Below are 72089 nucleotides of genomic sequence, written 5' to 3' on the forward strand. Positions count from 1 at the left end.
GATCCATCATTATTCCACACTCGCTATTTATATTATTTAGTAATATATTCTAACTTTATGATAACAGCACCTACTTTTATATTTTAGCTCTCCGATATCATACCAAGTTATCCTCTTCATACCCACAACGTAGTTTTATTTCTCGTTTCTAGTTGGAAGCAAACGTTCGGTGTACGTAGAGTCGTATCAGTGGCAGATAGGGCTTGAGAGAATATTGATCTTACCTTTAGGTCCTTGTGGGTTCGACACTCCATACTTATCACTTCCACCTTTGGAAATTGCTACGATGATTCCCTGCACTTGGGGATTATCAAGCTCTTTTCTGGCGCCGTTGCCGGGGAGCAATAGCGTGGGGTTGATATTCTCGTGTGTGCTTGTTTGCTTTCTTCACTAAGTAGATTTTGTTTTTTTCCTTTTTGTTTCTGTTAAGTTGTGGGTGAAACATACAAAAAAATTTAAAAGAATGAAAATACAAAAAATTATTACTTGCCTCTCATGCCTAAAAAGTTTTTCAAAAAGAGAAGTGATTGGAAAGTTATGCATTGAAGAAGTGAGGGTCGACCTTGAGCACTTGTGTTCATGCTCACGGAAACAATGTAAAAAAATTCATGGAAGTTTCTCTGTAAATAATTATCCCCTTGTATATATCCATTGTATTACAAAAATAATGTGCCAAGCTTTGGTTTTAGGATGATTAGATTGCTTGTTTACTATGTGCAGAACAAAAACAGAAACTTTGGCTGTAGTGCATGAATTTACATTATTTTACTGGAAAGTCAAATGGGTCTGAAACTTTTTGCACATTACTTCTGTACAAATTGTTCAAATTTTCAAATTTAGTTCATAATTTTAGGAGTTACAGAAGTTTGCTAAACTTCCAGATTACTACAGACTGTCATGTTTAAGACAGATTCTGTTTTTGATGCATTGCTTGCTTGTTTTGATGAAACTATCGGTCTCTATCAGTGGATTAAGCCATGGAAAAGTTATATTACAGTAGCTATAATGCAAAAACAAAATATGAATTGGTTTGCAACAGTACTTATAGTAGTGATTTGCTTTATTACACTAACGGATCTCACAAGTTTTTGTTAAAGTTTTGTGTGGATGAAGTGTCCGAAGGTCGAGGAGCTATCAATATGAGAAGAATAAAGAGAGGCAAGAGTTCAAGCTTGGGGATGCCCAAGGCACCCCAAGTAAATATTTCAAATGATACTCAAGCATCTAAGCTTGGGGATGCCCCGGTTGGCATCCCATCTTTCTTCTTCAACAAATATCGGTAGACCTCGGTTTTTGCTTTGTTCACATGATTTGTGTCCTTTGTGTTTTTGTTTTTTTTCTTTTAAGAACCATGCTAGCATGAGATAGCCCTTCATTGATTTATAGAATACTTCATGTGCTTCACTTATATCTTTTAAGTACGATCTTATAGAATTATTCTTTGTGCTTCACTTAAATCTTTTGAGTATGGTTTTATAGAATGCTTCGTGTGCTTCACTTATACATTTTGAGCTTGGTTAGTCTATATTAAGTGTAGAATGCTCCATGAACTTCACTTATATCCTTTGGAGTATGAGTAATACTATCATTTAAAGTGGGTTTGGAAGAGTGTCAACTTTAGGAATTAGTGATCCCACTATTTTGGAGGGTGTTGAATCTTAGTATGATATTTATGAAAGTGGATTTGGAAGAGTGCCAACTTTAGCTAGTAATGATTCCACTATTTCGGAAGAGGTTCCAATTGAGTATGAGAACAAAGTTGCTATCCATGACGCTACTGAAAATTATTATGAGGGGGGAATACATGCTTGTAGGAGTTGCAATAATATCAAGTTTCCTCCCTATGTGCTTAAAGTTTTGAATTTATACTTGTTTGGCCTTCCTATGCTAGTTGATTCTTGTTCCCGTAAGTTGTGTGCTCACAAAATCCCTAGGCATGGGAAGTTGGTTATAATCAATTGTGCTAGTCATATTCTTCATGATGCTCTCTTTATGTTTCAATTCTTATCTTTTATGTGAGCATCATTGAAATCATCATGCCTAGCTAAAAGGCATTAAAGAAAAGCGCTTGTTGGGAGACAACCCAATATTTACCCTTACTGTTTTTGTGCGTCTACATGATTAATCTACTGTAGTAATCATGTTTTATAGCTTTTGTTTGAATAAAGTGCCAAGTAAGACCTTTGGGAAGACTTGGGTGAACGTTAATGTGATCTTGCTGTAAAAAACAGAAACTTTGCGCTCACGAGTTCCATCTGTTGCTCGCTCAACATTCATCAGACCACATACATCTGTATGTATGATTTCCAACAAATTTGTTGCTCGCTCCATAGTTCCGGAGAATGGCGTTTTAGTCATCTTGCCCATGAGGCACGGTTCGCAAGTACCAAGTGATTCATAATCAAGTGGTTCCAAAAGTCCATCAGTATGGAGTTTCTTCATGCGCTTTACACCGATATGACCTAAACGGCAGTGCCACAAATAAGTTGCACTATTATTATCAACTCTGCATCTTTTGGCTTCAACATTATGAATATGTGTATCACTACTATCGAGATTCATCAAAAATAGACCACTCTTCAAGGGTGCATGACCATAAAAGATATTACTCATATAAATAGAACAACCATTATTCTTTGATTTAAATGAATAACCGTCTCGCATCAAACAACATCCGGATATAATGTTCATGCTCAACGCTGGCACCAAATAACAATTATTTAGGTCTAATACTAATCCCGAAGGTAGATGTAGAGGTAGCGTGCCGACGGCGATCACATCGACTTTGGAACCGTTTCCCACGCGCATCGTTACCTCATCCTTGGCCAGTGTTCGCTTAATCCGTAGTCCCTGTTTTGAGTTGCAAATATTAGCAACAGAACCAGTATCAAATACCAAGGTGCTACTGCGAGCTCTGGTAAGGTACACATCAATAACATGTATATCACATATACCTTTGTTCACCTTGCCATCCTTCTTATCCGCCAAATACTTGGGGTAGTTCCGCTTCCAGTGACCAGTCCGCTTGCAGTAGAAGCACTCAGTCTCAGGCTTAGGTCCAGACTTGGGTTTCTTCTCTTGAGCAGCAACTTGCTTGCTGTTCTTCTTGAAGTTCCCCTTCTTCTTCCCTTTGCCCTTTTTCTTGAAACTGGTGGTCTTATTGACCATCAACACTTGATGCTCCTTCTTGATTTCTACCTCCGCAGCCTTTAGCATTGAGAAGAGCTCGGGAATCGTCTTATCCATCCCTTGCATGTTATAGTTCATCACGAAGCTCTTGTAGCTTGGTGGCAGTGATTGAAGAATTCTGTCAATGACGCTATCATCCAGAAGATTAACTCCCAGTTGAATCAAGTGATTATTATACCCAGACATTTTGAGTATATGCTCACTGACAGAACTATTCTCCTCCATCTTGCAGCTGTAGAACTTATTGGAGACTTCATATCTCTCAATCCGGGCATTCGCTTGAAATATTAACTTCAAATCCTGGAACATCTCATATGCTCCATGACGTTCAACGTCGTTGAAGTCCTGGTTCTAAGCCGTAAAGCATGGCACACTGAACTATCGAGTAGTCATCAGCTTTGCTCTGCCAGACGTTCATAACATCTGGTGTTGCTCCTGCGGCAGGTTTGGCACCTAGCGGTGCTTCCAGGACGTAATTCTTCTGTGCAGCAATGAGGATAATCCTCAAGTTACGGACCCAGTCCGTGTAATTCCTACCATCATCTTTCAACTTTGCTTTCTCAAGGAACGCATTAAATTTCAACGGAACAATAGCACGGGCCATCTATCTACAATCAACATAGACAAGCAAGATACTATCAGGTACTAAGTTCATGATAAATTTAAGTTTAATTAATCATATTACTTAAGAACTCCCACTTAGATAGACATCCCTCTAATCCTCTAAGTGATCACGTGATCCAAATCAACTAAACCATAACCGATCATCGCGTGAAATGCAGTAGCTTTCAATGGTGAACATCATTATGTTGATCATATCTACTATATGATTCACGCTCGACCTTTCGGTCTCAGTGTTCCGAGGCCATATCTGCATATGCTAGGCTCGTCAAGTTTAACCTGAGTATTCTGCGTGTGCAAAACTGGCTTGCATCCGTTGTAGATGGACGTAGAGCTTATCACACCCGATCATCACATGGTGTCTGGGCACGACGAACTTTGGCAATGGTGCATACTCAGGGAGAACACTTTTATCTTGAAATTTAGTGAGAGATCATATTATAATGCTACCGTCAATCAAAGCAAGATAAGATGCATAAAAGATAAACATCACATGCAATCAATATAAGTGATATGATATGCCCATCATCATCTTGTGCTTGTGATCTCCATCTCCGAAGCACCGTCATGATCACCATCGTCACCGGCGCGACACCTTGATCTCCATCGTAGCATCGTTGTCGTCTCGCCAATCTTATGCTTCTACGACTATCGCTACCGCTTAGTGATAAAGTAAAGCATTACAGGGCGCTTGCATTGCATACAATAAAGCGACAACCATATGGCTCCTGCCAGTTGCCGATAACTCAGTTACAAAACATGATCATCTCATACAATAAAATTTAGCATCATGTCTTCACCATATCACATCACAACATGCCCTGCAAAAACAAGCTATACGTCCTCTACTTTGTTGTTTCAAAATTTACGTGACTGCTGCGGGCTTAGCAAGAACCGTTCTTACCTACGCATCAAAACCACAACGATAGTTTGTCAAGTTGGTGTTGTTTTAACCTTCGCAAGGACCGGGCGTAGCCACACTCGGTTCAACTAAAGTTGGAGAAACTGACACCCGCCAGCCACCTGTGTGCAAAGCACGTCGGTAGAACCAGTCTCGCGTAAGCGTACGCGTAATGTCGGTCCGGGCCGCTTCATCCAACAATACTGCCGAACCAAAGTATGACATGCTGGTAAGCAGTATGACTTATATCGCCCACAACTCACTTGTGTTCTACTCGTGCATATGACATCTACGCATAAAACCTGGCTCGGATGCCACTGTTGGGGAACGTAGTAATTTCAAAATTTTCCTACGCACACGCAAGATCATGGTGATTCATAGCAACGAAAGGGGAGAGTGTTGTCCATGTACCCTCGTAGACCGAAAGCGGAAGCGTTAGCACAACGCGGTTGATGTAGTCGTACGTCTTCACGATCCGACCGATCCAAGTACCGAACGCACGGCACCTCCGAGTTCAGCACACGTTCAGCCCGATAACGTCCCTCGAACTCCGATCCAGCCGAGTGTTGAGGGAGAGTTTCGTCAGCACGACGGCGTGGTGACGATGATGATGTTCTACTGACGCAGGGCTTCGCCTAAGCACCGCTACAGTATTATCGAGGTGGACTATGGTGGAGGGGGGCACCGCACACGGCTAAAATATCAAATCAATTGTTGTGTCTCTAGGGTGCCCCCCTACCCCCGTATATAAAGGAGCAAGGGGGAGGTGCGGCCGGCCAGGAGGAGGCGTGCCAGGAGGAGTCCTACTCCCACTGGGAGTAGGACTTCCTCCCTTTTCCTTGTTGGACTAGGAGAGAAGAGGGAAGGAGAGAGGGGGAAAGGAAAGGGGGGCGCCGCCCCCCTCCTTATCCAATTCGGACTTGGGGGGGAGGGGCGCGCGGCTGCCCCTTGGCCGCCTCTCCTCTTCCACCAATTGGGCCCATGAGGCCCAATAGCCTCCGGGGGGTTCCGGTAACCCCCCGGTACTCCGGTATATATCCGATAACCCCCGGAACCATTCCGGTGTCTGAATATAGTCATCCAATATATCAATCTTCATGTCTCGGCCATTTCGAGACTCCTCGTTATGTCCGTGATCACATCCGGGACTCCGAACAACCTTGGATACATCAAAACTCATAAACTCATAATATAACCGTCATCGAAACTTTAAGTGTGCGGACCCTACGGGTTCGAGAACTATGCAGACATGACCGAGACACGTCTCCGGTCAATAACCAATGGCGGAACCTGGATGCTCATATTGGCTCCCACATACTCTACGAAGATCTTTATCGGTCAGACCGCATAACAACATACGTTGTTCCCTTTGTCATCGGTATGTTACTTGCCCGAGATTCGATCGTCGGTATCTCAATACCTAGTTCAATCTCATTACCGGCAAGTCTCTTTACTCGTTCCGTCATACATCATCCCGCAACTAACTCATTAGTAGCAATGCTTGCAAGGCTTAAGTGATGTGCATTACCGAGTGGGCCTAGAGATACCTCTCTGACAATCAGAGTGACAAATCCTAATCTCGAAATACGCCAACCCAACAAGTACCTTCGGAGACACCTGTACAGCACCTTTATAATCACCCAGTTACGTTGTGACGTTTGGTAGCACACAAAGTGTTCCTCTGGTAAACGGGAGTTGCATAATCTCATAGTCATAGGAACATGTATAAGTCATGAAGAAAGCAATGGCAACATACTAAACGATCGAGTGCTAAGCTAACGGAATGGGTCAAGTCAATCACATCATTCTCCTAATGATGTGATCTCGTTAATCAAATGACAACTCATGTCAAGGCTAGGAAACATAACCATATTTGATCAACGAGCTAGTCAAGTAGAGGCATACTAGTGACACTCTGTTTGTCTATGTATTCACACAAGTATTATGTTTCCGGTTAATACAATTCTAGCATGAATAATAAACATTTATCATGATATAAGGAAATAAATAATAACTTTATTATTGCCTCTGGGGCATATTTCCTTCAGTCTCCCACTTGCACTAGAGTCAATAATCTAGATTACACAGTAATGATTCTAACACCCATGGAGCCTCTGTGTTGATCATGTTTTGCTCGTGGAAGAGGCTTAGTCAACGGGTCTGCAACATTCAGATCCGTATGTATCTTGCAAATTTCTATATTTCCTTCATATGCACCGTTGCGAAAGTTCTTGTGCTGAGACACCACGTGATGATCGGGTGTGATAGGCTCTACGTTCAAATACAACGGGTGCAAAACAGTTGCACGCGGAATACTCAGGTTAAACTTGACGAGCCTAGCATATAACAGATATGGCCTCGGAACACTGAGACCGAAAGGTCGAGCGTGAATCATATAGTAGATATGATCAACATAGCGATGTTCACCATTGAAACTACTCCATCTCACGTGATGATCGAACATGGTTTAGTTTATTTGGATCACGTGATCACTTAGATGATTAGAGGGATGTCTATCTAAGTGGGAGTTCTTAAGTAATATGATTAATTGAACTTTAATTTATCATGAACTTACTCCTGGTAGTATTAGCATATCTATGTTGTAGATCAATAGCTTGTGTTTAGCTTCCATGTTTTATTATTTTGATATGTTCCTAGAGAAAAACTATGTTGAAAGATGTTAGTAGCAATGATGCGGATTTGGTCTGTGATCTGAGGATTATCCTCATTGCTGCACAGAAGAATTATGTCCTTGATGCACCGCTAGGTGACAGACCGATTGCAGGAGCAGATACAGACGTTATGAACGTTTGACAAGCTTGATATGATGACTACTTGATAGTTTAGTGCACCATGCTTAACGGCTTATAATCGGGACTTCAATGAATTTTTGAACGTCATGGACCATATGAGATGTTCTAGGAGTTGAAGTTAATATTTCAAGCAAATACCCGAGTTGAGAGATATGAAGTCTCCAACAAGTTCTATAGCTAAAAGATGGAGGAGAATAGCTCAAGCAGTGAGCATGTGCTCAGATTGTCTGGGTACTACAATCACTTGAATCAAGTGGGAGTTAATCTTCCAGATAAAATAGTGATTGATAGAATTCTCTAGTCACCATCACCAAGTTATCAGAACTTTGTGATGAACTATAGTATGCAAGGGATGACGAAAATGATTCCTAAGCTTTTCATGATGATGAAATCGATGAAGGTAGAAATCAAGAAATAGCATCAAATGTTGATGGTTGACAAGACCACTAGTTTCAAGGAAAAGGGCAAAGGGAAGAAGGGGAACTTCAAGAAGAACGGCAAGCAAGTTGCTGCTCAAGTGAAGAAGCCCAAGTCTGGACCTAAGCCTGAGACTAAGTGCTTCTACTGCAAAGGAACTGGTCACTGGAAGCGGAACTGCCCCAAGTATTTGGCGGATAAGAAGGATGGCAAAGTGAACATTGGTATATTTGATATACATGTTATTGATGTGTACCTTACTGGTGTTTATAGCAACCCCTCAGTATTTGATACTAGTTCAGTTGCTAAGATTAGTAACTCGAAACGGGAGTTGCAGAATGAACAGAAACTAGTTAAGGGCAAGGTTACGATGTGTGTTGGAAGTAGTTCCAAGATTGATATGATCATCATCGCACACTCCCTATACTTTCGGGATTAGTGTTGAACCTAAATAAATGTTATTTGGTGTTTGCGTTGAGCATGAATATGATTTGATCATGTTTATTGCAATACGGTTATTCATTTAAATTAGAGAATAATTGTTGTTCTGTTTACATGAATAAAACCTTCTATGGTCATACACCCAATGAAAATGGTTTGTTGAATATCGATTGTAGTGATACACATATTCATAATATTGAAGCCAAAAGATGCAAAGTTAATAATGATAGTGCAACTTATTTGTGGCACTGCCGTTTAGGTTATATTGGTGTAAAGCGCATGAAGAAACTCCATGCTGATGGGCTTTTGGAATCACTTGATTATGAATCACTTGATGCTTGCGAACCTTGCCTCATGGGCAAGATGACTAAGACTCCGTTCTCCGGAACAATGGAGCGAGCCACTGACTTGTTGGAAATAATACATACGGATGTATGCGGTCCAATGAGTGTTGAGGCTCACGGCAGGTATCATTGTTTTCTGACCTACAAATGATTTGAGCAGATATGGGTATATCTACTTGATGAAACATAAGTCTGAAACATTTGAAAAGTTCAAAGAATTTCAGAGTGAAGTGGAAAATCATCGTGACAAGAAAATAAAGTTTCTACGATCTGATCACGGAGACAAATATTTGAGTTACAAGTTTGGTCTTCAATTAAAACAATGTGGAATAGTTTCACAAATTCGTGCCACCTGGAACACGACAGCATAATGGTGTGTCCGAACGTCATAACCGTACTTTATTGGATATAGTGCAATATATGATGTTTCTTATCGATTTACCACTATAGTTTTGGGGTTATGCATTAGAGACAGCTGCATTCACGTTAAAAAGGGGCACCATCTAAATCCGTTGAGACGACACCGTATGAACTGTGGTTTGGCAAGAAACCAAAGTTGTCGTTTCTTAAAGTTTGGGGCTGCGATGCTTATGTGAAAAAGCTTCAACCTGATAAGCTTGAATCCAAATCGGAGAAATGTGTCTTCACAGGATACCCAAAAGAGACAGTTGGGTACACCTTCTATCACAGATCCGAAGGCAAGATATTCGTTGCTAAGAATGGATCCTTTCTAGAGAAGGAGTTTCTCTCGAAAGAAGTGAGTGGGAGGAAAGTAGAACTTGATGAGGTAACTGTACCTGCTCCCTTATTGGAAAGTAGTTCATCACAGAAATCTGTTCCTGTGACTACTACACCAACTAGTGAGGAAGCTAATGATGATGATCATGTAACTTCAGATCAAGTTACTACCGAACCTCGTAGGTAAACCAGAGTGAGATCCGCACCAGAGTGGTACGGTAATCCTGTTCTGGAGGTCATGTTACTTGACCATGACGAACCTACGAACTATGAGGAAGCGATGATGAGCCCAGATTCCGCAAAAATGGCTTGAGGCCATGAAATTTAAGAATAAATGGATCTTCAAGAGGAAGACGGATGCTGATAGTAGTGTTAATATCTACAAAGCCAGAATTGTCGCAAAAAGGTTTTCGACAAGTTCAAGGTGTTGACTACGATGAGATTTTCTCACTCGTAGAGATGCTTAAGTCTGTCCGAATCATGTTAGCAATTGCCGCATTTTATGAAATCTGGCAAACGGATAAACAAAACTGCATTCCTTAATGGATTTATTAAAGAAGAGTTGTATATGATGCAACCAGAAGGTTTTGTCAATCCTAAAAGTGCTAACAAAATATGCAAGCTCCAGCGATCCATCTATGGACTGGTGCAAGCATCTCGGAGTTGGAATATACGCTTTGATAAATTGATCAAAGCATATAGTTTTATACAGACTTGCGGTGAAGCCTGTATTTACAAGAAAGTGAGTGGGAGCACTATAGCATTTGTGAATGACATATTATTGATCGGAAAGAATGTAGAATTTTCTGGAAAGCGTAAAGGAGTTTTTGAAAGGAGTTTTTCAAAGAAAGACCTCGGTGAAGCTGCTTACATATTGAGCATCAAGATCTATAGAGATAGATCAAGACGCTTGATAAGTTTTTTTCAATGAGTACATACCTTGACAAGATTTTGAAGTAGTTCAAAATGGAACAATCAAAGAAAGAGTTCTTGCCTGTGTTACAAGGTGTGAAATTGAGTAAGACTCAAAGCCCGGCCACGGCAGAAGATAGAAAGAGAATGAAAGTCATTCCCTATGCCTCAGCCATAGCTTCTATAAAGTATGCCATGCTGTGTACCAGATCTATTGTATACCCTACACTGAGTTTGGCAAGGGAGTACAATAGTGATCTAGGAGTAGATCGCTGAACAATGGTCAAAATTATCCTTAGTGGAATAAGGATATGTTTCTCGATTATGGAGGTGACAAAAGGTTCGTCGTAAACGGTTACGTCGATGCAAGCTTTGACACCGATCTGGATGACTCTAAGTCTCGATCTAGATACATATTGAAAGTGGGAGCTATTAGCTAGAGTAGCTCCGTGCAGAGCATTGTAAACATAGAAATTTGCAAAATACTTACGGATCTGAATGTGACAGACCCGTTGACTAAAATTATCTCACAAGCAAAACATGATCACACCTTAGTACTCTTTGGGTGTTAATCGATGTGGACTAGATTCCTGACTCTAGTAAACCCTTTGGGTGTTGGTCACATGTCGATGTGAACTATGGGTGTTAACCACATAAAGATGTGAACCATTGATGTTAAATCACATGGCGATGTGAACTAGATTATTGACTCTAGTGCAAGTGGGAGACTGAAGGAAATATGCCCTAGAGGCAATAATAAAGTTATTATTTATTTCCTTGTAACATGATAAATGTTTATTATTCATGCTAGAATTGTATTAACCGGAAACATGATACATGTGTGAATACATAGACAAACAGAGTGTCACTAGTATGCCTCTACTTGACTAGCTCGTTGATCAAAGATGGTTATGTTTCCTAGCCATTGACATGAGTTGTCATTTGATTAACGGGATCACATCATTAGGAGAATGATGTGATTGACTTGACCCATTCCGTTAGCTTAGCACTTGATTGTTTAGTATGTTGATATTGCTTTCTTCATGACTTATACATGTTCCTATGACTATGAGATTATGCAACTCCCGTTTACCGGAGGAACACTTTGTGTGCTACCAAACGTCACAACGTAACTGGGTGATTATAAAGGTGCTCTACAGGTGTCTCCGAAGGTACTTGTTGGGTTGGCGTATTTCGAGATTAGGATTTGTCACTCCGATTGTCGGAGAGGTATCTCTGGGCCCACTCGGTAATGCACATCACTATAAGCCTTGCAAGCATTGCAACTAATGAGTTAGTTGCGGGATGATGTATTACGGAACGAGTAAAGAGACTTGTCGGTAACGAGATTGAACTAGGTATTGAGATACCGACGATCGAATCCCGGGCAAGTAACATACCGATGACAAAGGGAACAACGTATGTTGTTATGCGGTTTGACCGATAAAGATCTTCGTAGAATATGTAGGAGCCAATATGAGCATCTAGGTTCCGCTATTGGTTATTGACCGGAGATGTGTCTCGGTCATGTCTACATAGTTCTCGAACCCGTAGGGTTCGCACGCTTAAACGTTCGTTGACGATATAGTACTATGAGTTATGTATGTTGGTGACCGAATGTTGTTCGGAGTCCCGGATGAGATCACGGACAAGACGAGGAGCTCCAGAATGGTCCGGAGGTAAAGATTCATATATTGGATGATATGGTTAGGCCAAGGGGTCAGGCCCATGGGGTTATAAGTCGGTGCAAAGGGAGTTCTGCGGAGGCCAGGGGGCCAAACAGACCCTGGCGTCTGGCCCTGGGCCAAACGCCGAGGCCCATGGCGTCTGGGCCAGACGCCAAGGATTGTGGCGTTTGGTCCTGCAGTCCGAGTGGGACTCTTGCCTTTCGGGCAAAACCGACTTTGAGGAGGCTTTTGCTCCAAGTTTTGACCCCAGGGCTCAACATATAAATAGAGGGGCAAGGCTAGCACCAAAGACAACAAGAAACACCAAGCCGTGTGCCGGCAACCCCGTCCCCTCTAGTTTATCCTCCATCATAGTTTTCGTAGTGCTTAGGCAAAGCCCTGCGAAGATTGTTCTTCACCAACACCGTCACCACGCCGTCGTGCTGCCAGAACTCATCTACTACTTCGCCCATCTTGCTGGATCAAGAAGGCGAGGACGTCACCGAGCCGAACGTGTGCAGAACTCGGAGGTGTCGTGCTTTCGATACTTGGATCGGTCGGATCATGAAGACGTGCGACTACATCAACTGCGTTGATAAACGCTTCCTCTTACGGTCTACGAGGGTACATAGACAACACTCTCCCCTCTCGTTGCTATGCATCACCATGATCCTGTGTGTGCGTAGGAAAATTTTGAAATTACTACGTTCCCCAACACATTAATCACTGAGGGAGTCCTGGATTAGGGGGTCCTCGGGTGTCCGGTCTATTTGATATGGGCCGGACTGATGGGCCGTGAAGACAAAACAGAAGATTATCCCCCGTGTCCGGGTAGGACTCCTATGTGCGTGGACGGCAAGTTTGGTGTCCGGGTGTACTATTTCCTTCCTCTGCAAACCGACTATGTACAACCCTAGGCCCCTCCTGTGTGTATATAAACCGGAGGGTTAGGTCCGTAGAAAGGGAGAAGAACCATAGGCTAGACAGATAGGGTTTAGCCATTACGGTCTTGAGGTAGATCAACTCTTGTAACCCTTATACACACTGAATATAATCAAGCAGGACGTAGGGTTTTACCTCCTTCAAGAGGGCCCGAACCTGGGTAAACATCGTGTCCCTATTGTCCCTTGTTACCATCGATCCTCAGACGCACAGCTTGGGACCCCCTACCCGAGATCTGCCGGTTTTGACACCGACATTGGTGCTTTCATTGAGAGTTACGTTGTGTTGTCGACAGAAGAATCGATGGATCGCCTCGTAATCGACGACGACGCTGTTTCCGGGGAGACCTTTCTCCCTGGTCAACTCTTTGTGTTTGGCGGCTTTGTGCTACGTGCCAACTCGTCCGGTCACCTTGAGCAGGTCGACAGCTACGCCCCTGGTCACCAGATCAGGTTTGGAAGTTTGAACTACATCGTCGATATCCGAGGAGACCTGATCTTCGAGGGGTTCACGGCCTCGGCCGCCGCCCCCCACCCACACGAAGGAGGCCCTTCAGATCTACTATCATATCCCATCCAGGGGTCGACGCTCGCGTCCGCCTCGGCCTTAGATCCAGGGCAGACCACTTCGTCCGAAGATGGGAGGGTGAACCCCGCCGGACTCTCTCCCATCACGGAGCTTCTAGCCGGAGACCCAGATGCAACCACGCCGTCGGCGGACCCGGTGTCAAACGGGACTCTCCCCATCATCGGGAAGTCGGACTCGCCTGTGGACACCACCTCCGAACTCTCTAGGTCTGCATCCATCGTTCTCGGTAAAGTGGTTATCACCGAGCCTAGCTCTGCAGATCCTCAGATGCCTGTCCAGCTCTCGTTCTTAAACGAAACACTGGACTTATACAATCTCTTGCCATCACTGAAGTATCACCTCCGAACTACGCCCAGGTTGAACTGGGGGCTCAGAGTAGGGAATTTTACTCTGAGGCTCACACATGAAAATTGAACGTACCACAGAGCATTCCATAGAAAAACCACTCCTAAAAAACGTCAGTTCAACGACATTAAGTTTAAAATTGGTTCCGGTTAGATAGAACATGGTGCACTTTCGTTCACAACATCACCTTATTATTCTCGTACTATATACATCATCCTTATTAGATATGAGGTGATTTTTTGGGGGGAAAATACCAAAGGTTGTATATTAAGTACCGCCAACCCTTATAAAAACACTATATAAAATGCAAATTACATGTAAATTATTGGGAGTGTTGAAGTCCTCTTCCTCCTTCCACCGGTGGCGCCCTGAGCAAAGCTCGTTCCCACTTCTAGACTTCCTTCCTAGTGGAGCAAAGTTGTTAAAACCTAACAGCTGGTATAGAACATCGGTCAAGAAGTCGTCGGTGTAGACTAGAAAACGCCAGACAAATTGGTTGCGCATGCACCAGACGAGATTATAACTTTATGTAATCTGGATTGTAAACCTCTGGTTAATTAAAAGTCCAATTCAGAGAAGAAAAAAGGTAGAAAACATGGGCGGCCGTGATGTTTGTAGCAAATCACCGCCCCGGAGTAGAAACGTCGGCACAGAGTCACAGAACACAAATCTCATACGCTCCTGACTAGGCCGAGGTTGGCCAACGTTCGATGGTCAGAACTGGAGCCGAAGAACCAAGACGTCCACCCACATTGTATGTTCTGCATGACAACGCCATCAAGACAAACCTGAAGAAGAAAAAGATAGATCAGTCTCCTCTACATGCTTCCTGACGATGCGTAGAAGCATCACTTGAACAAAGACGAGGCGCGGATACCTTATTCCATGTCGAAAAACGCCTGTCGTTTCGCCACCGTAGATCGAAGACAAAGCTAAATTTATCCCTTACCCTGCCATAACTCAAAATGTGTCTCGGCCCCTCCCGTCACTAGAGTGATAGACAGAGGGACAGGGCCTCGTTCCTCGCCGGGAAGCCGGGGAAGATCGACCGGCGGCGGCTAGGTCACAGCAGACAGGAGGGGGAGGAGCAAAGAACGATTATGCTTCCTTTAATTGAGCATTGACTCCATAGGAAAGTGATGACGCATATGCTTAGGTTACCATCTCCGTTCCCTCCATCGATCGTGCCTTACACTCACAACAATACTTAAACTGAATGCACTACACCAAACAATATTACTACTTTCCGTACCATTATTGACATCATGACATTACAAGGGTTCAAGTACTTTCGATGTAGGCTGATGGTTATGAAATCGTTGAGAACGTGCAATCGCAGGTCAACTACTCCAAGATGTACATTGCACCCCCCACCATGGCCACCACCCCGGCCGGCTCGTTCTCGGGCTCCCTACCTATATAAACCACGAGTGTGTGCGCTTCTCTCCCAAGATCAACACCAAACCTCTAGATATAGCTGGTATCTTTACCTCGCGCCGCCCGAAGACATGGTATCCGCGACGACGATGCACCACCGGCGCCGCTCCATTCTCCAGCTGGCCCTCCTACTACTGGCGGCGTCACCGGCGGCAATGCTGGCGGCCGGCGGAGCCTGCGAGAGAGAGGAGTTCCCGGCCGGCAGGAGCTACGCGACGTGCGCGGATCTCCCTGCCCTCGGCGCCTCGCTGCACTGGACGTACGACGCGGCGGCCTCGTCGTTGTCCCTGGCATTCGCGGCCAAGCCGCCCGGCGCGAGCGGCGCCGGCTGGGTGGCTTGGGGGGTCAACCCCACCGGCGATGGCATGAAGGGCGCGCAGACGCTCCTCGCCTTCAAGAGCAAAGGCGCATACGTCGTCAACACGTACAACCTCACCGGGTACCGCCCGCTCAGCGCGGCGTCCACGCCGATCGCGTTCGAGGCCACCGAGCTCGCCGCCGACGAGGGCGCCGACGGGAAGGTGCGGCTCTACGGCACGCTGCAGCTGCCCAAGGGCATGGAGGCCGTGAACCACATCTGGCAGGTAGGGTCGACGGTGGCCAATGGGGTGCCGGCCAAGCACGCGTTCGCGCAGGAGAACCTCGAGGCGAAGGGCAGTCTTGTGCTCACCGGTGCCGGAGCGACGGAGGCCGCGCCAGCTCCGGTGTTTATCTCTCACGACTATCTCGATTAACCAGTAGCAGTAGTGTTTGGGATACAAAATTCAAGAGAGAAAGAGAGAGTGGGGAAGGAGAAGGAAGTAGGTAAGGAAGAACAGAGCTGGCAACAATCTGCAAAAAAAAACACACACACACACACACACACCAATCTTGGGGATGATCCGTCGGGAAAGAAAATTAAGAGTATTAAGAAAACTAAGAATACTATGAGCACTTCTAATTCAGATGATTTCACAATAGTTCCCCCACAAAAAACATCAACATGAGTGACAACAATGTGAGTGATCATGAGCATAATTTTAATTTGTCTACTATAAAGTATGCAAATTCGGTGAGAACCAATTTTTGATAATATGTGTTCTGGGCGTCAATCTCCGTTCAATTGCAATCAACCGCCCATATTATGCTTCAAGGGTTGGATGTACAACAGTAGTGTTTTTTCTAGAGAAAATTTGGAGCGTTCTCCTTGTTTGGGTGATGTACCATGTAAAAAATTACTTTCACTGATATATCTGCGTACAATAAAAATCTTTATAGAGGAAAAAACATAACAAATGTATTTTTTATGATCAAATAATATGTTGATACAACATGTACATGTGATTATGTGATACAATGTGAACAAACAGGATACCACACTTGCTACCTGGGCTCCTCCACCCCCGGGCTGTGTTAAGCTTAACGTCGACGACTCTTTTGTTGAGGCCGACGGTAATGGTGGCGTCGGGATGATCCTCCGTGTCCACAGCGGCGGCATCATCTTCTCCTCTTGCAGATTCATGTTCACATGCTCAAGTGCACTTGAAGCTGAAGCTGCTGCCTGCTGCGAAGGCATTGCCCTCGCACTAGAGTGGAGTCAGGCCCCTGTCATCATCGAGACGGACTGCTCCATGCTTGCGAGCATGCTAAAGGAAGATGTTATCAACCGATAGGTGATAGCAGCACATATAAATGAAATCAAGCGTCTGCTGAGCTCTGGCCGTGAGCACAAAATAGAGGTTATCAAATGTGAGGTGAACTTTGTTAGTCACTCTCTTGCTATATATGGGTGTTGCACGTCCCGTACGGCGGTCTGGTTGTGGTCAAGACCAGATGATATTGCCAAACTCTGTTTGGGTGTTAACCCTCAAATAAATTGGTTTTCCATTCGCCAAAAAAAGATTATTTGATACAAACATTGGTTATAGCATACACATACTTCAACGTAAACAATTATTAAAAAATATAGCCGTGACGTGAGAGGGAGGGGGCCAAAGCCCCGTGCCATAGCATAAGGTGGGGGAAGGGTGTGGAATCCTCCCTAACTCTAACTTAACTAGTACTCCTTTCGTCCCATAATATAAGAGTATTATATTATGGCACGAGGGGGGGAGTAGTTATTTGATATGATTTGAATACACTATAAGTGTTTGTAGGTAACGTATATTGATTATCATTTTGATGTTTATATAAAAGGTGTCTCGGATTTATTTCCGCCTTGGGCCATCAAAATCTCAAGACTAGCCTTGCTCTTGCTTCCTCCCACTAGCGATGGGTTCACTATCGATCGGTGAGGTGATATTGATCGTCTTAGGGTCGCTGGTCATTGTGGCAGTAGTGGCCGAGCTAGCACACTACATCTACAAGCGCCGCTAACGTACGTCATCGCCAACGCCACCACCACCTCCCCACTTGTCGTCGGCGCCACCACCAACTGCCCACTCATTGCCTTGGGTCGACTATCCATGCCCTTCCATCGCCGAGAACCTCTGCATTGTGCCTTGGAGCCCAGTGCACGAGCTCATTGACGTCCTCATGTTGTTGCTCCGATGGAGAGCCACGCGAGCTCCTCCTGTGATGAGGAGGAAGTTGCCACAATGACAAACGTCGATCTTGTTTGACCCCGAATTGAGGTGTTACAGATCGCCAACTCTTTTTGCAACAAAAGGGGTTCTGCTTCCACAAATTTTTCTTCTTTACATCAATCCAGAATGAGTTGTAGAATATTTTGGTTTCCTGTATGGGCAAATTTGAATTTAGTTACTCTCTTTGTTTTGACAGTACTTTCAATCTAATTCCCTCATTATCTGCATTTACACAGTTTCCAAATTCTTCCGTTTCACTCTTCTAAATGTTCAATTCTTTTCATTCTATAGCCCTCGAACTTTTCAACTACGAAATAGATGGGAGCACCAAAGGACGCTGACACTCTCTATGATGGATGCATAAACGTGTGATGGATTGTTTCTCAGAACTTATCATGGATAAGCGATCCCTAATGATTCTCACTTACATTATAGATTCTGACTTGGCAGTAAGCTCTTTTTATTTACTTCAACAACGCACTTTTGTCATATTCATGGCTATGCATTCCCAACAATTTTATGGTCACATCAATTTATTGGACTCACTGGTAAAGAAATCAAGTTTGAACCATTCCCTGTAGAAAGATGTTTTCACACAGGCTACAGTTGGTTCCAGACTAGAGAGAGCTAGTTTGGTGAGTTTCTGAAACTCATCCTTTACAGTAGAACTGATTTTTTGTTGGGAAACGTAGCATGCAATTTCAAAAAAATTCCTATGCTCACACAAGATCTAAGATCTATCTAGGAGATGCATACCAATGAGAGGGGGAGAGTGTGTCTACGTACCCTCGTAGACCGAAAGCGGAAGCGTTTGTTAACGCGGTTGATGTAGTCAAACTTCTTCTCGTTTCGAGCGATCAAGCACCGAACGAACGACACCTCCGAGTTGTACACACGTTCAGCTTGATGACGTCCCTCGGACTCTTGATCCAGCAAAGTATCGAGGGAGAGTTCCGTCAGCAAGAGAGGAGGGAAGGAAGGGGGAGGCCGAATTGCCTCCCCTTCCTTCTCTCTTCCCCTTTTCCCTTCCCCTTCCTATTCGGCCAGCAAGGGGGGCGCAGCAGCCCATGTTGGCTGTTGCGTTTCCCCTCTTGGCCCAATAGGACCATATAGTTTGCCGGGGGTAGCCCGGAACCCCTTCCGGTGACCCGATACGTACCCGGTACCTCCGGAACACTTTCGGTGTCCAAATACTATTATCCTATATATGAATCTTTACCTCTCGGCCATTTCAAGACTCCTCGTCATGTCCGTGATCTCATCCGGGGCTCCGAACAACATTCGGTCACCAACTCACATAACTCATATAATACAAAATCGTCATCGAATGTTAAGCATGCGGACCCTACGGATTCGAGAACTATGTAGACATGACCGAGACACCTCTCCGGTCAATAACCAACAGCGGAACCTGGATGCTCATATTGGTTCCCACATATTCTACGAAGATCTTTATCGGTCGTACCGTAATGACAACATACGTCATTCCCTTTGTCATCGGTATGTTACTTGCCCGAGATTCGATCGTCGGTATCTTCATACCTAGTTCAATCTCGTACCAGCAAGTCTCTTTACTCATTTCGTAATACATCATCCCACAACTAACCCATTAGTCACATTGCTTGCAAGGCTTATTATGATGTGCATTACCGAGAGGGCCCAAAGATACCTCTCCGATACTCGGAGTGACAAATCCTAATCTCGATCTATGCCAACCCAACAAACACCTTCGGAGATACCTATAGAGCATCTTTATAATCACCCAGTTACGTTGTGACGTTTGATAGCACACAAGGTATTCCTCCGGTATCCGGGAGCTGCATAATCTCATAGTCAAAGAATATGCATATGCCATGAAGAAAGCAATAGCAATAAAACTTAACGATCATTATGCTAATCTAACATATGGGTCTTGTCCATCACATCATTCTCCTAATGATGTGATCTCGTTCATCAAATGACAACACATGTCTATGGTTAGGAAACATAACCATCTTTGATTAACGAGCTAGTCTAGTAGAGGCTTACTAGGGACACGGTGTTTTGTCTATGTATTCACACATGTATCAAGTTTCAGGTTAATACAATTCTAGCATGAATAATAAACATTTATCATGATATAAGGAAATATAAAATAACAACTTTATTATTGCATCTAGGGCATATTTCCTTCAGTCTCCCACTTGCACTAGAGTCAATAATCTAGTTCACATCGTCATGTGATTTAACACCAATAGTTCACATCTTTATGTGATTAGTTCACATCGCCATGTGACTAACACCCAATGGGTTTACTAGAGTCAATAATCTAGTTCACATCGCTATGTGATTAACACCCAAAGAGTACTAAGGTGTGATCATGTTTTGCTTGTGAGAGAAGTTTAGTCAATGGGTCTGCCACATTCAGAGCTGTATGTATTTTGCAAATTTTCTATGTCTACAATGCTCTGCATGGAGCTACTCTAGATAATTGCTCCCACTTTCAATATGTATCCAGATTGAGACTCAGAGTCATCCGGGTCGGTGTAAAAGCTTGCATCGACGTAACTCTTTACGATGAACTCTTTATCACCTCCATAACCGAGAAATATTTCCTTAGTCCTCTTAGGTAACTAAGGATAACTTTGACCGCTGTCCAGTGATCCACTCCTGGATCACTATCGTACCCCCTTGCCAAACTCATGGCAAGGTACACAATAGGTCTGGTACACAGCATAGCATACTTTATAGAACCTATGGCTGAGGCATAGGGAATGACTTTCATTCTCTTTCTATTTTCTGTCGTGGTCGGGTTTTGAGTCCTACTCAACTTTACACCTTACAATACAGGCAAGAACTCCTTCTTTGACTGTTCCATTTTGAACTGCTTCAAAATCTTATCAAGGTATGTACTCATTGAAAAATCTTATCAAGCGTCTTGATCTATCTCTATAGATCTTGATGCCCAATATGTAAGCAGCTTCATCGAGGACTTTCTTTGAAAAACTCCTTTCAAACACTCCTTTATGCTTTCCAGAAAAATTCTACATCATTTCCGATCAACAATATGTCATTCACATATACTTATCAGAAAGGCTGTAGTGCTCCCACTCACTTTCTTGTAACTACAGGCTTCACTGCAAGTCTGTATAAAACAATATGTCAACTCATCAAAGCGTATATTCCAACTCAGAGATGCTTGCACCAGTCCATAGATGGATCACTGGAGCTTGCACATTTTGTTAGCACCTTTAGGATTGACAAAATCTTCTGGTTGCATCATATACAAATCTTCTTTAATAAATTCATTAAGGAATGCAGTTTTGATATCCATTTGCCATATTTCATAAAATGTGACAATTGCTAACATGATTCGGACAGACTTAAGCATCGATACGAGTGAGAAAAACTCATCGTAGTCAACACCTTGAACTTGTCGAAAAACTTTTTGCGACACTTCGAGCTTTGTAGATAGTAACACTACCATCAACGTCCGTCTTCCTCTTAAAGATCCACTTATTCTCTATGGCTCGCCGATCATCGGGCAAGTCAACCAAAGTCCATACTTTGTTCTCATACATGGATCCCATCTCAGATTTCATGGCCTCAAGCCATTTTGCGGAATCTGGGCTCATCATCGCTTGCTCATAGTTCGTAGGTTCATCATGGTCTAGTAACATGACTTTCAGAACAGGATTACCGTACCACTCTGGTGCGAAACGTGCTCTGGTTGACCTACGAGGTTCGGTAGTAACTTGATCCGAAGTTTCATGATTATTATCATTAGCTTCCTCACTAGTTGGTGTAGGCATCATGGGAACGGTTTTCTGTGATGAGCTACTTTCCAATTCGAGAGAAGGTACAATTACCTCATCAAGTTCTACTTTCCTCCCACTCACTTCTTTCGAGAGAAACTCCTTCTCTAGAAAGGATCCATTCTTGGCAACAAAGATTTTGCCTTCGGATCTGTGATAGAAGGTGTACCCAACAGTTTCTTTTGGGTATCCTACGAAGACGCACTTCTCCGATCTGGGTTCGAGCTTATCAGGCTGAAGCTTTTTCACATAAGCATCGCAACCCCAAACTTTAAGAAATGACAGCTTAGGTTTCTTGCCAAACCACAGTTCATACGGTGTCGTCTCAATGGATTTAGATGGTGCCCTATTTAAAGTGGATGCAGTTGTCTCTAATGCATAACCCCAAAATGATAGCGGTAAATCGGTAAGAGATATCATAGATCGTACCATATCTAATAAAGTACGGTTACGACGTTCGGACACATCATTACGATGTGGTGTTCCAGGTGGCGTGAGTTGTGAAACTATTCCACATTGTTTTAAATGAAGGCCAAACTCGTAGCTCAAATATTCGCCTCCGCGATCAGATCGTAGAAACATTATTTTGTTGTTACGATGATTCTTCACTTCACTCTGAAATTCTTTGAACTTTTCAAATGTTTCAGACTTGTGTTTCATTAAGTAGATATATCCATATCTGCTCAAATCATCTCTGAAGGTCGGAAAATAATGATACCCGCCACGAGGCTCTACACTCATCGGACCGCATACATCGGTATGTATTATTTCCAATAAGTCAGTGGCTCGCTCCATTGTTCCGGAGAACAGAGTTTTAGTCATCTTGCCCATGAGGCATGGTTCGCAAGCATCAAATGATTCATAATCAAGTGATTCCAAAAGTCCATCCGCATGGAGTTTCTTCATGACCTAGACAACAGTGCCACAAATATGTTGCACTATCATTATCAACTTTGCATCTTTTGGCATCAATATTATGAATATGTGTATCACCACGATCGAGTTTCAACAAACCATTCACATTGTGTGTATGACCTTAGAAGGTTTTATTCATATAAACAGAACAATAATTATTCTCTGACTTAAATGAATAACTGTATTGCAATAAACATGATCTAATCATATTAATGCTCAACGCAAACACCAAATAACATTTATTTAGGTTCAATTCTAATCCCGAAGGTAGAGGGAGTGTGCGATGGTGATCGTATCAACCTTGGAATTACTTCCAACCCATATCGTCACCTCGTCCTTAACTAGTCTCTATTTATTTTGCAACTCTAGTTTCGAGTTACTACTCTTAGCAACTGAACCAGTATCAAATACCGAGGGTGTCGTGGAATTGTCACGGCAGATGTCCTAGTGTGAGGACTTAGTCGTGAGGCCAGCGTATCTATGTGGTAGCTTGAGAGGGGTTGATCGGGACGAGAGACGCGAGGCGGATCATCACACAAGACAAAGATTTAGACAGCTTCGAGCCCCGGGAAACATCATCCAGTAACAACCCTACATGCTGTTTGTGGTTAGGTCTCATTATGCTCATGAGGGAGTTGTTGTATAAACCGGCTCTCCTCTTAGTTGTGTCTAGCCCTAGAGATTATTTTCTTGCCCCCCCCCTTGGGGTGCCCTGCCCCTCCTTATATAAGTTGAAGGGGCGGGTTACATGTAGAGTCCATCTTGGACTAAGACTTAAACTATTCTGACCTCTCATCACGGGCCTCTCTCCATGGGCTTCTTAACGTCTTGGGCTTCTTACAATATGGCTTACGGTCTGGCTTACGATCTGACTTACCGTCTGGCTTAACATCTGCCAGCTTAACTATCCGGCTTATATGACTGTGTCTGCCGGGTTACATGACTGTGTCTGCCGGGTTACATGACTGTGTCTGCCAGGTTACATGACTGTGTCTGCCGGGTTACATGACTGTGTCTGCCGGCTTACAATGCTTAACTGTTCCCGCCTGCTTATAGTCTGTCGGGTCACCAATGAAACATCAAGTCCCAGCCGGGTCATATCTCCGGCCGGGTCATACCGCGGGGTATATCCCCGACATTAGCCCCCAGTTTAATTTGGATTCATCCATGTTAAACTGATCCTGTAAAACAAACACAAGAACAATTTTGACAGATTATGCTCCGGGTTAAAAGCTCTTGTAAGCTGGCACCTGATCATCCTTAATTCCTTGGTATTTCCTTCTTCTAGAAAATCCGAGTCAATAGACCAGCTTCATAATAGAAAACATTGGACACGAAATACTCACCTGATTTTCAGCCAGCTTGAAGATGTAGAACTCCATTATATTCATATCACTTGTAGCCCCCAAGTGCCGGGTCATTATGAAATAATGAGCAGGGACTTTGTAAATATGATCATGTAAACTTGAGCAGCAACGTGTAGCCCCCAAGGGACGGCTCAGTAAGATAATACTGAGCTGGGACTTTGTACATAATTCATTGATGATAACATCATATGATGTAATCTCCACCATGGGGCTTGAACCCACGTCCATAAGGTTAAGAGCTTTGTACTCTACCAACTGAGTAGTGGATCTTTTAATATAATGGGCTGAAGCTTGTGTACCTTGAATTTTTGACAGGAGCAATTGGTAGCCCCCAAGGGCCGGCTCATTACAATGGGATGAGTCGGGTCTTCAATAAGGCCAATAAAAATGACTTTGCATTAGCCCCCAAGTGTCATGGTGCATGCTCGCAGCGACATGAGGCTTGCATATTTGATGTAATCTCAACTTGAATAATGTAGCCCCCAAGTGCCGGGTCGTAAGCCTGCAGCGACTCGGGACTATTTCCTCCATTGTAAAATAAATCATGCCCATTGATAAAATAATAGTCATTGCGCTGAAGCGACTTTGAAGACCTCCATCATAACACTGGCTATTGATAACCATAATAAAAATCCAGCCATGTTGGCTATTAAAGAATTGAATAATATAATCCGGTTTGGAAAACCGGTTCCTGTGATATTGAATCGTACTGCCGGTTTAGGATACCTGTGCAGTAAGGGTGATAACCCAATCCTTAGAAGCCGCTCACTTCCAAATGTATGATGTTTGTCATATGTTGGCGACTTATCGTCCAAAACCAAGTCGGGTAAATTTAAACCACACTTATACTTAGATCTGAACAAAAAAGTCTCAAGACAAAATCAAAGATTGTTTTCAAAAAACTTAAGCCAAATAGAAAGAAAAATCGAGGCTTCTGATTCGAATACGATCAGTAAACCGTTCCAAAGGGGTTAAGCTAGGATTCAAATACGATCATGTAGCCCCCAGTGGCTTTGGCGTTGCGCCGATCAAGAGGGTACCGACAGCTATGTTCTCTTTGGTTCGAATACGACCTATGTTTGAACAAGAAGCCCTCAAATGACCTTGAGAGTTTTTTAACGACTCTGATTCGAATACGATCAAAGTCGGACCCAAAAGGGGTTAAGCTATGATTCGAATACGATCAAGAAGCCCCCTAGTGGGTTTGGCATTGCGTCGATCAAGAGGGTACTGACAGCTATGTTCTCTTTGGTTCGAATACGACCTATGTTTGAACAGGAAGCCCCCAAATGATCTTGAGACTTTTTTAACGACTCTGATTCGAATACGATCAAAGTCGGACCCAAAAGGGGTTAAGCTAGATTCAAATACAATCAGCCCCAGTGGTCTTTTGAAGCAGGGTACCTATGTTTGAGTTGTGCCTTGCAACAGACTCTTTTTGGTCCCTTTAATTTTTCCTGAGAACTCGAGCTTTGTGAGAGATAAATTCTTCCTGAACCGGAATTTTTTTTCCGGACAGCCTTTAAACTGGCAACATTTATTGAGCTATGTCCATGTAGCCCTCGAGTCTTTAAGACGACTCAATGAGTTGACTTGAGATTCTCCACGGTTGACCGTGATATAGACCGGTTTGAATTCTGCATGGGAGATAACTTGCAAGCCAGAGTAATTGCTCTTTTAAAGAAAGCAATATGTAATATAAAAATATACTGGATGGATTTCACCTGATACGTCAAGCCAGTAATTATCCATCGCGGAGTTGATGACCACCATGGTGAAGCTGAAATCAATCACGGGCGAGTCGGCCACGGCATTGCAAGCTGGCGCGGACGAGAGAGTCGGTCGCAGCGTTGGAAATGGCACAGACGCGGGCGAGGGGGTCGCGGACGATGAGTTAGTCGCGTGTGTTGATGTATCGGGGGCGGCGACCTGCGCACGTATCCGTCCAGCCGCACGGCACAAGCAACGCTAATGCAAAAATAATGCTGGCGTGCGCCCTTTATGCGACACCTTTGTAAGGAGTAATGGTCCTGCGAAAAAATATCATAGGCCAGAGTAATTGTTTTCAAACAATTTAATATGTGCTGATAAAATGTATAGAAAAGATAGCACCTGATATTTTTTGTCGGATGAACACGAATGATGGCGCTAGATATTGTTGGATGTAATCCGGGCGAAACATCTGGTGATTCATTGCTCTGTACCCAAAATACGAGCTGGTTGCCCTCGTTCCTCACGTGACGATGTACCAAAGGTGTTTTGTATAATGATGAGGAGCGCTTAGCACTTATTTGACCCATCACTGCATATTACCCCTGGCTTGTGGTAGCGGGAGTTGTGATTCATCTATTCTTCTGGTGACTCGCTGCCTTTACGCGGAAACGTACTAGCAGATTGATTCCTTGCCTCGATCCGTACGCCAATTTGACCAGGAGACAAACAAAAATTATGTGGATGATTGCCCGAACGGACCTTGTATTCTGCTCGGGACATGTGCTAATTCCCTTTGACTCTTATGCACTAGATCGGAAACGCACCTTGGCGCGAGGGTGCCGGTCACAACAATGTGTCCAAGCAGATATTGCTCAATTTAGTAGGAAGTCGGGTTTAGCGACGTATTCAAACATGATACAACAAACTAAAAGGAAGAGGAAACATTCACATGTAATAGGAGGAAAACATCATCGAGATTGACACCGGCATGAGAAATAAGGCAGCATTCAATTTGGTGCGTTCATGAGACCACAAAAGGTAACCACTTGATATTAAGCTCGGTACTAAGAGCGCGAATATGAGAGAGGAAGTACCAAGAGCAGGAACACAATATAAATAAATAAAAACTACGTAGCCATAGCTTCTTAGGCATACTACTTAGTTGCTTCATTTGGCTGCCTTCTCGATCAACTTCATAGATGGCACGTCACTTAACCTGATGCAGGCAATGTGTTAGATATATTGCATAGACCAATTTATGTGTAGACAAAAAATGCACTTGCATTTTTGTACCTTAGCCTTTTAAAGCTTATAACCAGGGAGTGATGGTTCCCCTTTTCAATTTTGAAAGAAAAGACATATATGATACTCTCTGATCCCTGCCGCTTTGACAGATCTTGACCAATTGTTTGTTATTGTTGGTCTCTTGTCCGTATCCAGGTGCACTCATCCAACCCGGTAATACAACCATTGAAGCATTGCATATAAAACATGGCATTATCTATGAACTGACCCACTACTACAATGCCTCTCAATTATGATGTGGACTTAATCAAAGTGGTGCTACTTGCCCAACCCCAACTCCCACAGAATCCCGTTTTTCCTAACCCGGTAATAGAAAAAAATAGGTATCTTAGGATGGAAATGTAGGGACTATCTTAGGATAGAAATGTATCAAGGTATTAATCAACTAAGTTCAATGATCAAACCTCTGATATAAATATTTCAATTAACATCTGATATTACTCAATATATCTCAGGATGGAAATATATCTGAGTAGGTGATGGTAGATACTCACAGTAGTAATCACCCCGTAAAATATATCTAAAAAGATGACCCTATATATGCATGCCATCGACGCATTTGTTATAAAATATGACGTGAAATACCTTGCTTTGGTATGGTAGAAACCAAAAGATAAATATCATGCATTTATTTGTTTGGCCAGACCTTTTGCCCAAAGAAACTGAATCTCTCATCACAACAAAGTTCAAGTAAAGTGCAAATTTGCACTACGATGGGCGAGTGGATAAGAGACAGAGAACTATAGCAGCACAATAAGCCTCTGAAGAAAAGAAGGAGGCTCAGTGATGACATCGACAGCCTTGTCATACAACGACAAAAATGGCTTGAGCTGTTCAAAAAAATGATGAAATCAAAATGGGGGAGTAATTTCTTTAGGCAAACACTGAATCAAAATCTTAGTGGTTGGTTTACCGACAACTAGTATATGAGGTATGTTTATTATTTATGGGACTTGTCCATTTAAGCCTTAATATCCCAATTACGGATATTTTGGTAATTTATATGACGCACTGTAAAAATATTAAGCACTCACAATTGATTATTTCCGTGACAAGTAATGTTATAAGTCATCAAGCTCTTTATGATATTTTCTACTTCAGATTCCAAGTCGCATTAAATGAGTGCACAAAAGAGAATATAAAAATAAAAAGGCTCAAGGTACTTCTGACAGAACTCATCTCAGTGTTATTTTGGTATATAGCTTAAGCCCTGGATCAACTAAGCTAGCATGGTAGATTTTTCTTCTTAATGAAAGCACATATATGTAAGAGCATGCAGAAAGGGTCAAAGAGCTAGAATCCTATAAAATACAGAATCCATCTTTCGACACAGGGAACAATTATATTTATATTTGATACAGAACATGCACTTGTGAATTGGCAGGTAATATGAAGGTCATGTATTGGAATTTTACCTTCGCTTTCAGTGACACATATCAGATCATCTTCCCCTCGACCCTTTCATGATGTGGTTGCTGCCGGTACTCTAGGAAGAACAAAGTTGTTTTAATAGTAATTTTGGAAAACACATGGTGATTGGGAAAAGCAAAGTTTAAATCACATAACAGATCAAGTTCAATGAATATGGTGTCATAATCAGAAACTTTCTATACTACCATATAAGCATCTTTGAAAGATCAAAAGATCAAGAACAACTTATATGCAATAAAGGTATGAGAGAGAAGAAATCTTTACATAAGACGGCTATAAACACTGGAGCATAAATAAGCAACACCTTTAAATACAAATAAAAAGGGTTCAGGGTTCAATGCATAGTGGGCTCAGATTCGCATTTTCTCGATCATATAACCTACCCCCGTCATCTCTTATCACCAGATCAATCTGTTTATACAGTTGAGCTGCCCTGGTTATCACTCAACAAGATTGACCATCCAAGGGCAGAACAGTAAGTATCACAGGATGAAAAAGGATTCTAGAGACAACCGCTCACCTCCTCCATGGTGCTCGGCAGAGGGAGCCAATATGGCACTGCAGATTTTCAAGTTACCAAGGCCATCAGGAAGAGACAAATGTATGTGGTTGAATAAAAAAATAACAAAGAACATTGCCATTGGGACTGAGCCGACCTACTGGTGCTACTTCTCACCATGGTACACAAGGCAACCAGCCCTGGCATCTACGGAAATGAAAGGAAAGTGCAAAAAAAGTAAGAACATAGAAAAGCCAGAAAAGTAAGAACAAAGTGTGACTGATATCTACTTATCCCAGGTTAACAATTTGGGTTCGATGAAAGTGTGAGTGTATGCTCTCGGTTTCTTCTAGATTAATAGAATGGACATGACAAACAAGACACTGGCATATTTTTCAAATGACTACTAATATTGAGTACTGCATTAGATACTTTTAGATTATGCTAAGAGACCAGACCATGTACAACTACCTGGCTAATGACGATTGCCTACCTTCATAATTGCCTATTGCCTTGAGCTCACACCAAGATTAGTACCTGCAAATAACACATACACAATTTAGTGTCAAGGCAAAGACAAAGAAAAGAAAAATGAAATAAGGGAATATAAATACTCATTATGTAACAAAACCTAATAACCAGTTGTAGATGCTAAAAAACTGTTTGTCTAAGTGTTCAAACTGAGGACTTTTGAAGGTCACCTGCTCTGATAGGTAAAGGCGCTGACGATTCTTATAGGTAGTCTGCTCACACAGAAGACCCCACCTGTTTCCAATCAAACCAATAGATCAACAAATAATTAGTTGCAAAACCACTATTGAAGGCAAAACTGAACCACTATTTAAGTTAAAACTGCTGCAAAACCAAACCAGCATGCTTCAAACAGAATGCCACCAATCTGGAACATTATTAGCTTCAAAGTACCCGGTGGTGAGTAAGAATGCACCAGAGCCGATGCTCAAAAAAGAATATCATCAAATCATGCGGGGCGGTCTTAAACTCTACTCCATGGTAGACAAACATCAAGTGATTGAAATGCAGCAGAGTCCCTGCAGTACTTACCTAGCTAGCTGAGAGCGAGTGATGCGCAGGCTGCATCATCGATGAGACAAGGGTTGAGAGCTCAAGAAGGAACAAATGTTGGTTGATACTGAAATGTAGGATTAATTAACCTGTCAAACAAGGGGGGATCTAGTTATTGACAGGGAGAAGCATTCCATGTACATATATACGTAATTTAAAGGAAAACGGTGAGAAACAACAAAGGCGTGTGTTTATAAGAAGACACACAAGCATGATGCTGTGTTTGATAGCCATTAAAAACTCAACAGCATATAACAACAAAGCTTATTTTGCCCTTTTGTTTATAATTACCTATAAATGATGCTACCATAGGCCTATTTACCCAAAAAAACATATCAATGTGCAACATTTTTTTACCTAGTTTCCTCCACAATTTCTACTTAGGCTCATAGCTCTACTGAAATCTCTTGCTCGGAGTTTGGTTTTGTGTTCTGCTCAATTATATTCAGGGTGTCTTGGAATAATGAATTCAATTTAAAAGACAGTTTACTTTGAGTGATTACACATGCGAAGGGCGGGTGGCGCGCGGCAATCTGAAGAGAATATTTCACAAAAATAAAATAAAAATCACAGCAGGTATAATTCATCTTATAGTTATTTCAGTATAATATGGTAGATCCAGTCAAGAAGTAGATGCATTGCAATCTGAAACGTTTGATATGGTGTGACCATAATATAGAGATCTTAAGGTACCTGGTGAGTCCTTTTAACAGAAGACAAATTTAGATAGACATGTACAAAAATGCGAGAGTAACATTTATACAAGCATCTATGGGAGGGACAAGTCCTATGGTTTTGTTGACATTGTATGTTTAGAACAGGGCACATACCTGTATTGCATAGATTGTTTGTATATTTTGGTCATTAGATTGTTTGTCTGTTTTGACTGAAGGCACAGAAAAAGATACAAGGATGTACATGGCCATTTAGAATAGGGCAGTATGGCACAAACCAGTATTTCATAGATGTTGTTGACAACCCCTCATCTCACCTTTCAGTCTGCAAAATAAGAGGCAATCGAGCTTGAGAAAGAGATGGACTTGTAGGCCATCGGCGGTCACTATGGCGAATTTGCTCAAGAGCTGACCAACCCTGGGTACGACAAATTCAACAATCAGCACTCCGTATAAAATAGTCCGAATAGGCTTATCTCTCTACAGGAATTGAGTAAGGAGACAGTCATACCATACACTTTGTAGAGTTCTATGATTCTGCTGTCCAACTTGACGGCAGGCCGTCCTTCTACACGAACATACAGAGACTTAGGAATTCCATACACAATTAGCTATCTTTTCTTCCATTGGCCAGTGCAGCTAACTCGTGTACAAAATGTGATTTCAGTGAATTCAAAAGAATCAGCAGACTGAAGAATGGATGCCCACCTGTTGAGACCGTGGCGTCCTTCTCTATGATTTTCTGGAGGATACTAACAGATTACTACTTCTCCGGTATCGATGTCGTCCATTCTACCCAATCAAATATCCCATTCCCAAAAGCAGAGCCAACGACAGTAACTTATGGAACTATGAATCCACAGAATAGCCATAGCTTTGCTAGTATTCATCAGAGTTGCCTGATGCCTAATCAACAATCCCATTCCTAAAAGCAGACGGCACCAACAGTAAGGAACGAAAACAAAATTCACAGATTTTGCACAGCTTTGCTAGTACGTATTCATCAGAGTTGCCCTCTATCTGCGGATCGTGGCCGACTAATCAGCAACACTGCAGGCTCTCAGGCTTGCACGCCAAAAAAGGGTAATCGCCCGCGCCGGACAATTTCGCTGCTCACGCCCGCCCCACTGACAGTCGCTAGCTAAAGCTGCACCGCACAGAACCCATCGCCACGAGCCGACGAGCGGTCGAGCGAGGAGGAGCAGGGAAGGGGAGGGGTGGCTGCTCACGGGGAGGTAGTCAGCAAGGTGGGGCACGTCGTCGAGGACGTATCCGAAGTCGCCCTCGGAGATCTTGACGTAGGCGGCGTTGGTGAGGCTGTCGTTGGAGGCGTTGTGGAGGGCGTGGAGGTTGGGGTAGGAGTCGCGGGAGATCCGCATGCACATGGCGGAGAAGGGCAGCGCCGCCTTGGCCTGCTGCTGCCGCTCCCCGCCGCCGCCGCCGTCGTGCTCCTCGTCCTCCCTCCACTGCTGCTCGTCGCCCAAGGCCTGCTGCTGCGCCGCCTTGGCCTGCTGCTGCTACTCCGGCGCGGTTCGAGGCGGTGGGTGGCGGCGGCGGCGATGTGGGTGGGAGGAGAGGAGGCGGGAGGGGAGGGGAGGGGAGAGGAGGCGCGCGGGAGGGGAGGAGAGGCGGCGGTGAGCTGGGAGGGCGGGGGAGGCGCGAGTGCGGGAGGGAGGCGGCGGCTAGGTCATCCCACGGCAGCGCCCCCTTTTTATACCCAATAGTCGAATGACTAAAATGCCCTCGGGGGGGCGCTGGAATCACAGGCGGTGGCACGAACGATGGAGAACTATTCATTGTAGCAGTGTTCGTTTTTTTATCCAACGGCCGATATCTTCCCAGAGCGAGATCCGACGGCCGAAAACGCATCAAACAAGAGATCCGACGACCAGAAATCGCTGAGCTCTGAGAACGCTCATGTTCTCCCAACTAACATAGTTCTGGATACGAATAATTTTTTGCTTCGACCCCTCGAGTGTACGAGGACCGGCTGGAGTTGTTGCTATGCTGGTTTTTGCATAAAACTGCCGGCCTTCTCAGATGTTGCCGCAGCTCCGCTTCTTTTTTTCTGCGAAATTCACGGCCACGCACATACTCCGATCATAAAAAGTGCTCAAACACACATGCGGTAATACCACATAATTCAAACTTGCAGACTCGTGAATAATTCCAAAAGTCTTTTTCTCCCACGGCTGAGGATGTATTTTGATGGCAGCATCTTTGCTTTAGAACAAACAGAGCATGTCTCTTTATACCAATGAAGGAAAGAGGTAAGGCGGCCATGGTGACTCAAGGCCGGCCAGCACAGCGACTTGAACTGGCGTCTCAAGGCCGCGGTGGCGCGGCGACTCAGAAGCAGAACAACAGCAAGCGGGCTACGGCAAAGTGGCCGCAGGTTATGGCGGTTTTGGCGACTCCAGGCGCGGTAGAGGAAGCAGCTGATGGAAGTAGAAGCGGCCACTGCAGGGGCCAGCTCGAAGGCGACGTTGGGTCACGGGTGAAGACCAGTGGCGACTTGGAGCGACGGAAGGTTACGTCGAGTCAATAGGTCAAAGGCTCATTTTGGAGATGATTAAAACAGACCGCGCCGGTTATGGCGGCCGAGGGCGCAGCCGCTGCGGAGGTGCGGTGATGGCAACCTTGAACGGAGCAAGGCGTAGTGACCGGCTCACGGGCGGAGGCCGCGGTGTTTCAGCGGCAGCTTTACAGCAGAGACGGAAGCGCTCAAGCGACGCCGCAACCCGAGAGCAGCAGGAGGCGTTCGTCGGTGCGAGGGATAGTGGCAGGTCCAGGCAGCGGGGCGAGTCCGTGGCGGCCCGGCAGCGGCTCGAGGTGGAAGAGTTCCATAGAGGGCAGCTCAAATATGCGTGGGTGTGGCCGCGGCAGGACGAGCATGAGGCGACTTGGAGACAGGGCGGCCTTGTGGCAGGGGCGGAGGCGCTCAGGCCGCGCCGTGATACGGGAGCAGCAGGAGAAGCACGGAGGCGGCGAGGTGAAGGCCGCACGGCCGTGGCGGCTCAGGCCCGGCCCGACGGAAATAGGTGAGGCGAGGCCGGCTCGTCAGCGGAGACCAAATCTTACGTCCCAATCTGTTCCGGGTCGTTCTTGATTTGATTCCCACGTCGTATCATCCGGATCATGACACGCAGTTGAAACAGGCTTGGAACAGTGGTCGGCGGGCGGATCATGGCAGCTGCAGCGGTGAGATGTCCACGCCGGTCGCTGCGGTGACAGAGAGGCAGAGCAGAAGACCCTGGCGAAACAGCATCCGGCTCAGCGAGTTCTCCTTCTCCGGGTCGCAGTTGATTTGCAGAACCTACGTCCGCATAGCGTTAAAACGACAGCGACGACAGATCACTTTTTACCGGCGGGTCAGCGGAGAAGACTGCTGCAAGTCCGGTTTTTGAAAACGGCGACTCAAGGCCGGTGAACGGTGGAGGCAGCGCAAAGCAGAGTTGGCGCCTCGAGGATGGAGGCGAAGCTATCAGGTTTGTTTGAACCGGCGTGATGCATCTGTGGAGAAGGAGCACGGCGGAGTCAGTAAGGCTGCGGCGACTCGACGGAGCTCAACAGAGGAGGCGAGGCTGGTCGCTAGCTTCCAGGTGAGGCACGACGACGACTTGTCGGGGCGGCTCGCAACGGACCGCGCTGGCGGAGCGCGAAGCAAGGTGGCTCGGTTGCGACATCCGGATCCAACAAGAAGGCCAGCGACGGCGACTCAAAAGCGCGACGGCGCGGGGTCAGGGCGGCTCATCGACTCAGCGATCGCATGAATCGGAAGCAGACACGATGTAAGGTCGTGAGGACGGCGACTTGATGGCGGACACAGCCGGTGACTCAACAGGACCAGCGGAAACGGCTTGATGTGATCCTCCTCTGCTCGAGCGCGGCGGTCCAGAACCAAGGCCGGTTCAAAATTTTCCCCAACATGGAAGGCAACTTCAAAGATAGCGACTCGGATCAGAGCGACGTATCCGACGACTCAGAGGCGGGGTCAACCCCGAGCCCAACTCGAAGAAGCACTGGTGGAGGCGGGGCGTGCGGCCGAGCCACGGCGTGACGGCTCAAGGCGTGGCGGCGGTTTAGACATGGCGAATTGGGCCAACGCAATACGAGACAACGGTGGCCAGGCGACATAGTAGTACTTTCTTGTGATCGACAGGGTCGGGGCGGCTCACGGCAGAGGGCTGCAGCAGGAATAGCAGACCGAAGCGGCAACATGGTGACTCTGAGATGGCTGTCGGCGACTCACCAACCGCGGCGGGGCTCGAGCAAGAACGGCTCGGAGCAGATAAACAGAGCACTTCAACTCGTATTTGGATGCGGGTGCAAATAGAGCACTTTCCAACTAGCACATCATGACGACCAGGTTTGTTTGAGCAGACAAATCAGCTATTGATCTCCTCGGGATTTGAAGTAAACAGCTGCGGTTTGACGGATGTGAGCATATCTCTTCCTTTGATTTAACGTGGAGGCGACTCACAATTGATAACGGGAACTCGACGGCTGACTCCATCCTGGGCGACTCACAATTGACTTGTGTGTGCATGTAAAAACATCCCTTGAATCAGTCTCGTGCAACTGTCCCTGTTTCGGATTCGGTGTTGCATAGATGATGGAAATCCTACCGACGATCTCGGCTATTTTTGGCAGCGGCGGTAGAACACATCGTAACCCTAATTTCTCTTTTTTGACTTGAATCTCATGGGTTGTAAAATCTGAACAAATGACCTCGAGGCTGATGCAGATCCTTCCGAGCCAAGTCTCTCTTATCCGGAAAATTGTGAACTCCTCGATCCCTGAGAGAAATCCCTCCAAGAACTCAACACCACCGTGCGCAGGCCCCACGGTGGGCGCCAACTATCGTGGAATTGTCACGGCAGATGTCCTAGTGTGAGGACTTAGTCGTGAGGCCAGCGTATCTATGTGGTAGCTTGAGAGGGGTTGTTCGGGACGAGAGACGCGAGGCGGATCATCACACAAGACAAGGATTTAGACAGCTTCGGGCCCCGGTAAACATCATCCAGTAACAACCCTACATGTTGTTTGTGGCTAGGTCTCATTATGCTCATGAGGGAGTTGTTGTATAAACCGGCTCTCCTCTTAGTTGTGTCTAGCCCTAGAGATTATTTTCTTGCCCCCCCCCCTTGGGGTGCCCTGCCCCTCCTTATATAAGTTGAAGGGGTGGGTTACATGTAGAGTCCATCTCGGACTAAGACTTAAACTATTCTGACCTCTCATCATGGGCCTCTCTCCATGGGCTTCTTAACGTCTTGGGCTTCTTACAATCTGGCTTACGGTCTGGCTTACGATCTGACTTACCATCTGGCTTACCGTCTAGCTTAACATCTGCCAGCTTAACTGTCCGGCTTATATGACTGTGTCTGCCGGGTTACATGACTGTGTCTGCCGGGTTACATGACTGTGTCTGCCGGCTTACAATGCTTAACTGTTCCCGCCTGCTTATAGTCTGCCGGGTCACTAATGAAACATCAAGTCCCACCCGGGTCATATCTCCGGCCGGGTCATACCGCGGGGAATATCCCCGACAGAGGGGTTGCTATAAACACTAGTAAAGTCCACATCAATAACATGTATATCAAATATACCTTTTGTAAGGGTATATTTATCCCTTAGTAGTTTTGGTGATTGATGACAATGCTTTTGCGGACTAATCGTGTGCAGTGAGCATTTCAGATATACCAAGTCTAAGCACAAGACGATTTGGTGCCCCTCGGAGCTTACTGAAGACGGCGTTTCTACGTTTCTTTTCGGTGGATTTGAGTCGTAGGAAAGCCGTACTATTAAGAGGGGGTCCGCGTTGGAAAGGTTTAGGTGGAATCATAACGTACACGTCTATTCCTTTTGCACCACCTTTCCCTTTGGCTCTTTGGAGCATCCTCCGTCTCTTCGTGTCTATGCAAAATGAAGGACTCCTGGTGTTGCAGTTCTGGGGCATGCGGTAGTACTGCTCTTCAGAGCGGTAGTACCGCAGGCTCTTGCGGTAGTACCGCGGGTCCTTGCGGTAGTACCGCAGGTGCTCACGGTAGTACCGCTCCCTGGGGGGGTAGTACCGTGGCCTCAGGCCAGCCATAGCTGCTCGTGCGGTAGTAGGGGCGGATTTAATTTTTTACATCCGCGCCCTACGCGGTAGTATCGTGGGCTCTGGCCAGGCGTAGCAACATGAGCGGAAGTAGGGGCGGATGTGATTTTTTACATCCGCGCCCTACGCGGTAGTACCGCTCCAGGCTAGCGGTAGTACCGTGTCGGATTTTTGCATGGATCAAAACTCAACGGAAGTAGTCACGGGTGTATTTTTATATGTCCGTGCCTTTCCCAGCCTAGACTAGTCCTACCTTGCGGTAGTACCGCAAGGGGGCGCAGTAGTACCGCGCCAGCGGTTCTACCGCTCCCTGCCTTAGCGCATCTCGGCTGGTTCTAGCCTCTGCCATGCCAGCGGTAGTACCGCAGCTCTTCACGGCAGTACCGCTTGTTTGGTGCGGTAGTACCGCGTGTCGCAGGCTGAGTTGGTGGATAACGGTTGGATTTGTTCTTTCACTATATAAGGGGAGTCTTCTTCTCCGAGTTGACAATCTCTTCCACCCCCAAACTCCATTGTTGCTCTAAGCTCCATTTTCGCCCGATCTCTCTCCCTAGCCAATCAAACTTGTTGATTTTCTAGGGATTGGTTGAGAAGGCCACGATCTACACTTCCACCAAGAGAAATTTGATTCCCCCCACTAATCCCTTGCGGATCTTATTACTCTTGGGTGTTTAAGCACCCTAGATGGTTCAGGTCACCTCGGATCCATATTCCATTGTGGTGAAGCTCCGTGGTTTCGTTGGGAGCCTCCAATTTGGTTGTGGAGAGATCCCCAACCTTGTTTGTAAAGGTACGGTCGCCGCCTCCAAGGGCACCAATAGTGGAATCACGGCATCTCGCATTGTGTGAGGGCATGAGGAGAATACGGTGGCCCTAGTGGCTTCTTGGGGAGCATTGTGCCTCCACACCGCTCCAACGGAGACGTACTTCCCCTCAAAAGGAAGGAACTTCGGTAACACATCCTCGTCTTCACCGGCTCCACTCTTGGTTATCTCGTACCTTTCCTTGTGCAAGTTTATATTGTGTTGCATCTCTCGCTTACTTGTGTGCTTGTTGTTGTTGCATCATATAGGTTGCTCACCTAGTCGCATATCTAGACAACCTACTTTGATGCAAAGTTTAAATTGGTAAAGAAAAGCTAAAAATTGTTAGTTGCCTATTCACCCCCCCCCCTCTAGTCAACTATATCGATCCTTTCAATTGGTATCAGAGCCTCGTCTCTTTATTAAGGACTTTACCGTCCGAAGAGTATGGTTGACTCCGTAGACGGTGAGGAGGAGCACCCCGGTGTGATTCCGTTCTCGTCTACGGCCGACGGGGGAACCTCGGTCTCCCGTGAGGAGTTCAATGTGGCTTTTGACACATTCAAAACCTCCATGACGGCCGAGGTCAAAGGCATGCTTAAGAACTTTCTTGATGGTCTTAAATTACCCACCGCACCGTTGGAAGTGGTAGATCCCACTAACAAGGTGACGGATGCTAACTCCGACAAGGGGGAAGCTACTAATGACAAAGTTCCTTTATCTAGTGGTAGAAGTGGAAATGGCATCTTTGCCCATGTGGAACCTCTGCTTACTTATGATGGACCAATTCCTTCCACTCATTTGAATCATGCAGGTCCTCCCCCTAAGATTGTGGAAAATGAGGACTTTGATGCTTGGGTATATCGCTTTAAACGTCATTTAAATCATGTTAATGCTAACCTTTGGAGAATCATTGAGCAAGGTTTTTATCCACATGACCCAAGCAACTTCAACCCTAGAGAAGCCGCGGATCATCAATTCAACAAGAATGCTCTCTTCATCATCCAAGATGCAATTCCTTCCGAAGATCTTGCTCATCTCCGACCTTTCACCATGGCCAAGGAAGCATGGCACCATGTTGTATCTCTTTACAAGGGTAGCGCAAGCATTCAACGCTCCAACTATGAAGTGGTGCAAGATGAAGCCGATGAGTTTGCAATGAATGAAGATGAAGAACCTCGTGAGCCTTACCGGAGGTTAACTACTCTCACGGTCTCACTCCGAGATCATGGGAGCCAGGATACGGATGACAATTGGATTAAGCGCAAGTTTCTCAAGGCCATGATGCCTTACCACAAGGCCATGTCCTCCGTCATCCGTCAAAGGCCGGACTTCCACACCTTGTCCTCAAGCGAAGTGTTGGATGAGTTTGTGGCAATGAGGATCTTGGACAAGACCGCTGACAATGTGGTGTTGCGCTCTCAAAGAGCTAAGAAGCCCAACCTTGCTTTGAAGGACAAGGTTAGTGTGGAAGAAGAGGATGAAGAGGAAGAATAAGAGAGTAATCCCGAAGATACAAAATATGCTTATCATGAGCACATGGCTCTCGCTTCAAGGCAATTTTGCAGCAAGAAGAACACAAGGCCCAACTTCAACAAGAACAACTCAAGTGGTGCAAAGGGAAAGCAACGAGTGAGGACTTGCTATAATTGTGGCAATGTGAGCCACTTTGTTGCGGAGTGCCCATATGAGAAGAGGGAAGAAAATGGTGGCAAGCTCATCCAAAAAGACAAGGCCAAGTCTTTCCCCAACAAGAGCAACTTCACCAAGAAGACTCCTCCCAAGGGGTTGGTGGCGCAAGAAGAATACAATGAGGATGATGATGATGAAGAAGACGGTGACTCGGTTGCCATGGCCTCCGTGGCCATTGCAACAACTCCACGGGTGTCCCTCTTCGACTCACCCAATGAGAACATCACCGACAAGTGCCTCATGGCTAAAGCCACCAACAAGGTAACCCCCAACATCAAAACTACCATCATTACTAATCCTTCATTGATGGATTGCATTGATGAAAGTGAGGGGACTAATGAGGAATAAAATGAATTTGAGCCTTTTATGAGTAAGCTCAAGGGTAAGTCCAAGAAGCACTTTGTTGCTCTCTTGTAACAACTTGGTGAAGCCAATGACATGATCGAGGCTCATGAAGAAACCATCTCTAAGATGGAGGGACATAGTCATGACTATGCCGATGAGATATCGGATCTCTCTAATGCTCTTGAGGAAGAGCATGGTCATCGTTTGGCTCTTGAGGAGTCATACAACGATGATCATGCTAGATTAAAGAAAGATCTTGATCATGCTCTTGTTGTATCTCGTGTGCTAAATTCCGAGAAGGCCAAACTTGGGATTGATCTTGCTAGACTCAAGGAGGAGTTTGATATACTTGAAAAGGCTCACAAGGCCTTGAAGGGTACTCATGCTAGTCTTAAAGAGTCTCATGATCAACTCCAAGTGAAGCTAACCAAGGAGAAAGGCACTTTTCCTCATATGGTTTTAATTGATAATGCAAATGCTACTAACCCTTGTTGTGAGCATGTGCATCTTGTTGAGGAGAATGCAAAGTTGAAGGAGCAACTTGAGAAAGGCCTTGTGTCATGCATACAAGGTGAGAAGAACCTCAACGACCTTTTGAGCAATCAAAAGGAAGTTGTGGCCAAGGAAGGGATTGGGTTCGCACCCAATTCCAAGAACAAGAAGAAGAATGACAAGACCAAACGACCTCCTCCTCTCAAGCAAACTTTTGTGAAAGAGGGAGAGGGTGCTTGTAAGGAGAATAAGAACAATGTGAAGGGTGGTGGTGTCAAGAAAGGAAATGCCACCCCTTCCAACAAAGCCGGCGACTTTAACCCTTCCTATGTGTTATGCTGTGCTAGTGATGGACATGTTTATACTAAATTTGTTGGTTCTCCTTATGAGTACATTGAATGGTCTATTTGGGTTCCTAAGACCCTTGTCACTAACATCAAAGGAACCATTACAAAATGGGTACCTAAAACCAAGCATTGATCTCTTGTAGGTGTTTGCTTCTAGTGGGGGGTCATGGTTGCTTGATAGTGGAGCTACTAATCATATGACCGGAAGCAAGGACTTGGTGGTGGACGTGCACAAGATTCCATCTATGCCCACCAATGTCGAGTGGGGTGATGCCTCGTCTTCTAAGGTATTGGGTCTTGGCAAGGTTGTCATTTCTCATGATCTCACGATCGAGAAAGTCATGCTTGTTGAGTCCCTTGCATACAACTTACTTTCCGTTCGTCAACTTGTACTTATGGGCTTTGCTACTTTCTTTGATATTGATACCGTTGCCCTCTTGTGGAGCAAGATTCTTAAAGTAGCCTTTGTTGGGCATGTCGAGAATGGTCTCTATGTGATTAACTTCTCGGAGCGACCCACTAAGACCGCGACATGCCTAGTGGCTAAAGTTGACGTGGGATGGCTTTGGCATCGCCGTTTAGCCCATGTCAATATGAGATCTTTGCAAAGTCTTCTCAAGGGGGACCATGTCCGTGGACTAACAAATGTTAGCTTTGCCAAAGATCGTGCTTGCAATGCTTTTATCGAAGGAAAGCTACATGAGAAGGCTCACCCTCCCACGACTATTATTTACTCGAAGAGGCCTTTGGAGCTCCTTCACTTGGATCTCTTTGGGCCTCCATCCTTTGATAGTCTTGGGGGTATAAAGTATTGCTTGGTGATTGTGGATGATTATTCAAGATATACTTGGCTATATTTCTTCAAGAGGAAGAGTGAGACCCAACATACCATCATTGATTTTGCAAATGAAGCTCAACGCCAACACAATGCAAAGATCTTGACGATAAGAAGTGACAACGGCACCGAGTTCAAGAACTACACCTTGGATGAGTTTCTTAGTGATGAGGGGATCAAGCATCAATATTCCGCACCTTATGCCCCTCGACAAAATGGTGTAGCGGAGAGGAAGAACCGGACGTTGATGGATGCGGCAAGGACCATGATGGCGGAGTTCAAGTCTCCATACAACTTTTGGGCCGAAGCCATCAACACCGCGTGTCATGCATCCAATCGGCTCTATCTCCGCAAAGGCTTGAAAAAAACTCCATATGAGATTCTCACCGGTAACAAGCCCAACCTCAAGTACTTTCGGGTGTTCGGGTGTAAGTGTTTCATTCTCAAGAAAGGTGTTCATTTGTCTAAATTTGAGGCTAGAGCTCATGAGGGCATATTTGTTGGTTATGCTACAAACTCTCATGCTTACCGTGTCCTCAATAAGTCCACGGGACTTATTGAGGAGACGTGTAACGTGGAGTTTGATGAGAATAACGGCTCCCAAGTGGAGCAAAGTGGTACTTGTGATGTAGGTGATGAAATTCCTCCCCAAGCCATAAGAATAATGGGTGTTGGTCATATCCTACCCATTGAGGAACCCCTTGTGGCCGAAGGAGAAGGACAATGTTCCACTCAAGTGGAACCATCACCAACCCAAGACCCACACGCTTCCGAAGAACAAAGTGAAGGCCCTCAACCAAATGAACAAGATCAAGGGCAAGATCAACCACAAGATGGTGGTGAACCACAAAGTGATGCCCAAGGTCAAGTTCGCTCCTCCGAGCAAGTTCAAGATCAAGAGCAACCTCAAGATCAAGAACAAGCTCAAGAAGACGCTCAGGATGATCAAGTTTCCGCTCCTCAACTCACTCCCGAGGAGGAATTGGAGTGTCGTGCCGCCAAGATTGCATCCAAGCTCTCTACCAAGGGTCATCTCATGACGAATGTGCTTGGAAGCATTCGAAAGGGGGTAAGCACTCGTAGACAATTGGAAAACTATTGTGAACATCACGCGTTTGTCTCTTGTGTTGAACCCCAAAAGGTCTATGAGGCACTCGAAGATCCGGATTGGCTTAATGCCATGCATGAAGAACTCAACAACTTCGAGTACAACAAGGTGTGGAGATTGGTGCCAAGGCCAACGGGGAATCATAATGTCATTGGAACCAAGTGGATATTCAAGAACAAGCAAGATGCTCATGGGATTATCATTCGCAACAAGGCAAGATTGGTAGCACAAGGCTACTCCCAAGTCGAGGGTATCGACTACGGTGAAACCTTTGCTCCCGTTGCTCGCCTTGAATCCATTCGTTTGTTGATTGCTTATGCTTCTCATCATAACTTTAAGTTGCAACAAATGAATGTGAAGAGTGCTTTTATTAATGGTCCTATTAATGAGTTGGTATATGTCAAACAACCCCCCGAGTTCGAGGATCCCTACTTCCCCGATCATGTGTATCAACTCGATAAGGCACTCTATGGCCTTAAACAAGCCCCACGTGCGTGGTATGACCACCTTACCGAGTTGTTGCAAGATCGTGGGTTTGAAGTTGGGAAAATCGACCCCACTCTTTTTACTAATAAGGTCAAAGGGGAGTTGTTTGTGTGCCAACTATATGTTGATGATATTATATTTGGTGCCCCTAACAAAGCTTTCGATGAGGAATTTGCCGCTCTCATGACCTCAAAGTTCAAGATGTCTTCGATGGGAGAGTTGAAGTTCTTTCTCGGGTTCGAAGTCAAGCAAAGAAGAGAAGGAATCTTCATCAACCAAGCCAAATACACTCAAGACATGCTCAAGAGATTCAAGCTAAGTGATGTCAAGTCGGCTTCCACTCCAATGCCCGTCAAATGCCAACTTGACATAGGTCCCAATGGTAAAGCAGTGGAGCAAAAGGTATATCGCTCCATGATTGGCTCCTTGCTTTACCTTTGTGCATCTAGACCGGATATCATGTTGAGTGTGGGAATTTGTGCACGGTTTCAAGCCGCACCTAAGGAAAGCCACTTTTTGGCGGTCAAGCGAATCTTTTGATATTTGCCTCATACCCCAAACTTTGGCTTATGGTACCCAAGAGGTGCAAACTTCAAGCTCGTTGGATATTCGGACTCTGATTGGGCGGGAGACAAAGTGGATAGGAAGTCCACTTCCGGAGGGTGCCAATTTCTTGGTTGCTTTTTGGTGAGTTGGTCTTCTAAGAAGCAAAGTTGTGTATCTCTCTCGTCCAGCGAAGCGGAGTATGTGGCGGCCGGTAGTTGTTGTGCACAACTTCTATGGATGAGGCAAACTTTAAAGGATTACGGTGTCATTTGTGACAAGTGCCTCTTTGGTGTGACAATGAAAGTGCCATCAAGATTTCTCTCAACCCGGTTCAACACTTCAAGACGAAGCATATTGAGATTCGGTATCACTTCATCCGGGATCACATTAGGCGTGGGGAGATCGAGCTCAACTATGTCAACACTCATGATAACCTTGCAGATATTTTCACGAAGCCCTTGGATGAAGCAAGATTTCGCGAGTTAAGGCATGAGCTAAATATCATTGATTCGAGCAATGTGGCTTGAACCCTTGCACACCCCACCATACTCATCTTGATGTCTTGTTTAGGTGTAGGCATGGACATAGGGGGAGTGTTGTTCTCTCAATGAACTCTCCCTCCCCCCATTATGCATAAATTGATCAACTCTTTCACATTAGCCATTTTTGATGGTACTTGTGCTTCAAAGACGAGTTTTGGTCATGGGCCCAAGGATAATTCTTCGCGGTGCCATACCAATTGACTTAAACATAGGTGGCTCCAGCCACCGCCCTCTCCTTGGAGAGGTTGTGTCGCGTGTTTGCTCCTTGTTGTCTCTTGCCTTTGGAGGAGCGGTACTACCGCGATGACGCGCGGTACTACCGCGTAGTCGCGAGCGTGTGGGGGTTAAGAGCGGGCAGGGGGAGTTCCAACTCCCCCATACCTATTCAACTCTTTTCCCTACGTCGTCTCTCTCTCTCCTGCCCAAGAACAGCGCCTGAGGACCTCGCCGGATCTCCGTCTCTGACCGCTCTCCTCACATTCCGTCCGGTGGGATCGTTCCCCACCACGCCCTCTTTCCATGGAACAAGGTTTCCCCCCAAATCCCTCTCTCTTTGGCTCGTTATTTCGTCTCTAGGTTTTTGGGGAGATGCATGTTGTTCTTGAGATTTTAGGCCAAATCTTTGCAAGACTAGGGTGTAGGAGAATAGTAATGCGTAGAGATGGTATTTGTTATGTTGCTCCTTGGTAGATTTGATCAACCGTAGTACCGCTCCATTGTCGCGGATGTGCTCAGATCCGTTCTGTCTCGGATCCGACCCCGTGCGGTACTACTGCATCTCCCGTGCGGTACTACCGCGCGAGGCACGAAAGTAAAAATTTACTTCTGCTCCAGGCACGGTACTACCGTGCCATCCTGGCGCGGTACTACCGTGGCTGGAGCAGCAATAAAATTTTAGTTCCGCGCATCCGTGCGGTACTACCGTTGATGTCAAATCTTCCCAATGGCAATTACCCAATGCTATTTCTCCTTGTTTCACTTGTTTTGCTGTGGTATTTGCATTGATCCTTCTCGCTTCTTTTGCGTGTTCTTGTGTTGTGTGTCATAGGTGGTAGCTCCGGTTCCAATGTCCGTCATTCGAACCCTGTTCGCGACATGGGTTCTAAGCGCCTGCGCAACCAAGATGAAGCTCTAGAAGGCTCCAATGCGCCCCAACGCAGAACTAAGACCACCGCCAACAAGAACAAGGAGCCCTCAATGGGCTTGGATGAGATACCACTGGCTGAGTTTGTTACTCGAAGGAAGATCAACCCCTATGTGAATCCCTGTGCAAACTTCAGAGGGAATGATTTGTTCTGGACCAAGCAGCATAATCTTATCTATCTGAATGTGATCAAGGCCAAGCAGAACATCTACGTGGATGTGCACTGGATTGACATGAATCATATGAGGCAGGATAAGCACCGTGGCTATTTTGGTGAGGCTTTGGACCTAGTAGAGCAGTTTGGCATTGAGGACTTGATCACTTTCCATCTGGACTTTGACCCTGAGATTGTTGCTCAGTTCTTTGCTTCGGTCCACTTCCACCCTGACCTGGCCTGGATGACCAATGGACAGCGGATGACTGCTACGTGGAAGGACTTCATGGATTTGCTTCAGGTTCCTGATGAGGGGCTCAACACGCCCGTTGGTGTACGCCCTCATGCCAATCTCGAGTCATACAGCAAGAACAAGCTTCAGCCCTACTATGTTGAGAAGTCGCTTCCCAGTGGCAAGAAGGCGTGGGTGCTGAACTCATTCCTTGACATCATGCATCGCATCTTCCGCAACTCCCTCTTTCCGCGCATTGGTGACAAGGACAAGGTGCATGCCTATATCGTGGATATGATGCTCATTTGTGAGGAGGCGCGTCATGCTCAGACGCAACCACTTGATGTCTCACATATCATGTGGTGCGAGCTTCGGTTTGCGGTGTTCAACCGTAAGGTACCCATCTATGGACCTTACATGTTTCTTTTGATCATGAAGACTTGGGACAAGCTCTATCCCGATGATGAGTTTGTTGCCCCTGATTGGATTCGTCATGAGCCCATCAAGCTCCGCATCAAGACACAGTGGGCCAACACCACTACCCGTGCTGAGGTAGCGGCTGCTCAGATGGATGTGGATGAGGATGAGATTGAGGAGGAGGACGCTGATGATGACAGCTCTACTGGCTACTCGCCTTCATCTTCTGAGCCTTCTTGGGCTAAGAAGTTGAAGAACAATATGAAAGCTCTGTTCTGCATGCAGGCCAATGGACAGTACAGGTCACATGTTGCTCAGAAGGAGAGTCGCCGGCGCGACAAGAGGATCTTGAGGATGTTTGGCGAGGAGGTATCCAGCGGGTCCGAGAAGCACATCACCCAGAGGCAGCTTGGATGGCGAAGCAGGGCTACAAGTGGACTGATTCTAAGGAGGAGAAGGAGGGAACCATTCCCACTGCCGAGACCGACAAGGAGCGCGACGAGTGATCGATTCAGCCTGAGCTATCACCTGTGTCGTAGGTGTCCTCTCTGCCTTTTTGGTGTCTCGATGCCAAAGGGGGAGAGAGTGTAGGATTTACGTCTTGTGTCGTGTTGTTTCGCTTTGTTGCTTTGCTTTCGTTATGTTGGACCTCATTTGCTTTGGTTTGGTTTGTGCTCGTAAGACCAAGTTCCCTATCATATAGTGTAAGACATATGCACTCTAGCGTATCTTGTTGTTGTCTTTCATGCTTAGTAACCAGTGAGCGTATGCTATCTTGTGCCAATTACTTTATGCTCATGGTTTTATCTTGCCTACTTGCTTAGTGTTGGGTTCATTTTTCCAAGATATGCCTTGTCTATAAAATATAGGGGGAGTGTTGATCCTAGTATGTGTGTTGTGCAGTCCAAAGCACTTCTCTTGTGTGCACACATCTAGGGGGAGCCCGTCTATATTTTATAGATGGTGGCTTTGCCGTTGTTTCATTTTATATCCCTTTGTGCAAATCCCGTATTGTCATCAATCCACCAAAAAGGGGGGATTGTAAGGGCATATTTATCCCTTAGTAGTTTTGGTGATTGATGACAATACTTTTGCGGACTAATCGTGTGCAGTGAGCATTTCGGATATACCATGTCTAAGCACAAGACGATTTGGTGCCCCTCGAAGCTTATTGAAGACGGTGTTTCTCTACGTTTCTTTTCGGTGGATTTGAGTCGTAGGAAAGCCGTACTATTAAGAGGGGATCCGCGTTGGAAAGGTTTGGGTGGAATCATCACGTACACATCTATTCCTTTTGCACCACCTTTCCCTTTGGCTCTTTGGAGCATCCTCCGTCTCTTCGTGTCTATGAAAAATGAAGGACTCCTAGTGTTGCTGTTCTGGGGCATGCGGTAGTACTGCTCTTCGGAGCGGTAGTATCGCAGGCTCTTGCGGTAATACCGCGGGTCCTTGCGGTAGTACCGCTACCTGGTGGCGGTAGTACTGTGGCCTCAGGCCAGGCGCAGCTGCTCGTGCGGTAGTAGGGGCGGATGTAATTTTTTACATCCGCGCCCTACGCGGTAGTACCACATCGTTGGCGCGGTAATACCGCGGGCTCTGGCCAGGCGCAGCAACATGAGCGGAAGTAGGGGCGGATGTAATTTTTTACATCCGCGCCCTACGCAGTAGTACCGCTCCAGGCTTGCGGTAGTACCGCATCGGATTTTTGCATGGATCAAAACTCAGCGGAAGTAGTCACGGATGTATTTTTATAGGTCCATGCCTTTCCCAGCCTAGACTAGTCCTGCCTTGCGGTAGTACCGCAAGGGGGCGCGGTAGTACCACGCCAGCAGTTCTACCGCTCCCTGCCTTAGCGCATCTGGGCTGGTTCTAGCCTCTGTCGTGCCAACGGTAGTACCGCAGCTCTTCGCAGTAGTACCGTTGGCCCGTGCGGTAGTACCGCTTGTTTGGTGCGGTAGTACCGCGTGTCGCAGGCTGAGTTGGTGGATAACGGTTGGATTTGTTCTTTCACTATATAAGGGGAGTCTTCTTCTCCGAGTTGACAATCTCTTCCACCCCCAAGCTCCATTGTTGCTCTAAGCTCCATTTTCGCCCGATATCTCTCCCTAGCCAATCAAACTTGTTGATTTTCTAGGGATTGGTTGAGAAGGCCACGATCTACACTTCCACCAAGAGAAATTTGATTCCCCCACTAATCCCTTGCGGATCTTTTTACTCTTGGGTGTTTGAGCACCCTAGACGGTTGAGGTCACCTCGGAGCCATATTCCATTGTGGTGAAGCTCCGTGGTTTCGTTGGGAGCCTCCAATTCAGTTGTGGAGAGAGCCCCAACCTTGTTTGTAAAGGTCCGGTAGCCGCCTCCAAGGGCACCAATAGTGGGATCACGACATCTCGCATTGTGTGAGGGCGTGAGGAGAATACGGTGGCCCTAGTGGCTTCTTGGGGAGCATTGTGCCTCCACACCGCTCCAACAGAGACGTACTTCCCCTCAAAAGGAAGGAACTTCGGTAACACATCCTCGTCTTCACCGGCTCCACTCTTAGTTATCTCGTACCTTTCCTTGTGCAAGTTTATATTGTGTTGCATCTCTTGCTTACTTGTGTGCTTGTTGTTGTTGCATCATATAGGTTGCTCACCTAGTCGCATATCTAGACAACCTACTTTGATGCAAAGTTTAAATTGGTAAAGAAAAGCTAAAAATTGTTAGTTGCCTATTCACCCCCCCCCTCTAGTCAACTATATGGATCCTTTCACCTTTGTTCATTTTGCCATCCTTCTTATCCACCAAGTATCTAGGGCAGTTCCACTTCCAGTGACCATTTCCTTTGTAGTAGAAGCACTCAGTTTCAGGCTTGGGTCTAGCTTTGGGCTTCTTCATGGGAGTGGCAACTTTCTTGCCATTCTTTTTGAAGTTTCCCTTTCTTTCCCTTGCCCTTTTTCTTGAAACTAGTGGTCTTGTTAACCATCAACACTTGATGCTATTTCTTGATTTCTACCTTCGCTGATTTCAGCATCGCGAAGAGCTTGGGAATCATTTTCGTCATCCCTTGCATATTATAGTTCATCACGAAGTTCTAGTAACTTGGTGATAGTGACTAGAGAACTCTGCCAATCACTATCTTATCTAGAAGATTAACTCCCCCTTGATTCAAGCGATTGTAGTACCCCAGACATTCTGAGCACATGCTCACTAGCTGAGCTATTCTCCTCCATCTTGTAGGCAAAGTATTTGTCAGAGGTCTCATACCTCTTAACACGAGCATGGGTCTGAAATATCATTTTCAGCTCTTGGAACATCTCATATGCTCCATGCCGTTCAAAACATTTTTTGAAGTCCCGGTTCTAAGCCGTAAAGCATGGTGCACTAAACTATCAAGCAGTCATCATATCGAGCTTGTCAAACGTTCATAACGTCTGCATTTGCTCCTGCAATAGGTTTGTCACCTAGCGGTGCATCAAGGACATAATTCTTCTGTGCAGCAATGGGGATAATCCTCAGATCACAGACACAGTCTGCATCATTGCTACTATCATCTTTCAACTTAATTTTCTCTAGGAACATATCAAAAATAAAACAGGGGAGCTATACGCGAGCTATTGATCAACGACATAGATATGCAAAAACTATCAGGACTAAGTTCATGATAAATTAAGTTCAATTAATCATATTACTTAAGAACTCCCACTTAGATAGACATCCCTCGAGTCATCTAAATGATCACATGATCCATATCAACTAAACCATGTCCGATCATCACGTGAAATGGAGTAATTTTCAATGGTGAACATCTCTATGTTGATCATATCTACTATATGATTCACGTTCGACCTTTCGGTCTCCAGTGTTCCGAGGCCATGTCTGTACATGCTAGGCTCGTCAAGTTTAACCTGAGTATTCCGCATGTGCAAAACTGTCTTGTACCCGTTGTATGTGAATGTAGAGCTTATCACACCCGATCATCACGTGATGTCTCGGCACGACGAACTGTCGCAACGGTGCATACTCAGGGAAAACACTTATACCTTGAATTTTTGTGAGGGCTCATCTTATAATGCTACCGCCGTACTAAGCAAAATATGATGCATAAAAGATAAACATCACATGCAATCAAAATATGTGACATGATATGGCCATCATCATCATGTGCCTTTGATCTCCATCTCCAAAGTACCGTCATGATTTCCATCGTCACCGGCTTGACACCTTGATCTCCATCGTAGCGTCATTGTCGTCTCCCCAACTATTGATTCTACAACTATCGCTAACGCATAGTGATAAAGTAAAGCAATTACATGGCGATTGAATTTCATAATATAAAGCGACAACCATAAGGCTCCTGCCAGTTGCCGATAACTTTTACAAAACATGATCATCTCATACAACAACGTATATCACATCATGTCTTCACCATATCACATCACAACATGCCCTGCAAAAACAAGTTAGACGTCCTCTACTTTGTTGTTGCAAGTTTTACGTGGCTGCTACGGGCTTCTAGTAAGAACCGTTCTTACCTATGCATCAAAACCACAAACGGTGTTTCGTCAAGTTTGTTGTTTTAACCTTCAACAAGGACCAGCCGTAGTCAAATTCGATTCAACTAAAGTTGGAGAAACAGACACCCGCCAGCCACCTTTATGCAAAACTAGTTGCATGTCTGTCGGTGGAACCGGTCTCATGAACGTGGTCATGTAAGGTTGGTCCGGGCCGCTTCATCCAACAATACCGCCGAACAAAATAAGACATTGGTGGTAAGCAGTATGACTATCACCGCCCACAACTCTTTGTGTTCTACTCGTGCATATCATCTACGCATAGACTTGGCTCTGGTGCCACTGTTGGGAAACGTAGCATGCAATTTCAAAAAAAATCTTACGCTCACGCAAGATCTATCTAGGAGATGCATAGCAACGAGAGGGGGAGAGTGTGTCTTGTTGGGGAACGTAGTAATTTCAAAAAAAAATCCTACGCACATGCAAGATCATGGTGATGCATAGCAACGAGAGGGGAGAGTGTGTCCACGTACCCTCGTAGACCGAAAGCGGAAGCGTTAGCACAACGCGGTTGATGTAGTCGTACGTCTTCAGTGTCCGACCGATCAAGTACCGAACGCATGGCACCTCCGAGTTCAGCACACGTTCAGCCCGATGACGTCCCTCGAACTCCGATCCAGCCGAGTGTTGAGGGAGAGTTTCGTCAGCACGACGGCGTGGTGACGATGATGATGTTCTACCGACGCAGGGCTTCGCCTAAGCACCGCTACGATATTATCGAGGTGGACTATGGTGGAGGGGGCACCGCACACGGCTAAAACATCAATGATCAATTGTTGTGTCTTTGGGGTGTCCCCATGCCCCCGTATATAAAGGATCAAGGGGGGAGAGGCGGCCGGCCAGGAGAGGGGCGCGCCAGGAGGAGTCCTACTCCTCCCTCCCTTCCTTGTTGGATTAGGAGAAGGGGGAAAGAGGAGAGAGAGAGGAAGGAAAGGGGGGCGCCGCCCCTCCCCCCTCCTTGTCCAATTCGGACTAGAGCGGGAGGGGGGGCGCGGCCTGCCCTAGCCGCCTCTCCTCTTCTCCACTAAGGCCCATGTAGGCCCATTAAACCCCCGCGGGGGTTCCGGTAACCTCCCGGTACTCCGGTATATATCCGATAACACCCGGAACCATTCCGGTGTCCGAATATAGTCGTCCAATATATCAATCTTCATGTCTCGACCATTTCGAGACTCCTCGTCATGTCTGTGATCACATCCGGGACTCCGAACTACCTTTGGTACATCAAAATATATAAACTCATAATATAACTATCATCGAAACTTTAAGCGTGCGGACCCTATGGGTTCGAGAACTATTTAGACATGACCGAGACACGTCTCCGGTCAATAACCAATAGCGGAACCTGGATACTCATATTGGCTCCCACATATTCTACGAAGATCTTTATCGGTCAAACCGCATAACAACATACGTTGTTCCCTTTGTCATCGGTATGTTACTTGCCCGAGATTCGATCGTCGGTATCTCAATACCTAGTTCAATCTCGTTACCGGCAAGTCTCTTTACTCGTTTCGTAATGCATCATCCCGCAACTAACTCATTAGTCACATTGCTTGCAAGGCTTATAGTGATGTGCATTACCGAGAGGGCCCAGAGATACCTCTCCGACAATCGGAGTGACAAATCCTAATCTCGAAATACGCCAACTCAACAAGTACCTTCGGAGACACCTGTAGAGCACCTTTATAATCACCCAGTTACGTTGTGACGTTTGGTAGCACACAAAGTGTTCCTCCGGTAAACGGGAGTTGCATAATCTCATAGTCATAGGAACATGTATAAGTCATGAAGAAAGCAATAGCAACATACTAAACGATCAAGTGCTAAGCTAACGGAATGGGTCAAGTCAATCACATCATTCTCCTAATGATGTGATCCCGTTAATCAAATGACAAGTCATGTCTATGGCTAGGAAACATAACCATCTTTGATCAACGAGCTAGTCAAGTAGAGGCATACTAGTGACACTGTGTTTGTCGATGTATTCACACATGTATCATGTTTCCGGTTAATACAATTCTAGCATGAATAATAAACAGTTATCATGATATAAGGAAATAAATAATAACTTTATTATTGCTTCTAGGGCATATTTCCTTCAGTCTCCCACTTGCACTAGAGTCAATAATCTAGATTACACAGTAATGATTCTAACACCCATGGAGCCTTGGTGTTGATCATGTTTTGCTCGTGGAAGAGGCTTAGTCAACGGGTCTGCAACATTCAGATTCGTATGTATCTTGCAAATTTCTATGTCTCCCACCTGGACTAGATCCCGGATGGAATAGAAGCGTCTCTTGATGTGCTTGGTTCTCTTGTGAAATATGGATTCCTTCGCTAAGGCAATTGCACCAGTATTGTCACAAAAGATTTTCATTGGACCCGATGCACTAGGTATGACACCTAGATCGGATATGAACTCCTTCATCCAGACTCGTTCATTAGCTACTTCCGAAGCAGCTATGTACTCCGCTTCACACGTAGATCCCGCCACAACGCTTTGTTTAGAACTGCACCAACTGACAGCTCCACCGTTCAATGTAAATACGTATCCGGTTTGCGATTTAGAATCGTCCGGATCAGTGTCAAAGCTTGCATCGACGTAACCATTTACGACTAGCTCTTTGTCACCTCCATAAACAAGAAACATATCCTTAGTCCTTTTCAGGTATTTCAGGATGTTCTTGACCGTTGTCCAGTGATCCACTCCTGGATTACTTTGGTACCTCCCTGCTAAACTTATAGCAAGGCACACATCAGGTCTGGTACACAGCATTTGCATACATGATAGAGCCTATGGCTGAAGCATAGGGAACATCTTTCATCTTCTCTCTATCTTCTGCAGTGGTCGGGCATTGAGTCTTACTCAATTTCACACCTTCTGTATCAGAAATGCTACAGAGGTCCCACTCACTTTCTTGTAAATACAGGCTTCTCCAAAAGTCTGTATAAAACCGAATGCTTTGATCACACTATCAAAACGTTTATTCCAACTCCGAGAGGCTTGCACCAGTCCATAAATGGATCGCTGGAGCTTGCACACTTTGTTAGCTCCTTTTGGATCGATAAAACCTTCCGGTTGCATCATATACAACTCTTCTTCCAGAAATCCATTCAGGAATGCAGTTTTGACATCCATTTGCCAAATTTCATAATCATAAAATGCGGCAATTGCTAACATGATTCGGACAGACTTAAGCATCGCTACGGGTGAGAAAGTCTCATCGTAGTGAATCCCTTGAACTTGTCGAAAACCTTTCACAACAAGTCAAGCTTTATAGACAGTAACATTACCGTCAGCGTCAGTCTTCTTCTTGAAGATCCATTTATTCTCAATGGCTTGCCGATCATCGGGCAAGTCAACCAAAGTCCACACTTTGTTCTCATACATGGATCCCATCTCAGATTTCATGGCCTCAAGCCATTTTGCGGAATCTAGGCTCACCATCGCTTCTTCATAGTTCGTAGGTTCGTCATGGTCCAGTAACATAACCTCCAGAACAGGATTACCGTACCACTCTGGTGCGGATCTTACTCTGGTTGACCTACAAGGTTCAGTAACAACTTGATCTGAAGTTTCATGATCATCATCATTAACTTCCTCACTAATTGGTGTAGGTGTCGCAGAAACCGGTTTCTGTGATGAACTACTTTCAATATTGGAGCAGGTATAGTTACCTCATCAAGTTCTACTTTCCTCCCACTCACTTCTTTCGAGAGAAACTCCTTTTCTAGAAAGATTCCAAATTTAGCAACAAAAGTCTTGCCTTCGGATCTATGATAGAAGGTGTACCCAACAGTCTCTTTTGGGTATCCTATGAAGACACATTTTTCCGACTTGGGTTCGAGCTTATCAAGTTGAAGCTTTTTCACATAAGCATCGCAGCCCCAAACTTTAAGAAATGACAACTTTGGTTTCTTGCCAAACCACAGTTCATAAGGCGTCGTCTCAATGGATTTTGATGGTGTCCTATTTAACGTGAATGCAGTCGTCTCTAAAGCATAACCCCAAAACGATAGCGGTAAATCAGTAAGAGACATCATAGATCACACCATATCTAGTAAAGTACGATTACGACGTTCGGACACACCATTACGCTGTGGTGTTCCGGGTGGCGTGAGTTGCGAAACTATTCCACATTGTTTCAGATGAAGACCAAACTCGTAACTCAAATATTCTCCTCCACAATCCGATCGTAGAAACTTTATTTTCTTGTTACGATGATTTTCAACTTCACTCTGAAATTCTTTGAACTTTTCAAATGTTTCATACTTATGTTTCATTAAGTAGATATACCCATATCTGCTCAAATCATCTGTGAAGGTGAGAAAATAACGATATCCGCCGCGAGCCTCAACATTCATCGGACCACATACATCTGTATGTATGATTTCCAACAAATTTGTTGCTCGCTCCATAGTTCCGGAGAACGGTGTTTTAGTCATCTTGCCCATGAGGCACGGTTCGCAAGTACCAAGTGATTCATAATCAAGTGGTTCCAAAAGTCCATCAGTATGGAGTTTCTTCATGCGCTTTACACCGATATGTTGTAAACGGCAGTGCCACAAATAAGTTGCACTATCATTATCAACTCTGCATCTTTTGGCTTCAATATTATGAATATGTGTATCACTACTATCGAGATTTAACAAAAATAGACCATTCTTCAAGGGTGCATGACCATAAAAGATATTACTCATATAAATAGAACAACCATTATTCTCTGATTTAAATGAATAACCGTCTCACATCAAACAAGATCCAGATATAATGTTCATGCTTAACGCTGGCACCAAATAACAATTATTCAGGTCTAAAACTAATCCCGAAGGTAGATGTAGAGGTAGCGTGCCGACAGCGATCACATCGACTTTGGAACCATTTCCCACGCGCATCGTCACCTCGTCCTTAGCCAATCTTTGCTTAATCCGTAGTCCCTGTTTCGATTTGCAAATATTAGCAACAGAACCAGTATCAAATACCCAGGTGCTACTGCGAGCATTAGTAAGGTACACATCAATAACATGTATATCACATATACCTTTGTTCACCTTGCCATCCTTCTTATCCGCCAAATACTTGGGGCAGTTCCGCTTCCAGTGACCAGTCTGTTTGTAGTAGAAGCACTCAGTCTCAGGCTTAGGTCCAGACTTGGGTTTCTTCTCCTTAGCAGCAACTTGTTTGCTGTTCTTCTTGAAGTTCCCCTTCTTCTTCCCTTTGCCCTTTTTCTTGGAACTAGTGGTCTTGTTGACCATCAACACTTGATGCTCTTTCTTGATTTCTACCTCCGCAGCCTTTAGCATTGCGAAGAGCTCAGGAATTGTCTTATCCATCCCTTTCATGTTATAGTTCATCACGAAGCTCTTGTAGCTTGGTGGTAGTGATTGAAGAATTCTGTCAATGACGCTATCATCCGGAAGATTAACTCCCAGTTGAATCAAGTGATTGTTATACCCAGACATTTTGAGTATATGCTCACTGACAGAACTATTCTCCTCCATCTTGCAGCTGTAGAACTTATTGGAGACTTCATATCTCTCAATCCGGGCATTTGCTTGAAATATTAACATCAACTCCTGGAACATCTCATATGCTCCATGACGTTCAAAACATCGTTGAAGTCCCAGTTCTAAGCCGTAAAGCATGGCAGACTGAACTATTGAGTAGTCATCAGCTTTGCTCTGCCAGACGTTCATAACATCTTGTGTTGCTCCTGCAGCAGGTCTGGCACCTAGCGGTGCTCCCAGGACGTAATTCTTCTGTGCAACAATGAGGATAATCCTCAAGTTACGGACCCAGTCCGTGTAATTGCTACCATCATCTTTCAACCTTGCTTTCTCAAGGAACGCATTAAAATTCAACGGAACAACAGCACGGGCCATCTATCTACAATTAACATAGACAAGCAAAATAATATCAGGTACTAAGTTCATGATAAATTTAAGTTCAATTAATCATATTACTTAAGAACTCCCACTTAGATAGACATCCCTCTAATCCTCTAAGTGATCACGTGATCCAAATCAACTAAACCATGTCCGATCATCACGTGAGATGGAGTAGTTTCAATGGTGAACATCACTATGTTGATCATATCTACTATATGATTCACGCTCGACCTTTCGGTCTCCGTGTTTCGAGGCCATATCTGTTATATGCTAGGCTCGTCAAGTTTTACCTAAGTATTCCGCGTGTGCAACTGTTTTGCACCCGTTGTATTTGAACGTAGAGCCTATCACACCCGATCATCACGTGGTGTCTCAGCACAAAGAACTTTCGCAATGGTGCATACTCAGGGAGAACACTTATACTTTGATAATTTAGTGAGAGATCATCTTATAATGCTACCGTCAATCAAAGCAAGATAAGATGCATAAAAGATAAACATCACATGGAATCAATATAAGTGATATGATATGGCCATCATCATCTTGTGCTTGTGATCTCCATCTCTGAAGCACCGTCATGATCACCGCGACACCTTGATCTCCATCGTAGCATCGTTGTCGTCTCGCCAATCTTATGCTTCTACGACTATCGCTACCGCTTAGTGATAAAGTAAAGAATTACAGGGCGATTGCATTGCATACAATAAAGCGACAACCATATGGCTCCTGCCAGTTGCCAATAACTCGGTTACAAAACATGATCATCTCATACAACAAAATTTAGCATCATGCCTTGACCATATCACATCACAACATGCCCTGCAAAAACAAGTTAGACGTCCTTTACTTTGTTGTTGCAAATTTTACGTGGCTGCTACGGGCTGAGCAAGAACCGTTCTTACCTACGCATCAAAACCACAACGATAGTTTGTCAAGTTGGTGTTGTTTTAACCTTCGCAAGGACCGGGCGTTGTTGGGTAATGTAGCAATAATTCAAAATTTTCCTACGTGTCACCAAGATCAATCTAGGAGATGCTAGCAACGAGAGAGAGGGAGTGCATCTTCATACCCTTGAAGATCGCTAAGCGGAAGCGTTACAAGAACACAGCTGATGGAGTCGTACTCGCGGCAATTCAAATCGCAGAAGATCCGATCTAGCGCCGAACGGACGGCGCCTCCGCGTCCAACACACGTACAGCCCGGGGACGTCTCCTCCTTCTTAATCCAGCAAAGGGAGAGGAGAAGTTGAGGGAGAACTCCAGCAACACGATCTAGCGCCGAACGGACGGCGCCTCCGCGTCCAACACACGTACAGCCCGGGGACGTCTCCTCCTTCTTAATCCAGCAAAGGGAGAGGAGAAGTTGAGGGAGAACTCCAGCAACACGACGGCATGGTGGCAATGGAGCTCGTGGTTCTCCGGCAGAGCTTCGCCAAGCACTATGGAGGAGGAGGAGATGTATGAGGAGGAAGGGGCTGCGCCAAGGGAAGGGTATGGCTGCCCTCCCACCCCCTCACTATATATAGGGGAAGGGGATGTTGGGGATCGTTGCAGAAATTAAAAAATTTCTACGCATCACCAAGATCAATCTATGGAGTAACTAGCAACGAGAGAGAGGGAACTGCATCTTCATACCGTTGAAGATCGCGAGACGGAAGCGTTACAAGAACGCGGATGAGGGAGTCGTACTCGTAGCGATTCAGATCGCGGTTGATTCCGATCCAAGCGCCGAACAACGGCGCCTCCCCGTTCAACACACGTGCAGCCCGGTGACGTCTCCCGCACCTTGATCCAGCAAGGAGGAGGGAGAGGTTGAGGAAGAGGGCTCCAACAGCAGCACGACGGCGTGGTGGTGATGGAGTGGCAGTTCTCCGGCAGGGCTTCGCCAAGCTCACGCGGAGGAGGAGAGGTGTTGGGGAGGGGAGGGGCTGCGCCTTGGATGTCGTCTTGCAGCCCTCCCTCTACCCCTCTATTTATAGGGAGAAGGGGGAAGGTGGCCGACCCCTCTAGATGAGATCTAGAGGGGGGGCGGCGGCCAAGGGGGAGGGGCTTGCCCCCCAAGCAAGGGGGCGCCCCCTTTAGGGTTCCCCCCCAACCCTAGGCGCATGGGCCCTAGGGGGGATGGCGCCCAGCCCACTTAGGGGCTGGTTCCCTTCCACCTACAGCCCATAAGGCCCTCCGAGGCAGGTGGACCCTCCCAGTGGACCCCCGGAACCCCTCCGGTGGTCCCGGTACAATACCGGTATACCCCCGAATATTTCCGGTGACCGTATGATGACTTCCCATATATAAATCTTCACCTCCGGACCATTCCGGAACTCCTCGTGACGTCCGGGATCTCATCCGGGACTCCGAACAACATTCGGTAACCACATACAAATCTTCCTTATAACCCTAGCGTCATCGAACCTTAAGTGTGTAGACCCTACGGGTTCGGGAATCATGCAGACATGACCGAGACCGCTCTCTAGCCAATAACCAACAGCGGGATCTGGATACCCATGTTGGCTCCCACATGTTCCACGATGATCTCATCGGATGAACCACGATGTCGAGGATTCAAGCAATCCCGTATACAATTCCCTTTGTCAATCGGTACGTTACTTGCCCGAGATTCGATCGTCGGTATCCCAATACCTCGTTCAATCTCGTTACCAGCAAGTCACTTTACTCGTTCCGTAATGCATGATCCCGCGACTAACTACTTAGTCACATTGAGCTCATTATGATGATGCATTACCGAGTGGGCCCAGAGATACCTCTCCGTCATACGGAGTGACAAATCCCAGTCTCGATCCGTGCCAACCCAACAGACACTTTCGGAGATACCTGCAGTGCACCTTTGTAGCCACCCAGTTACGTTGTGACGTTTGGTACACTCAAAGCATCCCTACGGTATCCGGGAGTTGCACGATCTCATGGTCTAAGGAAATGATACTTGACATTAGAAAAGCTTTAGCAAACGAACTACACGATCTAGTGCTATGCTTAGGATCGGGTCTTGTCCATCACATCATTCTCCTAATGATGTGATCCCGTTATCAATGACATCCAATATCCATGGTCAGGAAACCATAACCATCTATTGATCAACGAGCTAGTCAACTAGAGGCTCACTAGGGACATGTTATGGTCTATGTGTTCACGCATGTATTACGATTTCCGGATAACACAATTATAGCATGAACAATAGACAATTATCATGAACAAGGAAATATAATAATAACCATTTTATTATTGCCTCTAGGGCATATTTCCAACAGTCTCCCACTTGCACTAGAGTCAATAATCTAGTTACATTGTGATGAATCGTACACCCATAGAGTTCTGGTGTTGATCATGTTTCGCTCGTGGAAGAGGTTTAGTCAACGGATCTGCGACATTCAAATCCGTATGCACTTTACAAATATCTATGTCTCCATTTTGAACATTTTCACGAATGGAGTTGAAGCGACGCTTGATGTGCCTGGTCTTCTTGTGAAACCTGGGCTCCTTGGCAAGGGCAATAGCTCCAGTGTTGTCACAGAAGAGAGTCATCGGCCCCGATGCATTGGGAATAACTCCTAGGTCAGCAATGAACTCCTTCATCCAGATTGCTTCATGTGCTGCCTCCAAGGCTGCCATGTACTCCGCTCACATGTAGATCCCGCCACGACGCTTTGCTTGCAACTGCACCAGCTGACTGCCCCACCATTCAAAATATACACGTATCTGGTTTGTGACTTAGAGTCATCCAGATTTGTGTCTAAGCTAGCATCGACGTAACCCTTTACGACGAGCTCTTCGTCACCTCCATAAACGAGAAACATATCCTTAGTCCTTTTCAGGTACTTCAGGATGTTCTTGACCGATGTCCAATGTTCCATGCCGGGATTACTTTGGTACCTTCCTACCAAACTTACGGCAAGGTTTACATCAGGTCTGGTACACAGCATGGCATACATAATAGACCCTATGGCCGAGGCATAGGGGATGACACTCATCTTTTCTTTATCTTCTGTCGTGGTCGGGCATTGAGCCGTGCTCAATCTCACACCTTGCAATACAGGCAAGAACCCCTTCTTGGACTGATCCATATTGAACTTCTTCAATATCTTATCAATGTATGTGCTTTGTGAAAGACCTATGAGGCATCTCGATCTATCTCTATAGATCTTGATGCCTAATATGTAAGCAGCTTCTCCAAGGTCCTTCATTGAAAAAGACTTATTCAAGTAGGCCTTTATGCTTTCCAAGAATTCTATATCATTTCCCATCAATAGTATGTCATCCACATATAATATGAGAAATGCTACAGAGCTCCCACTCACTTTCTTGTAAACACAGGCTTCTCCATAAGTCTGTGTAAACCCAAACGCTTTGATCATCTCATCAAAGCAAATGTTCCAACTCCGAGATGCCTGCACCAGCCCATAGATTGAGCGTTGGAGCTTGCATACCTTGTCAGCATTCTTAGGATCGACAAAACCTTCCGGCTGCATCATATACAATTCTTCCTTAAGAAGCCGTTAAGGAATGCCGTTTTGACGTCCATTTGCCATATCTCATAATCGTAGAATGCGGCAATTGCTAACATGATTCGGACGGACTTCAGCTTCGCTACGGGTGAGAAGGTCTCATCGTAGTCAACTCCTTGAACTTGTCGATAACCCTTAGCGACAAGTCAAGCTTTATAGATGGTAACATTTCCATCCGCGTCCGTCTTCTTCTTAAAGATCCATTTATTTTCTATCGCTCGTCGATCATCAGGCAAGTCTGTCAAAGTCCATACTTTGTTTTCATACATGGATCCTATCTCGGATTGCATGGCTTCAAGCCATTTGTTGGAATCTGGGCCCGCCATTGCTTCTTCATAGTTCGAAGGTTCACCGTTGTCCAACAACATGATTTCCAGGACAGGGTTGCCGCACCACTCTGGTGCGGAACGTGTCCTTGTGGACCTACGAAGTTCAGTGGTAACTTGATCATGATCGTCATCATTAACTTCCTCTCTAGTTGGTGCAGGCACCACAGAAACATTTTCTTGTGCTGCGCCACTTTCTGGTTCGAGAGGGGTCATCTCATCAAGTTCCACTTTCCTCCCACTTACTTCTTTCGAGAGAAACTCTTTCTCCAGAAAGGACCCGTTCTTGGCAACGAAGATCTTGCCTTCGGATCTGAGGTAGAAGGTATACCCAATGGTTTCCTTCGGGTATCCTATGAAGACGCATTTTTCCGACTTGGGTTCGAGATTTTCAGGTTGAAGTTTCTTGACATAAGCATCGCATCCCCAAACTTTCAGAAACGACAGCTTAGGTTTCTTCCCAAACCATAATTCATACGGTGTCATCTCAACGGATTTCGACGGAGCCCTATTTAAAGTGAATGCGGCAGTCTCTAAAGCATAACCCCAAAATGATAGCGGTAGATCGGTAAGAGACATCATAGATCGCACCATATCCAATAGAGTGCGATTACAACGTTCGGACACACCATTACGCTGAGGTGTTCTAGGCGGCATGAGTTGTGAAACAATTCCACATTTCCTTAAGTGTGTGCCAAATTCGTGACTCAAATATTCCCCTCCACGATCTGATCATAAGAACTTTATTTTCCTGTCACGTTGATTCTCAACCTCACTCTGAAATTCCTTGAACTTTTCAAAGGTCTCAGACTTGTGTTTCATTAAGTAGACATACCCATATCTACTCAAGTCATCAGTGAGGGTGAGAACATAACGATAGCCACCGCGAGCCTCAACGCTCATTGGACCGCACACATCAGTATGTATGATTTCCAATAAGTTGGTTGCTCGCTCCATTGTTCCAGAGAACGGAGTCTTGGTCATTTTGCCCATGAGGCATGGTTCGCACGTGTCAAATGATTCATAATCAAGAGACTCCAAAAGTCCATCTGCATGGAGTTTCTTCATGTGTTTGACACCAATGTGACCAAGGCGGCAGTGCCATAAGTATGTGGGACTATCATTATCAACCTTACATTTCTTGGCATTCACACTATGAATATGTGTAACATCACGTTCGAGATTCATTAAGAATAAACCATTGACCAGCGGGGCATGACCATAAAACATATCTCTCATATAAATAGAACAACCATTATTCTCAGATTTAAATGAGTAGCCATCTCGCATCAAACGAGATCCAGATACAATGTTCATGCTCAAAGCTGGCACTAAATAAGGTTTAAAACTAATCCCGTATGTAAATGTAGAGGTAGCGTGCCGATGGCGATCACATCGACCTTGGAACCATTCCCGACGCGCATCGTCACCTCGTCCTTCGCCAGTCTCCGCTTATTCCGCAGCTCCTCCTTTGAGTTACAAATATGAGCAACCGCACTGGTATCAAATTCCCAGGAGCTACTACGAGCGCTGGTTAGGTACACATCAATAACATGTATATCACATATACCTTTGGTATTGCCGGCCTTCTTATCCGCTAAGTACTTGGGGCAGTTCCGCTTCCAGTGACCGTTTCCCTTGCAATAAAAGCACTCAGTCTCAGGTTTGGGTCCATTCTTTGTCTTCTTCCCAGCAGCTTGCTTACCGGGCGCGGCAACTCCCTTGTCGTCTTTCTTGAAGTTTTTCTTACCCTTGCCTTTCTTGAACTTAGTCGTCTTATTCACCATCAACACTTGATGTTCCTTTTTGATCTCCACCTCCGCTGATTTCAGCATCGAATATACCTCAGGAATGGTTTTCTCCATCCCCTGCATATTGAAGTTCATCACAAAGCTTTTGTAGCTAGGTGGAAGCGACTGAAGGATTCTGTCAACGACCGCATCATCCGGGAGATTAAATCCCAGCCGAGACAAGCGGTTGTGCAACCCAGACATTTTGAGTATGTGTTCGCTGACGGAACTATTCTCCTCCATCTTACAACTGTAGAACTTGTCGGAGACTTCATATCTCTCGACCCGGGCATGAGCTTGGAAAACCATTTTCAGCTCTTGGAACATCTCATATGCTCTGTGCTGCTCGAAACGCTTTTGGAGCCCCGGTTCTAAGCTGTAATGCATGTCGCACTGAACCAGGGAGTAATCATCAACACGTGTTTGCCAGGCGTTCATAACGTCCTGGTTTGCTGGGACGGGTGCTTCACCTAGCGGTGCTTCAAGGACATATGCTTTCTTGGCAGCTATGAGGATGATCCTCAAGTTCCGGACCCAGTCCGTATAGTTGCTACCATCGACTTTCAGCTTGGTTTTCTCTAGGAACGCGTTGAAGTTGAGGTTGACATTAGCGTGGGCCATTTGATCTATAAGACATATTGTAAAGATTTTAGACTAAGTTCGTGATAATTAAGTTCATCTAATCAAATTATTAATGAACTCCCACTCAGACAGACATCCCTCTAGTCATCTAAGTGATACATGATCCGAGTCAACTAGGCCGTGTCCGATCCTCACGTGAGACGGACTAGTCATCATCGGTGAACATCTTCATGTTGATCGTATCTGCTATACGACTCATGTTCGACCTTTCGGTCTCTTGTGTTCCGAGGCCATGTCTGTACATGCTAGGCTCGTCAAGTCAACCTAAGTGTATTGCGTGTGTAAATCTGGCTTACACCTGTTGTATGCGAATGTTAGAACCTATCACACCCGATCATCACGTGGTGCTTCGGAACAACGAACCTTCGCAACGGTGCACAGTTAGGGGGAACACTTTCTTGAAATTTTAGCGAGGGATCATCTTATTTATGCTACCGTCCTTCTAAGCAAATAAGATGTAAAACATGATAAACATCACATGCAATCAAATAGTGACATGATATGGCCAATATCATTTTGCTCCTTTTGATCTCCATCTTCGGGGCGCCATGATCATCATCGTCATCGGCATGACACCTTGATCTCCATCATCGTGTCTTCATGAAGTTGTCTCGCCAACTATTACTTCTACTACTATGGCTAACGGTTAGCAATAAAGTAAAGTAATTACATGACGTTCCAGTTGACACGCAGGTCATAAATAAATTAAGACAACTCCTATGGCTCCTGCCGGTTGTCATACTCATTGACATGCAAGTCGTGATTCCTATTACAAGAACATGATCAATCCCATACATCACATATATCATTCATCACATCCTTCTGGCCATATCACATCACATGACACTTGCTGCAAAAACAAGTTAGACGTCCTCTAATTGTTGTTGCAAATTTTTACGTGGCTGCTATAGGTTTCTAGCAAGAACTTTTCTTACCTACGCCAAAACCACAAAGTGATATGCCAATTTCTATTTACCCTTCATAAGGACCCTTTTCATCGAATCCGATCCGACTAAAGTGGGAGAGACAGACACCCGCTAGCCACCTTATGCAACTAGTGCATGTCAGTCGGTGGAACCTGTCTCACGTAAGCGTACGTGTAAGGTCGGTCCGGGCCGCTTCATCCCACGATGCCACCGAATCAAGATAAGACTAGTAACGGCAAGTAAATTGACAAAATTGACGCCCACAACAACTTGTGTTCTACTCGTGCATAGAAACTACGCATAGACCTAGCTCATGATGCCACTGTTGGGGATCGTTGCAGAAATTAAAAAATTTCTACGCATCACCAAGATCAATCTATGGAGTAACTAGCAACGAGAGAGAGGGAAGTGCATCTTCATACCATTGAAGATCACGAGACGGAAGCGTTACAAGAACGCGGATGAGGGAGTCGTACTCGTAGCGATTCAGATCGCGGTTGATTCCGATCCAAGCGTCGAACAACGGCGCCTCCGTGTTCAACACACGTGCAGCCCGGTGACGTCTCCCGCTCCTTGATCCAGCAAGGAGGAGGGAGAGGTTGAGGAAGAGGGCTCCAACAGCAGCACGACGGCGTGGTGGTGATGGAGTGGCAGTTCTCCGGCAGGGCTTCGCCAAGCTCACACGGAGGAGGAGAGGTGTTGCGGAGGGGAGGGGTTGCGCCTGGGATGTCGTCTTGCAGCCCTCCCTCTACCCCTCTATTTATAGGGAGAAGGGGGAAGGGGGGCGGCCCCTCTAGATGAGATCTAGAGGGGGGTGGCGGCCAAGGGGGAGGGGCTTGCCCCCCAAGCAAGGGGGCGCCCCCTTTAGGGTTCCCCCCCCAAACCTAGGCGCATGGGCCCTGGGGGGATGGCGCCCAGCCCACTTAGGGGCTGGTTCCCTTCCACCTACAGCCCATAAGGCCCTCTGGGGCAGGTGGACCTCCGGAACCCCTCCGGTGGTCCCGGTACAATACCGGTATACCCCCGAATATTTCCGGTGACCGTATGATGACTTCCCATATATAAATCTTCACCTCCGGACCATTCCAGAACTCCTCGTGACATCCGGGATCTCATCCGGGACTCCGAACAACATTCGGTAACCACATACAAATCTTCCTTATAACCCTAGCGTCATCGAACCTTAAGTGTGTAGACCCTATGGGTTCGGGAATCATGCAGACATGACCGAGACCGCTCTCTAGCCAATAACCAACAGCGGGATCTGGATACCCATGTTGGCTCCCACATGTTCCACGATGATCTCATCGGATGCACCACGATGTCGAGGATTCAAGCAATCCCGTATACAATTCCCTTTGTCAATCGGTACGTTACTTGCCCGAGATTCGATCGTCGGTATCCCAATACCTCGTTCAATCTCGTTACCGACAAGTCACTTTACTCGTTCCGTAATGCATGATCCCGTGACTAACTACTTAGTCACATTGAGCTCATTATGATGATGCATTACCGAGTGGGCCCAGAGATACCTCTCCGTCATACGGAGTGACAAATCCCAGTCTCGATCCGTGCCAACCCAACAGACACTTTCGGAGATACCTGCAGTGCACCTTTGTAGCCACCCAGTTACGTTGTGACGTTTGGTACACCCAAAGCATTCCTACAGTATCCGGGAGTTGCACGATCTCATGGTCTAAGGAAATGATACTTGACATTAGAAAAGCTTTAACAAACGAACTACACGATCTAGTGCTATGCTTAGGACTGGGTCTTGTCCATCACATCATTCTCCTAATGATGTGATCCCGTTATCAATGACATCCAATGTCCATGGTCAGGAAACCGTAACCATCTATTGATCAACGAGCTAGTCAACTAGAGGCTCACTAGGGACATGTTATGGTCTATGTGTTCACACAAGTATTACGATTTCCGGATAACACAATTATAGCATGAACAATAGACAATTATCATGAACAAGGAAATATAATAATAACCATTTTATTATTGCCTCTAGGGCATATTTCCAACAGGGGAGAGGGGTCCGGCCCCTCTAGATGGATCTAGAGGAGGAGGCAGCGGCCAGGGGAAACCCTAGATGGGTTTGGGCGCCCCCACCCCTAGGAAACTTGCCCCCCAAACTTGCCCCCGGAACAATTCCGGACTCCAATACCCTTCGTCCAATATACCGATCTTCACCTCCGGACCATTCCGGAGCTCCTCGTCATGTCCGGGATCTCATCCGGGACTCCGAACAACCTTCGGTAACCACATACTATTTACCATAACAACTCTAGCGTCACCGAACCTTAAGTGTGTAGACCCTACGGGTTCGGGAACCATGCAGACATGACCGAGACACCTCTCCGGCCAATAACCAATAGCGGGATCTGGATACCCATATTGGCTCCCACATGTTCCCCGATGATCTCATCGGATGAACCACGATGTCGGGGATTCAATCAATCCCGTATACAATTCCCTTTGTCCATCGGTATGTTACTTGCCCGAGATTCGATCGTCGGTATCCCAATACCTCGTTCAATCTCGTTACTGGCAAGTCTCTTTACTCGTTCCGTAATGCATGATCCCGTGGCTAACTCCTTAGTCACATTGAGCTCATTATGATGATGCATTACCGAGTGGGCCCAGAGATACCTCTCCGTCATACGGAGTGACAAATCCCAGTCTCGATTCGTGCCAACCCAACAGACACTTTCGGAGATACCTGTAGTGCACCTTTATAGCCACCCAGTTACGTTGTGACATTTGATACACCCAAAGCATTCCTACAGTATCCGGGAGTTGCACAATCTCATGGTCTAAGGAAACGATACTTGACATTAGAAAAGCTCTTAGCAAACGAACTACACGATCTTGTGCTAAGCTTAGGATTGGGTCTTGTCCATCACATCATTCTCCTAATGATGTGATCCCGTTATCAATGACATCCAATGTCCATGGTCAGGAAACCATAACCATCTATTGATCAACGAGCTAGTCAACTAGAGGCTCACTAGGGACATGTTGTGGTCTATGTATTCACACATGTATTACGGTTTCCAGTTAATACAATTATAGCATGAACAATAGACAATTATCATGAACAAGGAAATACAATAATAACCATTTTATTATTGCCTCTAGGGCATATTTCCAACAGGCGTAGCCATACTCGGTTCAACTAAAGGAAAGGGGGGCGCCCCCCCTCCTTGTCCAATTCGGACTAGAGGGGGGAGGGGGCGCGCGGCCTGCCCTAGCCGCCTCTCCTCTTCTCCACTAAGGCCCATGTAGGCCCATTAAACCCCCGTGGGGTTCCAGTAACCTCCCGGTACTCCGGTATATATCTGATAACCCCCGGAACCATTCCGGTGTCCGAATATAGTCGTCCAATATATCAATCTTCATGTCTCGACCAATTTGAGACTCCTCGTCATGTCCGTGATCACATCCGGGACTCCGAACTACCTTCGGTACATCAAAACATATAAACTCATAATATAATTGTCATCAAAACTTTAAGCGTGCGGACCCTACGGGTTCGAGAACTATGTAGACATGACCGAGACACGTCTCCGGTCAATAACCAATAGCGGAACCTGGATGCTCATATTGGCTCCCACATATTCTACGAAGATCTTTATCGGTCAAACCGCATAACAACATACGTTGTTCCCTTTGTCATCGGTATGTTACTTGCCCGAGATTCAATCGTCGGTATCTCAATACCCAGTTCAATCTCGTTACCGGCAAATCTCTTTACTCGTTCTGTAATGCATCATCCCGCAACTAACTCATTTGTCACATTGCTTGCAAGGCTTATAGTGATGTGCATTACCGAGAGGGCCCAGAGATACCTCTCCGACAATCGGAGTGACAAATCATAATCTCAAAATACGCCAACTCAACAAGTACCTTCGGAGACACCTGTAGAGCACCTTTATAATCACCCAGTTACGTTGTGATGTTTGGTAGCACACAAAGTGTTCCTCCGGTAAACGGGAGTTGCATAATCTCATAGTCATAGGAACATGTATAAGTCATGAAGAAAGCAATAGCAGAATACTAAACGATCGTGTGCTAAGCTAACGGAATGGGTCAACTCAATCACATCATTCTCCTAATGATGTGATCCCGTTGATCAAATGACAACTCATGTCTATGGCTAGGAAACATAACCATCTTTGATCAACGAGCTAGTCAAGTAGAGGCATACTAGTGACACTCTGTTTGTCTATGTATTCACACATGTATCATGTTTCCGGTTAATACAATTCTAGCATGAATAATAAACATTTATCATGATATAAGGAAATAAATAATAACTTTATTATTGCCTCTAGGGCATATTTCCTTCATGTCTATGTACCCTCGTAGACTGAAAGCGGAAGCGTTTGTTAACGCGGTTGATGTAGTCGAACTTCTTCTCGTTCCGACTGATCAAGCACCAAGCGTACGGCACCTCCGAGTTCTGCACACGTTCAGCTCGATGACGTCCCTCAGACTCTTGATCCAGCAAAGTATCGAGGGAGAGTTCCGTCAGCACGACGGCATGGTGACGGTGATGGTGAAGTGATCTGCGCAGGGCTTCGCCTAAGCATTACGTGAATATGACCGGAGGCGTAAACTGTGAAGAGGGGCGCCGCACACGGCTAACAATGTTTGTTGTGTGTTCTAGGCGCCCCTCCCCACATATATATAGGTGGGAGGGGGAGGAGGACAGCCATGGGGTGCCCCAAGTAGGAGGAATCCTACTTGGGGGCCTTGTCCAATCCCCCCTACCATCTTTTCCGGAGAGGGAAGGAAAGGGGAGAGAGGAGGGAAGGAAGGGGGAGGCCGAATTGCCTCCCTTCCTTCTCTCTTCCCCTTTTTCCTTCCCCTTCCTATTCGGCCAGCAAGGGGGGTGTAGCAGCCCATGCTGGCTGCTATGTTTCCCCTCTTGCCCAATAGGCCCATATAGTTTGCCGGGGGTAGCCCGAAACCTCTTCCGGTTACCCGGTTCCCCCGGAACACTTCCGGTGTCCAAATACTATCGTCCTATATATGAATCTTTACCTCTCGACAATTTTGAGACTCCTCGTCATGTCCGTGATCTCATCCGGGACTCTGAACAACATTCAGTCACCAAATCACATAACTCATATAATACAAAATCGTCATCAAACGTTAAGCGTGCGGACCCCACGGGTTTCGAGGACTATGTAGACATGACCGAGACACCTCTTCGGTCAATAACCAACAACGGAACCTGGATGCTCATATTGGTTCTCACATATTCTACGAAGATCTTTATCGGTCGTACCGTAATGACAACATACGTTATTCCCTTTGTCATCGGTATGTTACTTGCCCGAGATTCAATCGTCGGTATCTTCATACCTAGTTCAATCTCGTTACCGGCAAGTCTCTTTGCTCATTCCGTAATACATCATCCCGCAACTAACTCATTAGTCACATTGCTTGCAAGGCTTATTATGGTGTGCATTACCGAGAGGGCCCAGAGACACCTCTCCGACACTCGGAGTGACAAATCCTAATCTCGATCTATGCCAACCCAACAAACACCTTCAGAGATACCTGTAGAGCATCTTTATAATCACCCAGTTACGTTGTGACGTTTGATAGCACACAAGGTATTCCTGCGGTGTCCGAGAGTTGTATAATCTCATAGTCAAAGGAATATGTATATGCCATGAAGAAAGCAATAGCAATAAAACTTAACGATCATTATGCTAAGCTAACGGATGGGTCTTGTCCATCACGTCATTCTCCTAATGATGTGATCCCATTCATCAAATTACAACACACGTCTATGGTTAGGAAATGTAACAATCTTTGATTAATGAGCTAGTCTATTAGAGGCTTACTAGAGACACGATGTTTTGTCTATGTATTCACACATGTATCAAGTTTCCGGTTAATACAATTCTAGCATGAATAATAAACATTTATCATGATATAAGGAAATATAAAATAACAACTTTATTATTGCCTCTAGGGCATATTTCCTTCATTTTTGCCTTTTTGAATCACCTATTCTCTCACTTATATGCACAAATAGGTTGATCTTCCTTGTCCAATACAAAAACATTCCACTTGGCATACTCTTTGGTTCTTGATTGTGGCGAATTTTATCGACAAGAGTTTTGATGCATTAAATCTGGATAATAATACAAACAAATATCTGTCCAGAATTTGAGTTGTTGTGTACAATTTCAAGATTCTTTTCATGGCAAGCTATCCTCACTGTCCTTTTTTCAACATTCGATATTTTCAAATAAGACATGTGCAAGCACCAAAGTTGGAAAACATGTTTTATTCTTCTTGCTCATGTCCTATTCAGGAAGATGAGATGACGACGGCTTCTTGAAGATGGAATAAGGTTCTCCCCGCCTAGCCCCGTCCCGATGGTGCGTCTAGCTTCGTCGGAGGGCGTGTGGAGGTGTATCTCCAACGGATCTCATGGGATTTAGTCGGTAGTTGTCTTCGGTGGATCTGCTCGGATCCAGTCTTTGTTCACGAGTGCTCAGGTTGGATCCTTTCGATCTAAACTTCTCTTCATCGGCAGCGGTTGCTGTTCTGGTGTATTGGTCCTATGGGGCCTTAGCACGATGATTTCTCGACCTCTACTACAACAAGCTGTGCCCGGCTCCGGAGAGGGAGGGGCGATGACGGCGGCGCGCCTTCGGCTCGCTTCAGTGCTTGTAGTCGTCACTAGGTGGTCTACGAATCTGGATGTAATTTTTATTATTTCTGGTGTTTTTACTGTCATTATTGAAGATGAATAGATTGAAAAAAATTCGCAAAAAAATACACCATCATCATGTTATGCGCTTTTTTCTCCATTTTTTCCTGTTTAATAATGCACTGTCTTTGAGAAATCGATGAGAAATAAAAGTCTCGCAGCCGGGCCCAAGAGACAACCCTCCGTCTCGCAACCGGGCTTATCCGAGAGCCTAAGCGGGTCACTGGGCCGAGATCGCGGCGGTCCATCGCGCCGATCCCATCCCACCTCCTAGGGTTTCTCCTCGCCCGCAGTGAGATAAGACCCCCTCACACCCCCGCCCGAACGGCTTCTCCCTCCCCCCCTACGCCGCCGCCGCCGCCGCCCGCCCGCCCGCCCGCTCCGCCGCAGTTCTCCCAAGGTACTGCCAACTCACTTCCGCGCAGATGAGCACGTTCTCGGTTCCGGATCTTCTCACCTCGAGTTTCCTCTGTTCGCTGTGCAGATGGCGGTGCCTCTGCTGAAGAAGGCGATCGTGAAGAAGAGGGTGAAGCACTTCAAGAGGGCGCACAGCGACCGCTACATCGGCCTCAAGGTACCTAGCTCGCTCGCTCTCGCTTCTCTTCCAGAACCGCGCCATTTTTCTAGATGGATTACCCTTGGCTTTGTTCATGTGGGTCTCGGGCGGCTGTCCCGGCCTCCTCTGCTTGCGCTAGATGCGTGGATCTGGTTAATCTACTACTGGCGTCTGAGGAATCGTGGCTACAAAAT

The 72089-nt window shown here is 45.6% G+C and overlaps 2 protein-coding genes and 1 long non-coding RNA gene across 13 annotated transcripts in view; 2 read left to right on the top strand and 1 right to left on the bottom strand.

The window, feature by feature from the left end:
* The first annotated feature begins 15408 nt into the window (after nucleotides 1-15408).
* LOC123125064 (auxin-induced in root cultures protein 12-like) lies at nucleotides 15409-17007 on the top strand. Its single transcript, XM_044545597.1, has 2 exons — nucleotides 15409-16059; nucleotides 16705-17007. Exons 1-2 carry the CDS (start codon nucleotides 15427-15429, stop codon nucleotides 17005-17007), a joined length of 936 nt encoding a protein of 311 aa, XP_044401532.1. The 5' UTR covers nucleotides 15409-15426.
* A 9727-nt stretch (nucleotides 17008-26734) lies between these two features.
* On the bottom strand, nucleotides 26735-32334 carry LOC123122025 (uncharacterized). Of its 11 annotated transcripts, none has more exons than XR_006460022.1 (5): nucleotides 31212-32334; nucleotides 31018-31118; nucleotides 30006-30115; nucleotides 29645-29708; nucleotides 26735-29480 (listed from the first exon to the last, which is right to left on the bottom strand). It is a non-coding gene; the product is annotated as an uncharacterized lncRNA (long non-coding RNA). The 11 variants fall into 11 exon arrangements; XR_006460021.1 differs by having other exon boundaries at nucleotides 26735-27843; nucleotides 28429-28499; nucleotides 28965-29480; nucleotides 29645-31118; XR_006460025.1 differs by having other exon boundaries at nucleotides 29645-31118; nucleotides 31212-31268; nucleotides 31930-32334.
* A 39293-nt stretch (nucleotides 32335-71627) lies between these two features.
* LOC123122026 (60S ribosomal protein L32-1) overlaps nucleotides 71628-72089 on the top strand; it is a 1954-nt gene continuing 1492 nt past the window's right edge. The window contains exons 1-2 of the mRNA XM_044542147.1: nucleotides 71628-71739; nucleotides 71824-71913. Of these exons, the coding sequence (XP_044398082.1) occupies nucleotides 71824-71913 (90 nt within the window). The 5' untranslated portion in view covers nucleotides 71628-71739. The remainder of the gene's footprint in view (nucleotides 71740-71823; nucleotides 71914-72089) is intronic.

Source organism: Triticum aestivum, chromosome 5D (genome assembly GCF_018294505.1).
Source record: "Triticum aestivum cultivar Chinese Spring chromosome 5D, IWGSC CS RefSeq v2.1, whole genome shotgun sequence".
Classification (NCBI taxonomy): domain Eukaryota; kingdom Viridiplantae; phylum Streptophyta; class Magnoliopsida; order Poales; family Poaceae; genus Triticum; species Triticum aestivum.

What these genes read in the sequence shown, in the direction of transcription:
- LOC123125064 (XM_044545597.1), top strand. Translation starts at nt 15,427, where the DNA reads ATGGTATCCGCGACGACGATGCACCACCGGCGCCGCTCCATTCTCCAG. An exon ending in CGGAGGCCGCGCCAGCTCCG is followed by an intron (nt 16,060 to 16,704) that starts GTGTTTATCTCT and finishes GTGAACAAACAG; the next exon opens with GATACCACACTTGCTACCTG.